General features: G+C 32.8%; 2 protein-coding genes across 2 annotated transcripts in view; both read left to right on the top strand.

Annotated features, from left to right (window-relative positions):
- The first annotated feature begins 3,681 nt into the window (after positions 1-3,681).
- Positions 3,682-30,097, top strand: LOC143043769 (brevican core protein-like). Its single transcript, XM_076215946.1, has 5 exons — positions 3,682-4,152; positions 5,994-6,096; positions 13,132-13,211; positions 24,087-24,168; positions 29,886-30,097. Exons 1-5 carry the CDS (start codon positions 3,841-3,843, stop codon positions 30,095-30,097), a joined length of 789 nt encoding a protein of 262 aa, XP_076072061.1. The 5' UTR covers positions 3,682-3,840.
- Positions 30,098-56,080: 25,983 nt separating this feature from the next.
- LOC143042467 (glutamate receptor U1-like) overlaps positions 56,081-63,709 on the top strand; it is a 16,107-nt gene continuing 8,478 nt past the window's right edge. The window contains exons 1-4 of the mRNA XM_076214765.1: positions 56,081-56,262; positions 56,671-56,703; positions 61,246-61,437; positions 62,730-62,971. Of these exons, the coding sequence (XP_076070880.1) occupies positions 56,197-56,262; positions 56,671-56,703; positions 61,246-61,437; positions 62,730-62,971 (533 nt within the window). The 5' untranslated portion in view covers positions 56,081-56,196. The remainder of the gene's footprint in view (positions 56,263-56,670; positions 56,704-61,245; positions 61,438-62,729; positions 62,972-63,709) is intronic.

Genomic DNA, 63,709 nt, shown 5'->3' with positions numbered 1-63,709 from the left:
AAACTGCACCATAGTGCCGGTACTTTACAAATCTGTTTTGCAATCTAAAACATTTTTATTTATTTACTTTGGAAAGGAACTAGCAATTCCGTAGACCTTTATACATGCAGAAAAAGTAATGTAACGTAAATATAATATTTTATGTGGTTCTACTTTATTCAATCACAGTTATATTAGTTATATGTAAGTAGTGTTACATATTTGTATTCACTTTCTTATCTCAATAAAACAGAATATAATATGTATTTGTATGCAACACAATATCAAACAGAACAAAAACAAACTATATTATATACATTGGACAAAATGAAACTAATTCTTTGTAAAAAAGTTAAAACATGGCTTTAAACTGACATTTATCTGAAATGATTAATTGCCGAATTTTGATATTAACTTAAGAGCACACGATACAATTAACTATTTAATTGAATGGGTAAATATAACTATTTTGCGTGCAAATTGTCGTAAAAAATCCCCGTTGGTTAAAAATTGTATAAATGGCCTTAAGCAACATCCATTCCGATCCCTTCGGGTTTTTTTGGGCACATTCTGATAGATGACTCTCCAATTGTCCGTTTTGATTTCAACCGTTTCCCCTGAGCATTAAGCATTCTGTAATACTTCCTGTCTAATTTTTGAATGAGGTGCCTAAATTCTGAAGATACCTACCACAGAGGACGTGTGACAAAAACTGAGTCCTCCGAATCGGAATCTTCTGACGACATATTCTCTATTAGTAACGTCTTCATGATCCGTTCCTCCTCTTTTGGGTCAATCTTTTTTCTTTTAATGTTTTTCTTCTGTTGACAAGTTTCTAAAAAAACACACAATAAAAATGTACATGTACATTATATGTTGTACTCGATAGGAAGGTTAAATAATGGAATAAATGATTCATGATTTGACGTACAGCTCATTGTAACGTGTGTTTAGGAAAAGAGATGATTGGTGTATCAATGAGTATCCTAATGGTTTTTTTTTAATTATTTGAGTACTTGGTCATTTTTATAGTGATTGTTTGATAACCAGACCCAATATTTCATGATTATTGATTACTTGTTTATTTCGGATTGAATTTTTGATTATCTCATTAAAAAAAATAATTAATGATCATGTGGTTACATTGGCAAACATTTGTGATTATGTTATAACTTGGACACCCCATGATGGGCCTCATTAATGCAGGACGCAAGAACCATCATGCGTCTAATAAAAGTTAAAACGGAAAGATAGAATCATTTTAATGTAATAGACGACATAATGATCAGATATATATATATATATATATATATGCTTGTCTTGCTTTGAATCTTGTGATGTTTTGTTAAACTTTTGTTTTAAAGTAGAATACTATAGATCTTATAGTCTTCTAGTCTTACATTTATTCATTTTAGATATATGATTTTCATTTTTTAATACATTAATATAAGGTATACGATGTGAATAATAGGAAACACATTATTTTCTTTACCCTTTTGAAACACTTTTTAGTCGTACAATGAGAATAACTAAAAATGACGAACAGACAACAAAACATTACATAGAAGGCCAGACACTTAGTACGACAGACTTCATCCCAAAAGCCGAGGTAATCTTTGAAACCGTGAAAGGATTATATCTACTTAGATCCTCTTAATAGTTTAATATGCCAGACGCGCGTTTAGTCTACATGAGACTCATTAGTGACGCTCAGATCAAAATAGTTATAAGGCCAATCAAGTACAAAGTTGAAGAGCATTGAGGACCAAAAATTCCAAAAAGTTCCAAAATTCCAAAAAGTTGTGCCAAATACGACTAAGGTAATCTATGCCTGGGATAAGAAAAAATTTTAAAAAGTTTTATAAACAGGAAATTTATAAAAATGACCATATAATTGATATTCATGTCAACACAATAGTGCTGATACCTGGACTGGTGATACCCTCGGGGACGAAATGTCCATCAGCAGGGGCATCGATCCAGTTGTGTAATAGTTATAAACATGCAATACCAGTAAAATTACACAATAACGCAAAGTAGTTGTGATATTATTCTACGGTGCTATGGGCACCTATTTTGGAGAAAAAAAAGCTAATAATAAAAGAATAAAAAGATGTGGAAGGGTTGCCAATCAAACAACTACCTACCAGAGATTAAAAGATGTATATTTAAATAGCTATTTACCATATATATAAACAAACTCATCATAGATACCAGGACTTAATTTTATATATACGCCAGACGCGAGTTTCGTCTACAAAAGACTCATCAGTGACGCTCAAATCCAAAAAAGTTAAAAAAAAAAAAAAAAAAAAAAAAAAAGGCCAAATAAAGTACGAAGTTGAAGAACATTGAGGACCAAAATTCCTTAAAGTTTTGCCAAATTCAGCTAAGGTAATCTATGCCTGAGGTAGAAAAGCCTTAGTATTTCAAAAATTCAAACATTTTGTAAACAGTTAATTTATAAATGTAACCATATCAATGATAATTCATGTCAGCACAAGTGCTGACTTCAGGGCTGGTGATACCCTCGGGGAAATAAATCTCCACCAGCGGTGGTATCGACCCAGTGGTTGTAAATAAACTCATCATAGATACCAGGACTAATTTTTATATATACGCCGGACGCGCGTTTCGTCTACAAAAGACTCATATATATCACTGTTCGGTGTTCAGCAATGCACACTGTCCATGCTGTATTGTAAGTTATATTTTGTAAGTTACGTAACGCGTCACAGGTTTTGTTATCCTGTGATGTTTAATTTGTCGTTGATGGAATATGTTCGTTGATGTTACGCAAGTGGTATCGACTATTATACTATTTATTTGTGTGTTTCTCTGTAATGAATATTCTTGCGTGTGTTTGTGTTGTGTTTCTGCCACGTAGTATTGTCATTTTATCAATATATTATTTAACATTGTTATAAAGCGGAGGGTTGGCTAGCCATTAAACCAGTTTCAACCCCCATGTTCTTTAAATGTACAAAATGAAGAATATGGCAGTTGTTGACAAAAGTTCGTTTCTATGAATGTTATCGGGTTTTTTGTGTGGTTTTTTTTTTTTTTTTGCACTTCAGTGTTCCTGTAGTTCCTTATCCTCTTATAGTTTATGTGTTTTTCTCGGTTTTAGTGTGTAACCCGGATATATTTTCTTTCAATCAAGTTATGACATTTGGACACCGGTATACTTCTCTTGCCTTTAATCACAAGAGGCCCCGACATGTTAAAGCGTTAAACAATTCATAAAAGAAAACCGAAGGCCTGATTAATGATAGAAAATGTACGAAAGAAATAAACAGTAACCAACGACAACATTTTAAAAATAAATATAAATTATGTAGAAATATTATCAACTATTATCTGGAAACCAAATACAATTGATGGATTCTAATAATGAAATTCATATACCAACTGCTAACAAAACTGCATGACAAAGATGTTAATGTGTTTGCCCGTTGATAATCAATAAATATGACAAACGTTTAAACATAACGGTAACATTTTCGATAAAATATTAAATAAGCATTGTTATGAATGACGCAAAACCAGTTTATTTAATGCAAATTATCGTTTTGGGGATAATAGATAGATAGTGTATTCTCATAAAACCATGCAAGTACAAATGTTACAGAGAAGTTAAAGAAATAATATACATAATAACAAAAATAAAAATGCATTAAAAATAATTAATAACGCCGTATATATACAGTGTCACATTGAATGTGTTCATTCGGTAATTTTGGGATCAATTAGCTAGTAGTCTACTCTTTATTTTAAGGTACGGAATCGACCGAGTTGAAACGGACGAGAATGTGTTAAAAACGATAGATTTGATTTCAAGCTGATAATCATACACTAACTATGGATGTCTTTACAGTAGTGGTATTTCTCTATAATGTTGGAGTTGCATATTTTCAGCAATGCACCGTCAAAACATTACGTGTAGATGCAGATAAGACTGGGGCTAGGTTAAAAGGATATACCTATATCACTTTCTCTAATATTGGTCCGAATGCATGTTACAATGAATGTATCCGAAGAACAAAATGCCGCTCATTTAACTACAACAGTATAACACGAAGATGTGACATTAACAAAATGTCTAGTAGCTCAGAAACAGAATTTGTGGACGAAACAAATTGTGTGTATGTTGATATGACACAATACAGAGGGGTGAGTAAGATTGTTACTACAGATTTATGCTCAGGGCATTGATATGGACTATCGTAGAGTTTCAGTAACTTAGGTTATTCTTTATGTTTCGTTTTGTATATTTGTGGTTTTTACTTTTGATTACATTTGTATGTTTTTTTAGTAATTCTTTTTTATTGGTGTTCTTTTATTGGGAGGGGTGTTGGTGATTTGCCTTTTTGAGCATGTTTTGTTTTGTTTTATAATGGCATCTATTGTTTTATTGTTCAGTAGGTTTTTTCTTGTTTTGGATAAAATTCACAGATAATATGGATTTACTTAATATGAATTGATTACTTCACCAGAGGGTATCACCAGCCCAGTAGTCAACACTTCGTTGTTGACATGATTGTCAATTATATGGTCATTGCTATAAATTTCCTATTACAACTAATTTGGTCTGAGCGTCACTAATTCTTATGTAGACGAAATGCGCGTCTGGCGTATAAAATTATTATACTGGTACCTTTGATAACTATTGGTAACACATTTTTATTAACAATTCATCTTCCTATATCTAATAATGCTACATTTGTATGACATAGGTAAAAAAAAACATTTTTTACATTTTTTGCTGCATATTTTATCAAAATAAAAAGAAAAAAATATATTATTATGTTTCATAAAAATTGGCATAAATAATCTGCATACATAATCAAGTCATGTATGAAAAGAGAGGTCCATGAACATTTGACTGAACTTATTTGTTATAGCGACTTTGTTTATTTAACTCGTTATCACAACTAAGCCAAGTAGCAAACTCTTTAAACCTTTAAATAACTCGGGTGAAGCAATCTTTCATTATCTGAATTGAAGCATGCCAACAATTTTTCAATATATTTTTATTTTTCAATATCTTAAAAAGTACATAAATGCTTATGCAATCTAGTATTCTTTTTGATTTCTTTAGCTGACCAGTTAAATTCACTGATTGTTTTCTTTTTTAGAATAAGTATCACCATAAGTGAAATATACTTTGTTGAATCCTTCATTCGTTCCTGATCTGCTACTGATAAAACAAACAAAACAAAAGAGGTCTTCTGTAATGTATCTCTTCCGTTTGAATCAAAAAATGTAGATTCATCAGTAAAACTGACAAGTTATAAATTATTTCAATTTCTTTTTTCTTTTTTACAGTTTTATGTCTTTCAACTTCTCTTTCACCTTGCACTTGTAGTCGCTATTTAGAAATCTATAACATGTATAAGAATACAATAAAAAAGTAAGCTAAGTTGATATAAAGAGCCAGACAATCTACATCGTTTGAACGAATTAGCTAAGTGGTTTAAACGAGTAAACTAATTTGTTTAATAGAGTTGGCCACGTCGATAATACAACTTTAAGATAAAACATAACCCTGAATCTAACCGGCGTTCGTACTACGTCCTTTCAGTTTCGTTGTAGTGATAAATTTTACAATATTTCAACCAATAATCTTTTTTTTAGAAAATAATATATCTTAAATCAATGTTATCCAAATCTAGTGATTAGTATAATAACATGGGAGATTGAGGATAACAGAGGGATATCAAACTTCAACATATAGGTCAAAATCAAACTAATAACATTACGACAAAACAAAAGGCGCAAAACAACAAAAACACAACGTACGTCATGTTGTGTCCTAAAATATTGTGGGTTCATACATACTACCGATTCCACTTCAACATAAAATATTCTGAATTGCCTTTCTCGTCGATTATATCATTATATAGCGTTGTAGTGTATATCAATTATGATAATAATTTGTTTAGAAATCGGCTTTATGTGCAAAAGCATGGGTTACTGACACTGATTATTTTCTTTGTTTATACTATTTATAGGACTCCTATTATGATCCATGTCCCGGCAGCGATGCTTGTGTTGAGGGAGAATTCTGCCAGACTCTGAAAGATAACATAAATATATGTAATATAGATGTGAAAGGTAAGGTAAAATTGGTTTTTTATATAGCTATCATTAAAGCTATCATTGCAGTTAAATTATCTATATCATTAAAGTACACTATGATCGGGTTGTTGTCTCCTTGGCACATTCCCAATTTCCATTCTCAATTTTATTCATTGTTCCTTTTAACGTGTTTTTCGTTCTATCTTTTGTATATATATATTTGTCTTAGAAATCTGCAAGTGAAATTGCTTTTACAATGTATGTTGTGATAGAATATGTAGGTGTGGTATGATAACCAAGGAGAAACCCATCAAACAGAATTTAAAAATACAATGAACCAATTCCAAAAAAGTAAAATCACAAAAATACTAAACGTTGAGGAAAATCAATTCGAAAAGTCCATAATTACCGTTTATTCAATTGTAAAAGTGTTGAACAATTCAAACGAAAAGTCAACGTCTTGATTTATGACAACAACAAAAATGACGAATATTACACATAACAGACATCGATAACGTATTTAATGACTACCAAGCACCTGACTTAAGACAGTCACATTAAGTTTGTTGTAGGAATAGACAGGTTTATGAGCGCGCAACTGCTCTGCTCGCCTGTAACAATGGTTTAAAGGCACATCCAAAGACAGAACTGTAGAAATAAGTTAGGAATGGTCTTAATCATTAGATTGGTTCAAGAGAGAAAAAAAACCTTATATGAAGAATAGAAAAACACAAAGTACCGTTTGGTTTAAAAAATAAGGCGATGTGGTATGATTGCCAATGAGACAGTTATCCACCAAAGTTTAAACGAAGAAGATGTAAACAGTTGCATTTAATTACAAGCATATTAACCGAGATATTGGACAAGAGATAAAGTGTTTTAGATTGTAGAATTATTTCTCGTTACAATAATGAAGATTCACAGTAATACGTTTATTAAGAAAGTTATTAATATTACATTATATTGTTCCAACTAAAAAAACCTGTTATTGCAGTATAAAGTAACTAAGACAGATAAGTGTAGTTTTTGTAAGCAAGAAGAAGATTATGCTCACTATATTCTGAAGTGTAGATATTTGAATAAATTTTGGCAAAAAATCTATGAACTCTTTAAAAGAAGTAAAATAGATTTTGATATTAAATTGCAACATCCGGTATTTGGATATAAAATCACAGATTTTTTTGAATTATATACTAACAGTATTAAGTTTTTTCTATTTATTAGTAATTCTATGTATCCGAGCAGAGAACAAACACTGTTCATGTCTTTAGTATTTTTGAAAATGAATTTAATAAAGGAATAGATGCATATAAATCAAGATGTCCAATGTAATTGTCAATTAGAAAGAATTTTTAGCATTGATAAATCTCTGCATAAGAAAATTATACATCCTTTATATTATTTTGTATAAGTTAATAGTTGGATCAGCTGTTTATTTCCCTGGACAATCAGTGGAGTATAACAGGGTAAATCAAGATAAGCTTGGACTCTTGGTGAAATTTGTAACAAGCAAGATTAGAGGAATAAATATTATTATGTTGTTAAAAAAAGTTTATCAAGCTAGTTATAACTAACATTTGAATTGTCTTGATTTTATTGCTTTTTGTAATTAAATATGTATAATGTCATATATACAATTTAAAACTCATAAACTGTTGGCTATTATTTAATCATATTTAAAATCATTGATGTTTTCACGTTTTGTTTATCCTGTTACCAATCAATAGAAGATTAAATAACAAAACCTTTTGTTTTGATAAGAATAATAAATGTACCGTACGGTTATATATCCGTACACACAACACTAATATCTTTAACACATTTTTTCAATTGCGATCGCCTACAAGACTAAAATAAAATGCAGAATAGACAAATTTAAACGGAAAATTTCTTAAACGATATTCCCTAAGTGTAGGAGGAGGAAAATCTCATTTGCGGGAGGGAAATGATATCTTCCTGTGGACAAAAAAGTTTCCGTCCAAAATTGAATTTATGAATCTTGTCAAAAAGTGCCTTTTTTTCTGGAATAAGTATAATATGATATTTGACGAAAGCATATTCAAATTATGTGAAGTTTGCCGTATGCATGCATGGTTTTAAACTTAATCTTTGCACTACAAAAGCTCAAAAGTCTGAAAAATCAATTTTTGACTTTATTTGCAAAACAAACCCCAGTTATTCGACATTCTCCAAAAATATGACTTGACACTTTTTCATTTCAATTTAAGTATGAAGTTTACTCGAAAAATCCTCGACATTCTGAATATGGTCTTAAAATGTCTTGATAAGTTCTTGATATTTGAATACTGTCTTGAAATTTCTCGACGGGATTGACATCTTCTGAATATTTTGAATGATGTTGTAAATTTACTTGGCAATTCTGAGTTTTACAAATCTTGTCCAATATACATGATATAACTTTATCTTTATTTTTCTTTATAAAATGTATTGTTGTTTCAAGTTACACTTGTTACAATTTTTTTTAGATGCAAATATGTCTTTGCAATTTAAAGTTTTAGCAATACAAATATTAGTATGTTGATATAAACTAATTTAAATGTGGGTTTGTGAATAATTACAAATAGTGATCCCTAAATCTTATAAATAATTGCTAAATGATTTTTACGAATCAAACTGTAGTCATATTTTTATTGTATCTCCCTCATGCAAAGCTCTGATTCCTGTCACGGATTTGGCTATACTTTTTGGAACTTTTGGATTATAGCTCTACATCTTTTATATAAGCTTTGGATTTTACATATTTTGGCCACGAGCATCACTGAAGAGACATTATTTGTCGAAATGCACATCTGGTGCAGAAAAATTGGTACCGTTAATGTTATCACTACCACTGGGTCGATGCCTCTGTTGGTGGACTATTAGTCCCCGAGGGTATCACCAGCCCAGTAGCCAGTACTCCGGAACTGGCATGAAAATACGGATTTTTTTGTGTTAATAAATTTGCTGTTACAAAATGTTAAAAATCATTATAAATTAAGGAATGTATCTCCCTCATGCAAAGCTCTAATTCCTTTCACGGATTTGGCTATACTTTTTGGAACTTTTGAATTATAGCTCTACATCTTTTATATAAGCTTTGGATTTTACATATTTTGGCCACGAGCATCACTGAAGAGACATTATTTGTCGAAATGCGCATCTGGTGCAGAAAAATTGGTACCGTTAATGTTATTATTCTACATGCATAATATTCAATGTTAGTATGTATGCTAAATAAACAATTATTGTACATGTAACAAAATGCATTTTTATACAAAGTAAAGGATAGTTATTGTATCCTTATTCTTCCAAGAATTAGTATAGTCCTACTAACTATACAAATCCTTGATTTAACAGAAGAAAATGTGTGCATTGTCATCAATATATATTAAATATTACACATAGACAGGATTTTCCCCATGGAAAAAAATGAATTTTCTTCATTAAAGTTGTGATGTGAAATAATTTAGCATAAAAAAAATTGGTCAATTTCCCAAAGGTTAACAGAAAATTATTATCTACTCTGGGAAAATTTGAAAACTGTATTTATAGAGGGTCCAAAAAATTATTTCTCTAAAAATGTATACTGTTGTGATAGTGTAAAGACATCTTTAAGACCATAAAGAATGTGTCTAGATATACCTGTATTCAGACAATTTAAAGACTTTCAAGTATGTGTCAAGCACAATTCAGACATTACTAAGAATGTCAAGAATATGTCAAGACATATTCAGACATTTTATAGAATGCAAAGAATATGTCAAGACTGATCGAGACAAATCTAGGACAGTCAAGAATTGGTCTAGACTAATCATATGTGTTACATATTTGTTTTTCGTAACGTTTTTTTTCTTAACTTAATAAGGCCGTTAGTTTTCTCGTTTAAATTGTTTTACATTGTCATTTCGTGGCATTTTTTAGCTGACTATGCGGTATGTGCTTTGCTCATTGTTGAAGGCCGTACAGGGGCCTATTAATTGTAATTTATGTGTCATTTTGGTCTCTGGAAGATAGTTGTCGCATTGGCAATCATACCACATCTTTTTTTTTTATAATCAAGACACTTATAAGATGATGCAGATAGTGTCGAGAAATGTTTAGACAATATTTATACTGTCAAGACACAGAAAAATCAAGAACCTTATTAAACAAATTCATACTATGTTAAGAATTTTAAAAATAATACAGACAAAGAAAGAATGTCGAGTAAAAAAAATGAAACTTCAGATAAAAATTAGTCATTTCAGTCTTTTTGACTTTTGTAGTGTTGCGAAAAGTTCAGAACTGTTTTCTAATTTGACCTTACGGTTCTTTCTCAAGTTATCGTAGTGATGAACTGATAGAGCGTCTGGATGGGGTTTATAGAATAGATGATAATAGGATAAACGCGCTGAAAAAAAACGAAATAAAAAATAGAGAAAAAAAATTAAAGTAAAATCACAAAAATAGTGAACTCCAAGGAAAATTCAAAACGGAAAGTCCCTCATCAAATGGCAAAATCAAAAGCTCAAACACATCGAACGAATTGGTAATAACTATCATATTCCTGACTTGGAAATGAAAATGGTGGAATAAATCTGGTTTTATAGCTAGCTAGACCTCCTACTAATATGGCAGTCTCATACTATTCAATTATATAGAGCAATGAAAATAAAACAAATAAGAAATAAGGAACAGACAATAATTTTAGAAAAGGGAGAAGGTTTGGTACCAATAAAACTTTTAATCCCGCTGCAATTGTTTGTACCTGTCCTAAGTCAGGAATCTGATGTTCAGTGGTTGTCGTCTGTTTATATGGTTCATAAGCGTTTCTCGTTTCTTGTTTTCATATAGATTAGACCGTTGGTTATCCCGTTTGAATTGGTTTACAAAAGTATGATTTGGGCTGTTAATAGCTTGCTGTTCGGTGTGAGTCAACGTTCCGTGTTAAAGGCCGTACCTTGACCTATACTGGTTTACTTTAATAAACTAGTACTTGGAAGGAGAGTTGTCTCATTGGCACTCATACCACATCTTCCTTTATAAACTAAATAATAGGGTGCTAAAATATAAAGAATTGATTATAATCGAGTTATAAAACAAAACAAATAGACAATAATGGTCAAAATACATAATTGATTTTAAAAATGGTGTAACAGATTAAAGAATACAAAAATGAGAAACCCCATCTAGACCCTCGTAAATCTAAATTGAATAGCATAAATATTCTTAAAGACCAAACAGCCTATTAATTTCTACCTGTGATTTTTTCTTAGACTTTTGACGGAAGATATTTCATATTTTTAGGAATAAAATATGAGAAAAAACTTGGGGTTACCGACTTTGTTTTGTCACTATGGCAATCCCAGTTTTGTGTGTTTCTGCAATATGTACAATATTAGGTTGTTGTTTATAATTTCAAATAATTCAATAATACCAAACCTACAAGCATGATTCTTTACCACATTGAACTGTAGATTTCTATCTATCGATTTTAGATTGTAGAGTTAAAGGTTCTTGGTGGTTACATTCTAAAAGTAAACATACGACTGAAAAATGTTTCCATTATTATCTACCAATGATTTCTTCTGAACAGTTCAAGAAAGAAAGTCATTTCTGTTATCTTTTAAATAAAGTCACTAAAACGTTATGTCACCGACCTTTTAAAAACGTTATCAGATATTTTCATGTTTTTTTCATGTTTTTTTTTTCATTTGTTTATTTAGAAAAAGATTGTTTTTCTATAGAACACTGAATCTGACATCAAAGTACAAGTCTCCAGTAATTTTCGCAAATTAGTATTACATGACGTTTGAAACATATTTAAACTATTGTAATAGTTGTCGCTGCAGCAATATAGATCTATTCTATTATCTATAGTATAACATGTATATTACAAGAAAACGCATGTATGCATCAGTTTTTGTCATTTTATAAACCGAGAATCTCAGCTTTCGGGAACACTTTCCTTGAAACGTCATATTCTTCTCCGCTTTAAAAACTAGTCGTTGTTTCTCCTGCCTCTCTTTGAAAAAAATTATTGAGAGTAAAAAAAAAATGAAAATGGCAGATTACACTGCCACTGCCATGGTGTGTACGGTAATCTTCTGTGTCATTCGGTCTCGGGTGAATAGTTGTCTCATTGGCAATCATATCACATATTCTTCTTAGAATTTAAGACTATATAGTGTTAAGGACGGAGTAGTTTATACCATAAACATTTCTGACTTAGTTGGGAGTGTAAAAACTATTCCATCTCATTGGTAGATGCATAATTTTTAGATATAAAAAATCGAAGGAAGTTGAAATGAAATGTAGACATAGACAATTAATTTTTAAATGTTACATGTTAATGGCAATTTTATTAAGAGCGATTTAACGGGCCTTGAATACAGTAAACACATAGAACAAATCAACAGAAACAGACGTCTACAGGTCTATATTTGACAATTTAACAATTTTCATTTGAACTAAAAGAAATAATCTTCCATCTCAAACAAAAAGTATTTCTCAGAAGAGCATGAAATCAATGTAAAAGATTACAGTTTTATAAATAAGGAAAAAACCAACTTATCGAAAAAAAAATTTCAATCTTTCCGGTCTTTGTAGCTTCTTGTCTTTTGCGTTTATTTTTTTCAATTTTTACTGTATATTTATAGCTACTGTTTCTCATTTTAACTTTACCTAACCTATTTTGACGCGTACATCATATCAGAATCCTTGAAATATACGAAATGGGACGTTCGTATCTGCAACATTTTACCGATCCCGACAAAACATCATAGAGCTTTCATTTCATAATCCAGTTGCATTAGCTGATGCGCATATACAATTATAATCGTCATATTAGTATGTTTCTTTATTTTGTTGTCTTTCATGTGCCCATTTTACCCAGGTAGACAAATCATCATAGAGCTTTCATATCATAATCAAGTTGCTTTAGCTTATGCACATAAACAAACGTCATATAAGTATTTTCCTTTACTTTTTGTCTTTCTTGTGCCATAAAATGATCATTATTGATATTCTTAAATCAATTCAATGATATTTCAATTCTACATTACATTTTACAACATGCATTTTAATTTACAGAATGCTTGAATGATTGGATATCATTTTCGAATCACTGTTATTTGTTTGTGTATACGAAGATGTCTTGGGAAAATGCACAGGTAATTTATAAATATACAAGTATGGCCGGTTGTGGAGGTACTATCTAAAATGATCTATCCGAGTAAGGGTTATATAAAATGAAAACATAGTTTACAGGAATAACACGGTAGGTATCGCTAATCGACAGGAACTGCTGTCAAATCAAAAACAAAGTTCAGGTCACATTCGAGTTGTTATACTTTTGTTACGTGTCGTGCTGCTTATGACACGTGACAAAATATTGAAATACGTTACATTAATTTGCAGTAATTGATGTCATTGGTTTTTATGCTCTCGGACTTTAATTGTTGGTCACAAGCGTATCTATATGTTGAAGGCTGTTCCTTAAATACGTGTTTTGAGCATAGAAACATACAGATTGATTAAATACGACTTTACCGCTACGATGCTCAGTCCACATATGTGCTTTGGTATTTCGCCGTTTTAAGCGGGTCTCATTTGGGGTCTAAGCGTAACGCGGGATTGACGTTTTTTGTAAGCGTGACACGTAAAAGTCAAATATTGTACCGTGAAAACGGGAAATGGAGTCTAGCGGGACACGGGAAATGCCATAAAATGAAAATTGCTGTTTTAGGTCCTCAATGCTCTTCAACTTTGTATTTATTTGGCTTTTTTAACTATTTTGATATGAGCGTCACTGATGAGTCTTATGTAGACGAAACGCGCGTCTGGCGTATAAAATTATAATCCTGGTACTTTTGATAACTATTTACACCACTGGGTCGATGCCACTGCTGGTGGACGTTTCGTCCCCGAGGGTATCACCAGCCCAGTAGTCAGCACTTCGGTGTTGACATGAATATCAATTATATGGTCATTTTTATAAATTTTCTGTTTAAAAAACTTTGAATTTTTCGAAAAACTAAGGATTTTCTTACCCCAGGAGTAGATTACCTTAGCCGTATTTGGCACAACTTTTTGGAATTTTAGGTCCTCAATGCTCTTCAACTTTGTATTTATTTGGCTTTTTTAACTATTTTGATATGAGCGTCACTGATGAGTCTTATGTAGACGAAACGCGCGTCTGGCGTATAAAATTATAATTCTGGTACTTTTGATAACTATTTACGTACATTGTGTAAGCGGGATACGGGAATTTGACAAAACAGTAAGCTTGGATCAGAACCCCCCAATGAGACCCCCTTTCAAAATCTAAGGAATTATGGTTAATGCCAATGATGATGACCCGAAACTAACGTCACATCATTGGATAAATGTCTATAGTTTACTACGTTATTATACAAAAACCACGTTTCGATAAACGCTTTTGAAAAATATTACCCATAATAAATTTGATAACGTAGCTTTTTTATTGCTCAAAACTAATACTTAACTCTAAGTCAAATCTGACATTTGATGTAACAGTTATGTTATGTTTCATTTGTTTTTATTTCTTATGCGCTCTCTGGCGTTTTCCTATATTGGCCTGTTAAATTTGTGGTCATTAGTGAAATTGACTATAATAAACCTAGAAATGGGGAATGTGCCTGGTTTAACTGTTGTTTTGTCTATATCATCGTTTTTCGTTTTTCGTTTACGTTTTGTTGACAAAGATTTGGCAATTCCTCTATGCCTTACATGTATCTACTGCAACTTTTATATTAAATAATGGGCGCGTTTGTTTTCTAAAATTTTTAAATAATTCGATTTCTGATAATTCATAGCATTTTTGTGTCCGACAATTTTTATATATTTTGTGTTTGCAAAAAATTAGAAACAACTCGTTTAATAATTTCTTGCGTCCGATCGTTTTTCTGGATTTACCTTCATCAGGAACGCTCAAAGCCAAACCTTTGAAATTTGAACGTGTATATGCCCCGAACTTCTAAGAGTGTAAACTAACACTAAAGGAGTAGGTCCAGAAAGACCTCTTTTTGACCCGAAAATACAGCAGTTTTACAAAATTGTTAAAATGTAAACTTGTAGTTATTTATTGGAAAGTAGAATGCTTCTGCGGCATAAATATGGACTGTTTTTTACAATACAATGCACATAGTTTGGGTACTAGCATCATTAAGTCATGCTGCTATACTATTAAACGAGAAGACCTCAATTTGCGTGTCGCTTCTCTTCTTTCCACAATAAATTAATCAGCATGCCTCTGTGTCCTAAAGGTACAGTGCATAGTCGCATTTTTTATCCATTCATATGATTATTCAGATTGAGTTATTTTGGGAGAAAATCGAGAAAAAGGCATCCGGATATTGTGTCCGTCATTGGACGAAATTTTAAGTCAGATTAGACTTCCGGTTTGCGTTTTTCTGTATACTTTGAACATGCATATACTACTAATGAAGTGCATTTTCTATCTGCTATCATTTTCAAGTTACCTTTCCACGGCGGTCAGAGTTTATTAAATAGAGAGGGTCTGTATAATATATCAATGACCGCCGTGGAACGATTAGTAATATAAAGTGAGAATTAAAAGAAAAAGCAAATACACTTTTTTTAAAGAGAGGGATATGACCTTTATCGGGACTTCGGGATCGGGTGTTTGTAAGCTCGGGATTTCGGGATTGACCCTTTCGGGATCCGGGAATTCTTTTTTCGAATATTGGGATGTCGGGATTTAAATTTATTTAAAATGGGACCTCGGGATTTCGTGTATCTACAGCCCTTGGATGGTGTAAACTTCCCCAAAAAACGTGTATGGTGTAATGGTGTATGGCATATGGTGCAATGGTGTAAGGTGTATGGTGCTATGGTGTATGGTGTAAGGGGAATGGTGTTATGGTGTATGATGCATGGTGTGATTGTGTAACGTGTGATCGGGAATGGTGTGAATGAACGGTGTACAACATTTCATTGGTTGAAAACGAAGTTCTTTTTATTTTAATTTTTCGGATTGTACACATAAACAATAATAATAATCTTAATATTTGAAATTTAATTGCGTTATGGGTAATTTCGGATCGTGTAAATAGAATGGGGAATGGTGTGTGGTGTAATGTGTAACGTGTATGGTGCAAAGGTGTAACGTGTATGGTGTAATGGTACAAGGTGTATGATGTAATTGTGTATGGTGTATGGTGTAATGGTGTATGGTGTTAGTGGGAAGTTTACACCATCCAAGGACTGTAAGCACGTGATTTCGGGATCAGGACCCCTCCTATCCCCCTCTTTAAAGAAATGAATGTTTATAATATACAGATAAGCGCTAAAATTATTCATGTGTTATTAGAAATAATAGTAACTAGAGGCTCACAAGAGCCTGTATCGCTCACCTGACTCTATTTGGGTTTTTGAAATCATATAAAAAAAGATCAAATTTGGCTACAAAGTAAGAACACTTGGACAGCAACTCATAAAGGAAAGGAACATTCATGCTATGTTTGGTTTCATTCAATTCAGTGGTTCTCTAGAAGAAGTCATTTGTATGCACTTCCCATAGGGTCTTATGTTAAAATAAGTCCCCCGCTGGCAGCCATCTTGGACGATGGATCGGCTACAAAGTAACAACACTAGGTCAGCACCTCATAAGGAACATTCATGCTATGTTTGGTTTTATTCCATTGAGTGGTTCTCTAAAAGAAGTCATTTGTATGCATTTCCCATAGGGTCCTATGTTAAACTAAGTCCCCCGCTGGCGGCCATCTTGGATAATGGATCAGGTACAAAGTAACAACACTTGGTCAGCACCTCATAAGGAACATTCATGCTATGTTTGGTTTCATTCCATTCAGTGGTTCTCTAAAAGAAGTCATTTGTATGCATTTCCCATAGGGTCCCATGTTAAACTAAGTCCCCCACTGGCGGACATCTTGGATGATGAATCAGCTACAAAGTAAGAACACTTGGTCAGCACCTCATAAGGAACATTCATGTCATGTTTGGTTTCATTCCATTCAGTGGTTCTCTAAAAGAAGTCATTTGTATGCATTTCCCATAGGGTCCTATGTTAAATTAAGTTCCCCGCTGGCGGCCATCTTGGATGATGGATCGGCTACAAAGTAACAACACTAGGTCAGCACCTCATAAGGAACATTCATGTCATGTTTGGTTTCATTCCATTCAGTGGTTCTCTAAAAGAAGTCATTTGTATGCATTTCCCATAGGGTCCTATGTTGAACTTAGTCCCCCGCTGGCGGCCATCTTGGATGATGGATCGGCTACAAAGTAACAACACTTGGTCAGCACCTCATAAGAAACATTCATGTCATGTTTGGTTTTTTTCCCTTCAGTGGTTCTCTAGAAGAAGTTCAAAATGTAAAATGTTAACGACGAAGACGGACGACGGACGACAGACGACAGACGCCAAGTGATGAGAAAAGCTCACTTGGCCCTTCGGGCCAGGTGGTGAGATAAAAAAAATGGGAATTTGGAAAAAAAAGGAGGAGCCGGGCTAGAAAAAACAATTGTCCTGTCCCAAAGTACCTACTTTTAATACCTTTAAGTTTTTGAAAATTTCCAGTCATTATTAAATCTTTTACAAACATTCATTGATTACAAAAAAAGATGTGGTATGATTGCCATTGATACAACTCTCCAAAATGACACAGAAATGAACAACTATAAGTCACCGTATTGCCTTCAACAACGAGCAAAAACCATACCGCATAGTCGGCTATAAAAGACCCCGAAATGACAATGTAAAACAATTCAGACGGGAAAACTAGCGGCCTAATTGAAGTACAAAAAATGAAAGAAAAACAAACATGTAACACATAAACAAACGACAACCACTGAATTACAGGCTCCTGACTTGAATGTTCATAACATACGGAATATATGTTCATATTAAAATTGAAAGAAAACAAAATATTGAGAATTTTGGAAATAAAGGAAGAGGGATAAAAAAAAAAAAACATTTTCCTTTCCCCAAGTACCTATGATTTTTGATACTCTTCCTGAAATTCTTTAGTCATTAAACTTTTATAAAATTCTTTACATACTTTCAACCACGCTTTGAATGCCCACGATTTCGCGGGTGTGTTCTAGTAATTACTGAAGTCTTCAAAATTTTAGCATTTTAATTTAAATTTAGACGGTTTCCGTCTTAAATGAAAGTGGCCGCATTTGTGTTCATTCTTGATATTGAAATTTAACTGGTATTTGATGATAATATATAACATATATAAAGGTCGAGGATGAACACGGATGCGGCCACTTTCATTTTTGACAAAAACCATCTGGAAAGTGTAATTTTTAGGTATATTTGATAGATTTTTCATATTTGAGCTAGAATCGGAGCGTTTTTAAAGAGTAAATCGGTTAAAATCTGTTATATTAACAAATTGAATAAACTGAAATAGAAACTTAACTGTTTAAAAAGTGTCCAAAACCTTTCGTCAGATGAACCTGAAATTTGAGGCCAAAATCGGCCCTTACCGGACCTACTCCTTTCTTAACTATTCCTACCTCGACTGTAGGGTTACCGTTGATTTCAATATAAACAATATTGACACAAATATTTTCTGGTAACTTACCCAAGTTATGTCTCTATGAGATCAGAACTGGGAACCATTATGTAAACAAAAAGAATTTTCTATGAATCTCCTCAAAAGAGGCGTGGTTTGAGAAACAGCTGTATTTACATAGTTCAACCTATATGCATTCTAAATTAGGGCTGCTACTGAAAAAAGTGAATATGATAGTTAAATTCATGTTGCATATGGGAACAAGCCTCTTTGACAATTATTACAAAGGTCAGTTAACGTCAAGAAAGCAGACCATTCAGCCTGTAGACCGTATCGGATCAAGATGGTACACAAATCTACATGGACATATGTATTTTGTATCTGTAATATTAACTGATGGTTTAAATCACGTTCTATTTTTAAGGCGTAGTGAGCTTCTCGAGGAAAAAAAAAAAAAAAAACTGTTTGTCGAACTGCTTTATATCAATAATATTTTCCGATAAAGATTGTGGTTCAAGTTTTTTTTAGCTTTTTATATTTTTGTCGAAGGATCAAAACTTAAAGAATCGCGTTATACCAAAATATAGAAATAGCGCTCTAAATTGCTTTACAATTGCAAAATTATTGAAAAACGATTTAAAACTGGAATATCAAATACAGTCAAATGTTATTTGAACCTTAAACACATTTAATTGTTTCTGTTTCCTTATTTTTGGAGGCCTTTGGACATTTCTTGCCATTTTTAATTGCTATTTATAATAGATTTTTTTGAAATAAAAAAAAATCTACTAATTTTTTTTCCTTCAAACTTAGGCATAAGTTGCAGCTTCAGGGAAGATTTTAAAAGCATAAATAAAAAGGGGGGTCACCGATGTTTTAATTCCGTTAAAACAGAAATAATCTTATCGTCGAATGGCGGGAACTATAAACTTTTCTGTTAACGCTATAGATCGACGTTGCTGGCATAACAGTATTTCTTGCAACGCTTGGGCTGAATTAAAATATAATAACTATATCATGATTGAACATTTTTTTAGGTATTTTGATTATTTATTAATATCTATCGAATCGTTAAATATAGATACAGTAACATTTTATTATAGTAATTGTCAAAGTTGAAGTCATCTTTCCTTCAGTATTTCTTAATTGCATTTGTTGTATGGGAAAAACGAATGTTTGTCTCCGATGATGCCGTATTATGCAAATAAGTTTCGCCTTCCAGGTAAAGAATCTTCTATCTCAGAAGAATGAAGGTATCCGTGCTAAAAACTAACACGTTCTTTTTATACTGTTGACAGAATAATTTCACGAGCTTGTCCATTCGCACCGTTTAGCTAAAACCTGAAATGCCGTGTTTAAAATGCCATAAACTCAAAACGTTAATAAAAACTATTTTCGTAAGGAATTGAAAAATGGTTAACATTTCCGTAATTACACAACGCTTCATAAGTCAATTATTCGAACTGTGGAAACCAATTTCTTGTCTGAGTTCTATCATCCTGCACCCATTTTTCATACATCGTTTCGTGTTTATTGTACATAATATGTTCAGCGTTCATCGTCTGGGTATGAAAGTTTTATGTATTACTAATATATGATATTTCCGTTCGAGTATTCGCGCAACCTTGGTACGTTATGAGAAATACAATGCATCTGATAATTCAGTGCTAATACATATGACAATAAAAGACACATCCTGATATTGATATCAGGAACATATAATGTTCCCAGTTGAATTGTAATAAATAAATCTTTTTATAATAAACGGAACTAGTTTTTTTTTCTTGTTCTGTTACATCTTTCCGTGTTTCTGTGGAAAAGTTTATATATTTTATCTAACTCTAGTTTTTTTATCAGATGACAAGTGAAGTGTTGATAACATTTGTAGACATTTTAATGAGTTCGAGTTCCAGTTAGATTATGAATTCAAGTTCGAGTATCATTTTGTTCGCATATTAACTCGAGTAAGAGTTCTAGATAAAGCTCAAGTTCCGCTGAAAACTTCCAAGTTATAGTATTACTGTGAAATAGTATGAGAAATTTTGGTAAGAATTAAAATTTTGAGATTCGACATTATTGATGGTGAGATGTTAATAAATTAGTGTTGTATTATTGTATATCCGATGAAATTAGGAGAAAGATTGCAGTTTTTATTTTCTGTTGGTGCACCTCTTTTTCTTTGAATGTATATTCTTTTATCACATTTATGTTTCAATATGGTATATATACTTTTGCTTCCCAATACGGATTAATAATAGGTAATTTGAAAATAACTGATTAATTGTGTGTGCCATTTTCAGCACTCTGATATATCATGTTGGCCATTATTTTAAAAGAACCAAGGTATCAAGAGAAAATCAGCTGCCTGTGTATTAAAAAAAATCGTAAGGGTTCCGCGGAACCAAGTGTCTCGCCTTCTTTTGCTGTTAATCCCACAACAAAAATGAGAGGGGGGAAATCAATAAGAATATTCCGCTCGATACTATCTTTTCATTGTAAGAAGCTTCTGTCCAAGATTGCTAAACATTAAGGATAGTTTATGAATCTAATAAATGTTTAAAACAATTTAACTGTAGAATGTATGTAATATTAACTGGAAGAAAAACTAAGGTCATTTATAAGTAAAATACGGATAAACAGGTACAAAATGTTAACAAAATTTCCTTCTAGATACTAGCTTTTAATCATAAACAAGCTTCAGTCCAAGTTTGGTACAAATCCAGAAAAGAATAAGAAAGTTATTAAAATTTAAAAAAAAAAACTTTAACCACAAAGTCAATGCATTGTATCCTGGCAGAAGTCTATTTATAAGTAAAATACAAAAAAAAATGGATATTCTTTTTTCAAAATTTACTTCTGCATACTATCTTATGATCATAGACTAGCTTCTGTCCAAGTTTGGTAGAAATCCAGAATAGTTTAAGAAAGTTATTAAAATTTCAAGAACTTTAACAACAGAGTGAATATTTGTGGACGCCGACGCCGACAGAATGTAGGATCGCTATGTCTTCCTTTTTCGACTTAAGTCGAAGGCTCGACAAAAATTGTTGTCCTTTTCAGTCCTGATCGGATTCCGACAATCTCTATATGTCTTTGTTTTTTGAAAGGCAAGTGAACACGCACCTACATCTGAACTACTAAGGTTTTTTTTTGGTTTTGTTTTTTCCTCGTCTTTTTCTTAATTTTTGCAAATATTTTAGTGGCAAATATTACACGAAATTCAGCACAAAAACATTTTTTAAGTGTTTGATATTCCCATATTGCTACATTTATGACGTCTAGCGGTCGTATGTTTTAATCTGCTGCATGTAGCTACAGTTTGAATAAATACAACAACATATTTTTTTGGTGCTTAAATTATGTAAGCCTGTACAAAGCATTAAAGAAAGATTGAGTATGATTTACTTTTTAATGCAGACGATGAGTGCTAAATTTTCATTGATTTCGACAGCAAGCAACCGATGAAAAATTTTGTATGCTTCTTTTCAGTGATTTTTAAATGGCGCTATTCTTAAATAACGTTTGATATTTCAACAAATATATGACTACTCTAGAAATCACTCGTGTTCATGTATTTGTACTCCACCTCCCCAAAAGATAAAGAAAAAAATAAAGGGATAGAGAGACGTAAGATACCAAAGGAATAGTTTAGGAAAGATGGATGACACTTGGATAATTTCTATCGTTACATGTGAAACAAATAATATTTCGAACACTTCACACATTAACGGCCAGTGGCAAGTTAAATACATATTCAGAACTAGAACATATTGATTTATGAATTTTGACCCTACTTTGTATAACCCGACTGAGCCGGATAAATACAAATGTGAAATTAAGTTTTGATGAATTGTTTTTACATGTAGTATAGAAGACTATATAGTAATGACGTTTCATGTGATATGAGAAAACTTACAGTCGACAGAAACTCCTTGTTCTTGTTTACGTCCCTATGCTGGACAGAAAACTACAAGTTCTGGAAGCTGTACGCTTACATGCTGTTTCTCTTGGTAATGATATATTGTTAATTTTTTCCTGAAAATATACGCTGAATCCCACATACCGCAGCGCGACGATACCCTGCCAACAGCTGGGATACACTAATGACAGGACGATTGCCTGGATTGTGACAGGATATTCACCGGAACTTTCTTGTTATTTGATAGATTATTTTAATATTTGAATACCTTGAGATGCAAGACTATTTTTTATGAAAATTTAACAATAATAGTTTTAAAAAATATTGTTGAGCAAAAAAAAAAATGACCGGACGGATTTCACTCTATCTACGCTTTACGTATATTGAACTGATCGACAAAAAGTGTTAATATCTCTTTTGATTTACAATATTTTTTCATACCAATAAGAAATCTACGAGATTAATAGTTATCTTATATGAAAATTTAAACTTTATAGTAAAACAAATTGTTTTTCTACGAAAAAAAATTTGACCGGACGGATTTCATATTCGCCAATTTACGTGTTGATTATATTGAACTGATCGACAAAAAGTATTAATATCTCTTTTTTTTTAACAATATTTTTTCATACAACTAAGAAATCTGCGAGATCAATAAATATTTTATTTGAAATTAAACTTTACAGTAAACTTAAAGGTTGTTTTCATACAAAAATGACTTGAGCGGACGGTAATTCATATCAAGACCATATCAAGACCACTATTGGCTATTTTTGTTGTCATACATTGTGATTGTGTCAATTTCAAGTAGCATTTTCATTGTTGCACTTAAATCAAAACTTGGTTTGCTTTCTTCTGCTCTAGTGAAACGTCCCTTCGAGCGGGCCGCCATTTTAGAAATTAGCAACCACTTCGACGGAATCGAAAACGGCGACGTCATAATACGGCCACGACACTATAGCGGCGCCGAGAGCGATGCGTATAAACAATAGTGTGATTTCCCTTTAATTAAAGGTTGAACAAAGGCAACAGTAGTATAACCGCTGTTCAATGGCCCTAATTTGATTAAGCAAAACCAAATCCGGGTCACAAACTAAAACACATCAATAAGAGAAATATTACGGGAAAACAGAAACACTGAACTGCAACGAAAGCAAACTCCTCCACAAATAGGAACTGATTGTGTAAAAACAACTGTCACATTCCTGATCTGGAACATGACATTTTATGATAAAATGGTAAATAAAATTACAACTTCCATTAGTATTAAATTATTATACAATATATGTTCATTAGAAAAATAACTAAAACGACATATGTTGAATTGATATGAGTTGCCAATTGGATAATGAATATAAAATACAATTAGCGCTGTTATTGCGGGAAAATGTAATTGTTTTAATCTCAACAGTTACTATCAATAATAAAATTGGTTACCACTTTTAACATGTTTAATGGCAGTAATATATCTTAAATGTTGACGTTATGACACAGCTCTTATATCACGCCTAATCGTTACAGATCCTACTAGTGTAATGTGATTCCAGATCAGCTATGACAGAGAAATGTTTACATGTGCTTATGTTGTTTTTTTGTAGGTTCAATGTCAGACAGGAGAGGGGTACTTGGTGAAAATTGAAAATAGTGAGGAGAACACATGGATTAAGTCCATAATTAAAGGTATATCTTGTAATTATCATACAATGAACCAGAACTGATATATTGCTGTCTCGTTGACATATCTGTTCATTTCATTTTATTCATATAACCAACACTAATATCGGAACCCATTAAAAGTTAAAATAACACCAGATCTAATATCAAGCTTACTACTAGATGTATTTATAAGGTAAAGTAACAAAAATACTGAACTCCGATGAAAATTCAAAACAGAAAGTTCCTAATCAAATGGCAAAATCTAATGTATGTTACCATTTGCGAGTATAGTCTTCAGGAACCGAGGATAGACCGTCGGAAGGAGACGATAAATGGCTGACCCGTGCTCGCAAAAGACATCCTTTTAGATTTCGATAAAAGAGTAGGCTTATGCCGCTTCAAGACAGCACTCTCACCCAAAACGTGTAAAGGGATTAATTTAAGTTGCAATAACTTGTTTCTAAATCAACTTTAAATAAATATGTTTAAAGCTAAACTAATGTACGTTGAGTATTCAGCGCGAGAAACACGTCATTTAAAATTTATTCAAACCACACCATGGCCCCTTTCCACTCTCACTCTAATCCATGTCAACATTCAGAATTTTGTCATCTTTCAAGTCTTTAATATGTAAGTTGAAGCGAGATGATTTCAGCTTCCCAATTGTGAACTTTTCATTTCTATGTAGTACCTGCATACGGAGTATATATCTCCCAATTGATACGATGTTCCCGCGCTTTTATTTCCTAGCAAGATTTCCTTGATAGAGGATTGCTCCTCACAAGGAAGCTATCAAAACAAGAGTTCCAAATGATGAAATTGAAAACAACCCTTCGTAAATTTTACGGATGCCATCACAAGTTGGTTGACCGTTATGGAATAACCGTTTCACAGATGATATCAGATATGTTTCTTACGTATACAATCCCCTTCCCTTTTCATGAATATGACCTACCGAATAAGACTTTTAACCGGGTTTGTAATAACATGAGCAACACAATGGGTGCCACATGTGGAGCAGAATTTGCTTACACTTCCAGAGCATCTGAAATCACCCCAAGTTTGTGGTGGGGTTCGTGTTGCTCATTCTTTAATTTTCTATGTTGTTTCTTGTGTACTTTTATCTGTCTATTTGTCTTTTTCATGGCGTTGACAGTTATTTTCGAGTTATGAGTTTGACTGTTTCTCTGGTATCTTTGGCCCCTCTTTTGAAATGATTAAAATCCTTGTATTATTATGTTATTCCATGAGCGGGATATCCGGAACTGTCAATGTAGAGTATTTGTACAAGAAGGTTCAATACACAAAAGGAAGATTAGAATTGAATTTGGGGTTATCGTACAACATTTTTGGAGTTGTTTTTTTTTTTATCAAAATTTTGTGTTTTTCTTAATTTACCATATTTACATGGACTATACTCATCTAGTATATATAGATGCAACAAATACTGATTTGGCAGGAGATGCACACAAAATAGGATGTTTTAATTATTTTATCTGTTTTTTGTGCATTTTTCCTATGATGTGTACTTCTTCATGATTTCGACATGAGTATCATGATAAAGAAAATATATTTGGTAAGTATATTCACAATTGACATGCGCCAGTGCGAGGAAAAAGGATCTTCTTTCCCTTTAATTCCCAAAATTGCACATGATTTTTTTTCTCTCACAGAAACACATGAGTTATTTGATAAATAAAACACTTGTCATTGTTTAAAACTTTCAGTAATAAAAATTAAGTTTAGCCTTTTTGAATGTTTCACTGATTGTGTGAAAATTTTAACAGAAAATGTACAAAACACTAGTCTTGATGAAATTGCAGCAGCAATATCTGCAGAATTATTGATAACTTTCCTCACTATATATTCACAAGGATATAACTAACATATTGTCCATGCTATTCTGATCTGAGTTCTTATTCATACATATACTGGCATGGCTGGTGCTGTTCCAAGTTGTCTTCTTTTTCTGTTTCTTTTGAAGTATTTGTTTAACCTATTCAGTCACTATAAAGGGTTACAATTCTTATTTAGGCGCAACACATAAATAGTGACCAAAAAGGTACCGCTTTCACATGAGAGAAGCTAGGAAAAAAATAAATGTACACATTTTCAATATTTTTGTAGGACTTAATACTATCAATATCATATGAAATTAAGGAGATATGTATTTAGAGACTTCTGCTGAATAGAAATGTTTGGGTTCACTTGATACCTGTTTTCAAATTAGTCCATATTGAAGTTTGAAGGGTCCCAAATTAAAATATGTTTGATTTCAACTTGATTGATTGACTTGATATGACAAATTCACATAAAAAAATTGGTGTTTTTTATATTCTTAATATACATTGTACATCTGTGGTCATATCAGGCTGTGCATGGTGAAGCATTTTATTGCCTTTAGGTTTGTACATTTTTTTTTGTCATGAAAATAAATTTGTAGTTCTGTTGTGAAGTCGTTAACATGAGAGTACCCAAATTGCACCTATATTGTCAGTTTTGTTCACCAAGTTTTTTTATAACCAGACAAAAGTTTATTCTGTGCTTATTTTTTTTTAGACTATCCTTGTTTACAATATAGTTGCACCAATTTAATTTTGAGTCCATGCAGTCATAGAAAAATGGGTTTGAACTGACCTCCAAACAATCCATGATTCTGTAATGAGGTCAGTACCCAAATTCCATACATCATTACATGTTATTTCAAATCCTTAAAACTGGAATATAAACAGATGTTTTGTTTAAATTCTTCAAATATTTCGAACAATTTGACATTATTCCATGCTTCAACTTTTATTTTTTGAAGAAAAGGATGCTAGTAACAAACTTAATTTGCTCATTTTAAAAGGATGATAATTAAATAACTGCACATGGTGAAAACAAAATTCTAAAATTTCCACAGCTTTTTTTTTTGTTGAATAGGTGTAATTTTGGTTACTGGGTGCAGTTTTGGTACTGTGATGTTATATAACCATAAGTGTCACTGTGTGTATTGCTAAATAGGTTGAAATGTGAACCTGATATTGTGATAAGTACTCTGTAGGGTGAAAATGTTTTTTGATCAGGTTTAAACTGATGCATAAAATATACAGGTGACTGTTGCAGCTTGAATTTTTTAGGATGTAGCCCACATACATGACATACTCCCAAGTAACATGCCCTGTACATGTATATACCTATCAAAGTCATGGTATTATCATGGGTTATCATATGAACTCCATCTTCCCATAAAATCCTTTTCTGGACAATATGGGAGCATACAATATATACAGTTTGTACTCAAATGTACTAGCCAGACTCAAGTCTCCAAGTCTCCTTTTATGATTAAACTTAGAGAGAGAAAACAAAACAGTTTCCATCTCCTGGGACCTTATCTGATAAAGTGATCTTGAGAAATAGCTTTTTTCTAAATTTAAAAAATGATTGAATTTTGTATTCTTGATTGACAAAATACCCCCTCCCCTAAAAAAGATAAAGAATAATGGGTTGTGCTTTGCTAAATGATAGAACTTTCTCATGCAGTTTTGATGATATTCTTTGTTTGTTACATGTGACACAATTTAGTGCATGGTTTAATGTAAAGGCATGTGTCCATTGTCTGAAAACAATGTTGACCTCTAAATCGCCTAAATACTATATATATTGCAAATAAATCAGGCAAACACATGCTAAATGTTTGTAATAAGATGAAAGTGATATTATGTAATTATGTAATTATGTATAGCATTGCTTAATAATGAATGAATAGAGACGTGGATATTATGAACAAATAAACCCAACTACTTAAAACAAAAATGAATTTAAATGTTGTAATATTATGTAGACACGTTTCTAAGATTATTAAAGATAGTTAAAGACCTATACATATTGGCTTCTAGATACACATGTTAACCTTATTTATGACTCGGGAGCTTTAATTTTTCATTTTTCATCCGTCCGTCGTAACAAACTAGTCAAAACATTTATTAAATTTTATCATCGGTATAAGGACATCATTCGTAAATATAGCGCCACATGCAGACTTCTTATATGTTGAGATATTTCACATTCAATTTTTTATGGAAATATTCTTTATAAAGCACCAAAATGTCATTATGGACCTCATAGCTAACAAATTCTTTAAATAGACTTATTAAGAAGGGATATAGTTACGATACTGTTGTCAGGTCATTAAAGACTGCATGTTTTGGCGTTAATATTGATTCAATTGTAGGGTCCTTGCATCGGAACTAAACACATTTATTTAAAAACCAGTTGTTGGCATGACACGGGTTATGTTCTTATCATATATGTTATCATGGTATGATACTAAACCCCTAACGGGAAGGATTGTTTCTAATATTCATATGATGAAGACATAATCTTTCAATTAGCTTAATTGAAGTCTGGAGCTGGCATGTTAGTAAACTGCAAGTGCAAATGTAGTCTGTTGTTATTTATATATTATTGTCATTTTGTTTATTTTCTTTTGGTTACATCTTCTGACATCAGACTCGGACTTCTCTTGAACTGAATTTTGATTTGCGTATTGTTATACGTTTACTTTTCTACATTGGTTAGAGGTATAGGGGAGGGTTGATATCTCTTAAACATGTGTAACCCTGCCGCATTGTTGCGCCTGTCCCAAGTCAGGAGCCTCTGGCATTTGTTAGTCTTGTATTATTTTTAATTTTAGTTTCTTGTATACAATTTGGAGTTTAGTATGACGTTCATTATCACTGAACTAGTATATATAGTATATATATATGTGTTTAGGAGCCAGCTGAAGAACGCCTCCGGGTGAGGGAATTTCTCGCTGTATTGAAGACCTGTTCGTGACCGTCTGCTGTTGTCTGTTCTATGGTCGGGTTGTTGTCTCTTTGACACATTCCCCATTTCCATTCTCAATTTTATTAATGATAATCATACACAATGCTGAAAACCACAACATACAGACATAGTTCGAATTTGGGTTTTGAGTCATTTACTGTTCTACAGTTATGTACCTTTTAATCAATTTGAAAATTTAGACCTCTAAATTGCCTAGAGTCTCCTCCAGCTCAAGTCAATTTTGTAAAATTTTGTGAAACATTTCTTATGAAATGATAAAGATCTTATGTACAGGTTTGCATCTGTTAAAAGATAAACAGAGATGTGGGTATTATGAAAAATCCGATTACACAAAAAAAAAGCCTAGAGATTTTCATAGAATAAAAACAAGTTTCTCTTATTCTTCGTCAACTTTTCCCTTTCTACACCCATTGTATAAGAAAATTATATCAACGAGTGGTTCGATTGAGCTCAGTTCTTCATTGGTTAAAATCCAAGTATAAAGTTGTATTATCCTGCTTTTCTTCCGAATTTCTATTGTGAAGGCATGAAAAAGGTGACCAAGTCTGATCACGTCACATAGAAAGAACACATTTTTTTTGCAGATAAATTGAAAAGAAGGGATAAATATCCATCACCAAATCTTGTGTAATACGATATTTATCCACTCTCGACAGTTAAATTTTAATTATTTAAAACGCTCGACAAGCCTCGCGTTTTATATTTGAAAATGTAACTGTCTGGAGTGGATAGATATCGTATTACACTCGATGTAGTGGTAGCCTCTAAATGTCTCATTTTGTTAAAGACCTCTATATATATTGGTTTCTTGACATATATATATATCTTTTTAATGTGACTTAATGAGTTGTTATCTCATTGACATATATTACCCATAATCATCTTTTTGTCTACTTTCTTTTCTTTTATAGATGGAATGTGGATAGGATTGAATGATCGTCAAACAGAAGCACATTGGGTTTGGGATTCTGATAATTCAACACTCACTTATAACGATTGGTCCCCTGTTGAACCAAACGGCGGAGAAACAGAAGGCTGTTGTGTGTTTTTTGACGCTAAATACACATGGAGTGATTGGCCTTGTGATACAAAATTTGGATATGTTTGTGAGAAACTGTTGTAAATAAAGGAATTACATTTAGCTACAACATTTTGAAACCTTCTATTTTGGACATCAGTAATAACCGTATATAATGTTCGCTTCTTTGTTTCAAATTACAATCTTTTAAAAAAACTGTTATAAATTGACAAAATACAAATAAGGGAACTTTAAAATGATAAATGATAAATAAAACTGTGCCTTTTTTTTAAAGAAGTATTCAATTAAAAATTTGGACGGAAATGATTTTATCTTATTTCATACAATTAAAACAGTCGTCATTTTTATTTGGAAAACTATAAAGAAAGAAAAACGGTATTTTGTTAGATTTGTTCATCTATGGCTTTTTTATAAAAGTATATGCAATATAATCAATAATAAAGAGTTTAGCAGGCAACCAGTTTTTTATTGCCACTTTATTGATAAAAATCTACAGAATACCGAATATCTGATAAAAAGTAATAACAAGGGAAGCACAACTTCTTAAGCACATGTGTGAAATGTTATTTGAATTTTAAAACAGATATTTTCTTTAAAGATCCCCTTTGGTCATACAAGTATTCAAGTATTTAAGAATCATTGGGCTTTAACTTTTGAGATTCAAAAAATTGCGTCGAAAGATCCATACTCATTGAGTATTTATTTAATACCTACAAAAACAGGCACTTGTTATAAATCTATAGAGGTGAATATTTTATGGAGACAAGAGCCCGTGTCTTTGAAGTATCTATTTATATTGAAATCATATGTGAACATACGCAAAAATAAGTCTTTACTCGACCACTTGTGTAAAGAGAGTGCAACTATTTCTCCTCGGTAAAAGAACAATTGCAACAACTGTTTGATGGAATTATCGCAGACCTGTTGCACGGCTTAATTTTCGTCCTTATCCAATATATCGTTTTTGTATAAATTGATAGTTTGTTCACATCCTAGAATTGCATGTACAGGTTGCTTTTGGCAATAGATATAACCATACATATAATATAAAAACAGTCAACGTTTTATCAGCATGAAGTACCAAATCAGAATTTCACACAGAGCATGCAAAGAAAACAAATTAGAAGCAAATCTAACAGACAGTAAATTAGTTTTCTATCATATAATTCATCATTAAAAGTTTAGAAACAAATAGATTGAAATATGGTTACTATTTCAATCAATAGTTTTCTTTTATGAGAATTAAATAAAAAGTTTTGAACAATATATATACTTTGTGATCAAAATATTTCAAAGAACAAAATATTTTCAACAAGTATAGATTTACCTAATATTTGGAAAAATTTGTAAAAACATATATCACTTCTCTACGTCTACTCTGTGTTTTTGTTTGTATTTTGTATATGTATTTCTATGTGTATTCATCTAAAACATGTAAAGAGTATGAAGCCTATTGCACCTGATTCATATACAGTTCGTTCCTATGTTTTTTTTCTAAAATTGTTTAACATTTCACAGCGGTTTTATACTTTTACTTTAGTTATTCATCCCTTATTTTTATTATCTATGTATTTACATTGTATCACAGATCAAACTTACTTGTTCATTGTGTGTTAATTTGTGTTACTACATTTTTCTAGCTATTCTAATTGATATTGATTTTATAGTGTGTCTTTCTATGTTGTGATGTTATACTATTGTTTCAGAAAAGGGAGATGGTTTGGTACCATTAAAACGTTTAATTCCGCTGCGATTGTTTGCATCTGTCCTAAGTCAGGAAACGGATGTTCAATGGTTGTCGTCTGTTTATATGTTTCCTAAGTTTTCTATATAGATTAGACCGTTGGGTTTTACCGTTGAATGGTTTTACATTAGTAATTTTTAGGGCCCTTTATATCTTGCTGTTCGGTGTGAGCCTAGGCTCCGTGTTGAAAACCATACCTTGACCTATCATGGAATACTTTTACAAATTGTGACTTAGATTGAGAGTTTCTCCTTCGCACTCATACCACATCTTCCTATATCTCGCTAAAAACATTTTTCTGATTACTTCATTTATGCCAATTTCGTGGCGAGAAGATAGTTGAAAGACATGGTTGTTCTAGAGTCACTTGCCTTTTAAAAGCAGTTTTTACTGTAAAATGATTATATGATATTTACCACCATATTAAAAACTACCAATTTAATCTTATTTCATTTCGATGAGGTAACCACAATGTGTGAGTATTTATAAAGAAAGTTTGAAAAGATATCATGATCTTATTTGAACTTAAGCTCAACTGACCTTTCATTTTCATCCAATGTCAAAGATTATTGATTGTAAAAAATTATTTAGTTTAAATTTCTCTTAAAACTGCCGATATGATAGATGAACGCTTTTATTCTGTCAAGTTGTAACATTAATATTTAATATTTACCCGCTTATTGAAAGAATGGCAGCATCCTTATAGTATTACAGTTTTGAACGTTTATTCTGCATATGCACTTCGTTAATACGGTTTTTTTTTTAAATTTAAGCTTAAACAAATGAACTGCTTTATAACTCGTGTAAACATTCCATTCGTGTTTATTTGACCTTCAATGATACAATTGTAATGCTTTATGATATTTAATATTTATTCATTTAATTTATATCTCGTTTCTTTGTTTTTTAAATATATAAAAAGTTGGTTTGAGTTTGGTTTAACTATAAATGTTCATTTCTGTTCTCGTACTATGAGTAACAAAATTATTTATTTTATGAAAAAAAATCCGCTCTCCGTTACTGTATATCTTTTAACAAAATTATTTTCATTTACCAGTGTAAATTATTTTGTTGTAAGTGGCATTGTGTTTTAGATTTTGGTTAACTTTCTGAAATTGTTTAACGTCAAACCTCTTATTGTATTGAGTTTGTATCTATATTGTGTCATTGGTCAAATTTATTTGTTGGATGTGTGTTCACTTGTTTATTGTATTATGTCTTTTGATTGAGTTAAGGCCTTTTAATTGATATTTTATAGTGTGTCCTTCTATTTTGTACTGTAACACGACTATTGTTTTGTTTGGTAAGGGTAAAGGTTCAAATCCGTTGCATGTTTGCCCCTGTCTTAATACTTATCAAAGGTACAAGGCTTATAATTTAATACGCTAGACGCCCGTTTCGTCTTCATAAGACTCGTCAGTGATGCTCAGATCAAAATAGTTATAAAGCCAAACAAGTATTAAGTTGAAGAGCATTGGGGACCCAAAATTCTAAAATGTTGTGCCAACAACAGCTAAGTCAGGAACCTGATGTTTAGTGATAGTCGTTTGTTGATGTGTTTCCGAAGTATTTCTCGTTTCCCGATGATTTTTATACGGATTCGACCGTTGGTATTCCCATTTCAAAGATTTTACAATAGTAATTTTTGAGACAATTTACAGCTTGCTGTTCGGTGTGAGGTCCGTGCTGAGGATCGTTCTATAACCTATTATTGGTAAACTTTCACAAATTGTGACTTGGAGAGAGAGACCTGTCCAGTGTTCTTTCATACCATAGCTTCTTATTTCTATCATAACAAAATCCATTAAGAGATTATTACAATGATAAATAACGAGAGAATAAAATATCAAAAAGCATAGTTTATTGATGTTGTTTTTTAAACACGCAGTTTAATGAGGTATCAAATGTAATAATACTTAATGCATGCTATTGTAGTTATTTCTTTTGTAAATACTTTTCTTAAGTTTTCATATTCATAGTTTCCAAAAGTAGATTTTTCCGGAGTTCTGTGTTTTTGTGATTTTACTTTTTGCATATATACCTGCAATGTGAAACAAAAATGTTTTTAAAAAATCAGTGTATATTGTTTTCTGTGTGTAAATGTCATGCCATGCATCAAGAGTCCTTAATCGGGATAATTAGTATTCTTATATTTCTTATTTTGATATGTTTATATATATTTTAGTATGGTTGTAAAATTATGTAAAGCAGTTTCACTAGGTAAAACTTAAGTTTAGTCAAATACCGATTAAATGGTAAAATTATAAAAAAAAAATATGTCCTTTTTTATATTCTTAAAAAAGTGAAACTGCTGGTATTTTGTGTGTAAATTTGTTTAACATTTGTTTTACTTTTTTTCTTTTAAATAAACGTTTTAATGAACTATAAGTTTCTTTCTGCCTTACACAATGAGATAAAAGTCATCATCCGCTGGCCAAGACAAGTACACATTTATTTGGATTAAAGTATATGTAAAACATATTAAGACACATAAGAAATTTTTTCGGACTAACAGTTGGACAAAAAATTAAAACAAGAGTTCAATATCTAATAAACAGCTGCGCCATGATCGCATGATACGCCCGACGTCTTGTTCGGAAGTTTTATGCAATAATCATCAATAGTTTCTGAGAAAGTTTTAAGCAATAACCATTTTTTAGACATGGCGGGACATGTGAAACACCCCCCCCCCCCCCCCGTCTTTTTTTTTAACAAAAAACTAAATATCACTGAAATAAAATTTTGAATCAAACCAAAAAGTATACAGATCTTAAGATTAATATAACAAAGAAGTGTGTACAGTTTCAAGCAATAATCATAAATTGTTTTTAAGATACGGCGCGACATGTGAAAAAAGCCATCCCCTTTTTTACAAAATACTCAATAACTCAAAAATAAAAATTTGAGTCATCACCAAAACGTATACAGATGTTTAAATAAATATATCAAAGAAGTGTGTAAAGTTGTATGCAATAATCCTAAATCGTTTTTGAGATACGGTGCGACATGTAAAAACTCCCTCCCCCTTTTTTACAAAATACTCAATAACTCAAAAATGAAATTTTGAATCATCACCAAAAAGTATACAGATCTTTAGATTAATATGACAAAGAAGTGTGTTAAGTTTTAAGCAATAATCATAAATCGTTTTTGAGATACAGCGCGACATGTCAAAAAACCCTCCTCCTTTTTTACAAAATACTCAATAACTCAAAAATGAAATTTTGAATCATCACCAAAAGTATACAGATATTAAAAATTAATATAACTAAGAATTGTGTAAAGTTTAAAGCAATAATCAAGAATTGTATTGAGATACGGTGCGACATGTGGGAAAAAAAACACTACCCTGTTTTAGTTACAAAGTGCCGTAACTCAAAAAGTTTAAATCTGATTTTCACCAAAAAGTATACAGATCATTTGACCATTATAAGAAACAACTATATTAAGTTTCATGAAATTTGGATAAGTCTTTCTCAAGTTACGATGCGACATGTTTACGCCAGACAGACGAACAGACGGACAGGACAGACGGACAGACGGACAGACAGACGGTACGACGGACAGACGGACAGACAGACGGACGGACACCGGACATTTGAACACCATAATACGTCAAATTTTGACGGGCGTATAAAAACTCCTTCCACAAAAATCCAATAATCGACTCACATTAAATACAGGCCACAGTAGTATACCGCTTTTTGAAATTCATAATCAATTGAATAAACACCCAAATCCGGGTTACAAACTAAAACTGTGGGAAACCCATCAAATATAAGAGATCTACGACAAAACACTTAAAAATAACACACACAGAAACGAACTATAATATAACAATGGTCATGATTCTGACTTGGTTCAGGACATATTAAGAAAAAATGGTGGGTTGAACCTGGTTTTGTGGCTAGCCAAACCTCTCGCTTTTATAGCAATGTTAAATATAATAAAAAAACTACAACATTACACGTGACAAGACTACAATACAAATAAATGGGAGCACATAAAGGACAGGCTACATCCAAATTATAGCTATCATAAGGTACTAATTAGTTTATAATTTAATACGCCTGACGCGCTTTTCGTCAATACTAATCATTGAAGCTCAGATCAAAAAGTTCGGATGCCAGAACAAGTGCGAAAATGTGAAGAGCATTAAGTAAGAACCTAAAGTTAAAAAAAAAACTGTGCCTAATACGGCTAAACCTATCTGCTTATCTTGACATCCTTAGTATTAAGAATAATTCATACTTTTGCAAACAGTAAATCTATAAAAATGACCATCACTGCATGAAATGATGCATTTAATTGGATATTAACGCCGTATCAAAGCTAATATAATTTTCAAATTTCAAAATTTCATATTAATTTAAACAATTTGTAAATATATAATTTACACTACATTTACCTTTGATTTAATTTAACCAACAAATTCCTGAATTTTAAACCCAATTTAAAGAAGTCTTTAAATTTGCTAAAATCTCAAATTTATTTATTTTTTAAACTTCAGGAAATGTCTTTAAATTTAAAATTTAAATGACAATTTCTTTTGATTAAATTAGAAATTTAAAGCCTAAAATAAATTCTTTAATTTTCTGATTTAAACATTTCATTATAAATAACATTTCACGTTTACAAATATAATGATCTCTATAAATTTCTGATTTTCTAAATTTAATTTGGAAATTTTTGTTACATTTGAAATTTAAACACTGGTAATTTCTAAATAAATCACATTTATACTGATTTGTAAGCCACAATAAATTGTGATATTGTTTCGATTTAATATTCATTCTTCGTTGTTGTTGGTTTTTCGTTCGTTCGTGTGTTGTTATTTTGTTATCTTTTTTTGCTATTTGTGTGAGAGGGGAGGGAAAAAGATGCTTATACTTGTTAGAGGCCGTACAGTGACCTATAATTGTCAATTTCTGTTTCATTTGGTCTCTTGTTGAGGGTTCTCATTGGCAATCACACCTCATCGTCTTTTTTATATACAAAATGTATTGATGGTTTGATGTTGCACAGATCTATGAAAACGAGATTATTTATGTTGTTGATAGTAACTTCATACAGCTGCCGAAACGACAGTCTGGTCATGGTCTCACCAACAAGGTCGCTGTCACCTCAACTTATAAAGTTTCAAGCCTTTAGTTCGACCAATTGGACATTGGTACCTATATATAGGTACATTATAATTTATGTCATTATTCGTTACAGCTTCCCTCAACAGGTCAAATAAAAGCTGCATTTTGTTAAACAAATTTATATTAATTTAAAAGATACCGACACATAGACCTCTGCAAAGCAATTAAATCAACCAGATGACTAATGATTATGATCCTAAAAGAGGGACGAAAGATACCAAAGGGACAGTCAAAGTAAGTCTGTAAAGATGCGACTAAAACATTTTGATCAAACGAACCAGAATGAGCAAACAAGATCACCAAGTTACAACGATAATCGCCATCAAGATGTAAAACTGCACCATAGTGCCGGTACTTTACAAATCTGTTTTGCAATCTAAAACATTTTTATTTATTTACTTTGGAAAGGAACTAGCAATTCCGTATACCTTTATACATGCAGAAAAAATAATGTAACGTAAAAATAATATTTTATGTGGTTCTACTTTATTCAATCACAGTTATATTAGTTATATGTAAGTAGTGTTACATATTTGTATTAACGTTCTTATCTCAATAAAACAGAATATAATATGTATTTGTATGCAACACAATATCAAACAGAACAAAAACAAACTATATTATATACATTGGACAAAATGAAAATATTAAGAAAAAATGGTGGGTTGAACCTGGTTTTGTGGCTAGCCAAACCTCTCGCTTTTATGGCAATGTTAAATATAATAAAAAACTACAACATTACACATGACAAGACTACAATACAAATAAATGGGAGAACATATAGGACAGGCTACATCCAAATTATAGCTATCATAAGGTACTAAGTTTATAATTTAATACGCCTGACGCGCTTTTCGTCAATACTAATCATTGAAGCTCAGATGAAAAAGTTCGGATGCCAGAACAAGTGCGAAAGTGTGAAGAGCATTAAGTAAGAACCCCAAAAAAAAATTGTGCCTAATACGGCTAAAGCTAATACGGCTAAAGCTATCTGCTTATCTTGACATCCTTAGTATTAAGTACAGCTCTTTATAAGAACCAGGCAGAGTGCCATATACATGTGATATATGGGGGGTTCCAGATTTTATCTATAATTGGACTAATAGAAGCAATAAATGAATAAAGCTCAAAAAATAATTTTGAGTGTGAAAATATGAGTGGTTGCCATGGTAACGGACACACTATTTTTGGGTCGTTAAGCATTGTAAAATCATTAAAAAATCAGTTAAATCCCCACATTTTAGAGCCTGATTATGAATAGAATCATGCATTTTTCATTAATGTTCATGTGTAACATTTATACAACTTAGTTTAAGCTTCATTCTAGTGAAGATTGCATGTCAACCAAGTTTGTATATTTTTTTTTTAAATTTTGCGAAAAAATGCATATTTTCAACATTTCTGAAATTGGGATTTTTTCGAAATTATCAAATTTTCTCAGGTGTTTTTAAAAAAAGTGCAAATGTGTACAGAATAGTTAGCACTGTAGTAATGAAGTTTGGATACTACTTTACCAAATTAAATAGAAAAATGCGTGGGATTTTTTTTTAGTTTTATCACCATAGCAACCGATTTTTTCCTAGGAAACAGAGTTTTTATTTGCAGAATATTGCAGTTGTAGAGCTTAAATGTCCTGAATTGTTTTATAACCAATAAGAAAATACATAAAAGCCAACTCAAACTTTAAATTACTATCGTCAAGTGTTGTTGACTTCAATTGTTACCACGGAAACACATATTATCCATAGCAACATCCACTTAAAAACTGCAAAAATAGAAATTTATGTAAAAAAATACATAAATAGAGGGTGTTTATTTTCAAATTGGAATATGGCTTCATTCTTTGCTTCACTCACAGTCTTGTCTGGGTTTTTTTTCCTTCAGATTGTTCAATAAAGGTAATATATAATGTAACATTGGGGTTGGAGGAGGGGAGGGGGTAGGGTGTATGTTGATTTTTTTAAATGTTGCATACAAGTAGATACTTAAGGTATTCGGCCCATAATTAGCCAATATACAAGCAAAATAATTTACATTTTTATCAAGGATTGTAAGTAGAGGGGTCTAAGAGTTCTTACTATGAAATAAAAATCCGCAAAATATTTGAGGTTAACAGCAGAGCTGGGTTACAGTGCCCCCCCTTTTTTGTCCTCAAATGCCAAATAAGGGGTTTTAATAGGATGTAATTTTAAGAAATCTATATAGTATAATTTACTTATCTATCTTTTAAAAGGAACCTTACATGTAACCTTGTAAAATTAAACATAAAAAATAAATTATTTTTTTGCTATTCTATTTTTAGAACTGTGTTATTGTTACTAATAATAGAAAAAGGAGAAAAGTCTAAAATTTGTCAATTTTATATCTTCACTAGTTCAAAAGTGAATATTTTAGCAGAGCATTAAAAAATGACATTTAAATTAACTTTACATATTGTTCCATCCTAAAAAAAAAAATTAGAAACTTTTACCGTACCAATTTCAAGAAATTTTGATTTAGAATGTCAAGGTGACAGTTCGTAAATGGAGACTTGGTATCCCTGTTCTGATGTTTTTTGGTATAATTTATGTAAATCTTTAGCAAAACTAACCATACTTCATATAATCTTATAATAAGAATAAACTATGATATTTATGACATGTAAAGTTCAAAAGGTCAAAGGTCAAGGTCATTTTTGGAGCTAAAATCAACAAAAATCTTCTTTTTTGCTAAATTTTCAAAAGTGTATCTACCTATTGGTCCCATAATCTTCACAAACTTTGTAAATAAAGACCATTTGATGATATTCAAAAGATCTTGGTTTGGTTTCAACCTTTAGGGGTCAACAGGTCAAAAGGTCAAGTAATTTTAGGAGCTAAAATTATACAATGACCTCCTTTTTTGCTCAATTTTCTATAGTAAACTTACCTTTATGTACTATAATTTTTCATTACATTTGTTAATTATGATAACTTTATGATATGCATTAGATATAGAATTAGCTTCAACCTTGAGGTCAAAAGGTCAAGGTAATTTTAGGACCTGAAATATGAAAAGTATCTCCTTTTTGCTCATATTTCAAAAGTATATAATAAAAAGAAGATGTTGTATGATTGCCAATGAGACAACTTTCTACAAGAGACTAAAATGACACAGAAATTAAGTTATAGGTAACTACGGCCTTCAACAATGAGCAAAGCCTATACCGCATAGTCAGCTTTAAAATTCCAAAATGGCAATGTAAAACAATTCAAACGAGAAAACACACGGCCTTATTTGAAAAAAAAATGATCAAAAAACAAATATTTTACACACAAACAAACCACAACCACTGAATAACAGGCTCCTGACTTGGGACAGACACAAACATACATAATGTGGTGGGGTTTAACATGTTGGACAATATTTATGGTTTTGCTACATGTTTTCGATTTTGTCCAATGTTCAACACCAGACATCACATGAAAGCATTAGGGTTCAGACTGAGGATGCATTTTCTTATATTTCACACCAGCATTAACTAGAGCTCACTAAAAATACCCCATCATTCCTGTTCAACATTAAACTCAGTTAGGTTAATTATCTCCCATGAAATATTTCAGAAAGTGTTTATTCTACTTCATGCACATAATAAATAATAGAAATAATCTTCTTCGATGATACATGTATTAATAAACTCTAGCACGTTTCAATATTTATTTGTACATTATCATGAAAGTATAACATGGTCATAATGGTTCAAAGGATACAAATAAATATTATCATATCTATATATACAATGTACACTCAATATTAAATCTTTTGAATATTAACATTGATCAATAAAGAATGACAATGAAATCAGGATCAGTCATACAGTATACCAAATTAAACAGACCTATTGCTTTTTGAATCTGATACATGGACTTGACCATAGGTACATAACTTTTTTCACCGATCCATGAAATGTGGTCAATGTCAAGGGAAACCAGTTTTACAGACATGAGGAACTTTCAATTCATGCTCATTGCAAGTATAGATATCATATTATTCATAAGAGAGAGAATTAACATTAAAAACATTAATAAAAATTGCTGAGTTCAAAATATCTGTAATGCAGCAACAACTTTTCTCTTTAGTGTAAGGTTGGTCAAATCCCACACAATTCCTGTTATGTCTTCAGCCCCTGATGGTATTGGAGCTTTTAGTACCACATTATATCAATACTGGCTGCCAGTTTCATATTCAATCTCTTTGATATGAGAGATAACATCTTGCCTAACTGGAATTAAAAAAGTAAATTTATCACAAATTAATTAAAACTTTTAAATTTAGCATTCTGAAGAAGAAAACTATCACTATAGTATATGGTTGAAAGCAATCTGACTACCAAATGTGTTTATGTGTTGCAACATTGAGGGATGTTCCAGAAATAAATGTAGGGGGATCAGGGGTCAGAAGACACTTTTTATTTCACCCCCACCATGCATAATATTTCATTTGTCACCTGTAGCTGTTAATTTCTGTGTCACTTGGTTTCTTGTGGAGAGTTGTATCTTTGGCAATCATATGACATCTTCTTTTGTATATAAATAGGGGCATTAAAAAAAAAGATTGTAAAGTTCTAGATTTCTTTTTTCATTTTTTTAATAGAAGTCATTGACTTTCAAATATACACTACAGCTCAGGTGGATTTTGCATTGTCCACCCGTCCACAGTGGGAGTGGGCAAAAGTTCTAGCTTGTCAACTCTGCCCACCCATAGGAGTGGGCATGCAATTTCTTTTGTTTAATCAAAAGACTTGCAAGTACAATCAATTGAAAAAAAGCAGATAAGCATTAGATATCAATATTTTAACAAAAAAGAGATTAAAGTTGGAGTGGGCCGGTGGAAAAAAGCAAAATCCACCCAGGCTGTTGTGTAGCACTGTTCAAACATAATTGATTAAATGTTAGCTAACATACTCAATCAGTTGTTTCAAAGTCCGAAGAAGGACGTAGATGTATTCATAGGTCTCTCAACATTTGAAAATGTCTGCTTTGGTGTGGCATTTGGTATCTGATGGATATATCTGCATCTTGATCTCACAGGCTAATTTCTACAAGAAGCAAATTATAGTTTAACAAATATGTAAACAGCAGAGTAATCTGAGTTCACTTAGTAATAGGCATTTTTAGTTTGATAATGGGTAATTTTTTAATAAAGTCCAATCTAGTTTATCCCTGCCACATTCTGTATGTGCCTGTCCCAAGTCAGGAACCAGTAATTCAGTAGTTGTATTGTAATGCTGTATAACCAATAATTCAGTAGTTGTTTTTAGTCTTCTCCTTTGAATTGTTTAAATTGATAGCTGATTATGTAGTATGGGTTTGTCTTATTGTGTAAGGTTGTATGGATGGTGACTTAAAGTGGTTCCTTTATATGTCATGTGAAGTGCATGTATTGGGGAGAGTTTTCATATTGGCAATCATACCACATCTTCTTATTTTCAAAATGGCTTTGTACCAATGCAAGCATTATGAATATTTTATCCAACTTTATAGATTTAATTTTCAAACTCTATCCATTACAAGATAAATCATGGACAAATATAGAAACAAATAGACTAAAATTTTGATAGTACTAAGTACATGTACAGTACGCCCAGAGAGTATGTAATCGCGAACTCTAATCACCGATTTCCGAGTGTAGCGGTGTGACACCGCGAATCACGGATAATACTCCTAATTTCCTCCAAAGATTCTCTCCCAACACCGCGTGGCTGTTAATTGGTTTATTGCCCATCGGATGTTCTGAAAATTAATGACGCGTGACAACATCATCGGATTAGCCAGATTTATTACCTTTGTACATTTAATGATCTTGATTGCACCTGTGTGTTTTAAAATACGTTATTTAAATGTCCTTTCATTGTCAGATAAAAGTGTGACATTTCTATTTAAAATAAGATTATTATTCTTGTATGTATATGCCCATGTCATTGTCATATGACATACAGCGTACAGACGTATAAAAATACGAATAAAACACTTATTTTGTATTTTCATTATAGTCCGATCAGGTCATATTTTTTGTTTTTTTTCAACAAAGACGATTTTACCACAATTAGAACCTTTTATGACCTACTCAGTGAGCAATATTCGGTTCATAAATAGTTCAATATTATAAAATTAATATCAACTGGCTTAAAACAAAATGATGTTTTTACGGTAATTTGTCCAATCTAAATTAAACCAAAGAGTTAATCTATCGGATCAACAAGTGAACTCTGTTACTTTCAATTTATTTTGAAATGTAAAATATTATGTTTCACTACCTCGGTAGAATAAAATTTCCGACTTGAAATATTTGAATTTTAAAAAGAAACTGTAAAGTGACAAATAGTTTTGTATGCAATGTGGCAGCCCTATATTCATAAATACTGAGAAGACACAACACAATAATCACAACCTTATTTAATTATATGGAGAAAAGAAATCATGTGTTTTTAATCTGTTATTGATCTTTAATTATTTAAAATAAAATTGGATTGGCGCAATCCGTAGTTTACTGCTCGTTAAAACTCCTCGGCGAAATATAAAAAGAAGTAGTTCAACAATTTATACAATAGAATATTAAAATGAAATTATATCGTGTTCTACAAGAAAAAAATATGTAAAAAAAAATTAGATCGGATTTTAACGATCGACAAATTTTCACAGAGGTCTCTACCAACGTCCATCATGATATAATGCAGATTATTTATTGCTTTGGTTGATTTATTCGTGATATATTTTATTAACAAACACATTTGTCGTTTTCTCGTTGACATCTTTTTTGATTCATCTAAAATAAGAAGAATGATGTGGTATGATCGCCTATTAAACTTTTCACCAGGAACCAAATTACGTATAAAAGAGGGGAGAAAGATACCAGAGAGACATCCAAACTCATCATAATTATGATATATCGAAAATAAACTGATAACGCCATCTGGCTAAAAAAGAAAAGGACAAACAGACAAATAATAGTATACAATAAACAGCATAGAAAAATAAAGACTAAGGAACACGAACCTCACCTAAAACTTGGGGTGATCTCATGTGCTCCAAATGGGTAAGCAGATTCTGCTCCACATGTTGCACTCGTCGTGTTGCTCATGTGATTACAAATCCGGTTAATAGTCTAATTCGGTAGTTCACCTTCATGAAAATGGGAACAGGACTGTAGTTTCGAAATAAGGAACAAATCCGATTTCATCTGCGTAACGGATATTCCATAACGGTCAACCAACTCGTCCGTAAAATTAACGAAGGGATGATTTCAACCTCATCATTTGGAACTCTTGATTAAAAAGCTTCCTTGTGAGCTACAACCCACTATCAAGAATATCATGATAGGAAATAGAAGCCCGGGAATATTGTATCAAGTTGGTGATACAAACTGCACGAGGATAATTCTGTCGCTAGGATAGGACCAGAAATCCCACCGAGAATAGGACCAGAAATCCCACTGATATATAGCATATTAATACCGTTTACCTACGCGAAAAAAAATAGTTCAAGAAGTGAAAGTAGGGGTCAGGAAATGTGACAATCCCTTGAATATCATGGAATGCACTACATGAAAGCACGGAACATATTAAATGTATATGTCAACAGTGTCATTTACATGAAACATATGGTATTTTGTTAGTTAAAGCTTACCACAGTATATAAATAGAAAATTGCTTTATAAAATAACAGTTTGGTTATCCAAGATCCAAGTAGATAGTGTGCTTTTGCTCCATGTTGGAGGTCTTAATGTGACTGAGATGAAGAAAAGCAATTAAAGACCTGTTTATAATTAAATGAAATTACCCCTGCTCATATCTGGGGCTCCTATATATTAAAACACACATACAGTCAATCACATGACATTGGGTTACCCCTGGTCCCCCATAGAAACTTACATACAAATATAACATTGGGTTACCCTTGGTCCCTATATTGACTTAAATATAGACATAACATTGGGTTACCCAAAAACTTACATATAGACATAATTTACATAAAGACATTGTATGGGTTACCGCTTGGTCCCCTATCAAAACTTACATAAAGACATAACATTCGGTTATTGACCCCTTGTCCTCTATAGAACCTGCATATAGAAATAACGTTGGGCTATCTCTGGTCCTCTATAGAACATGCATACAGAAATAATATTGGAATACCCCTGGTCTCCTAGAGCAACATACAGAAAAAACATTAAGTAACCCCTGGTCCCCAAAAAAACCATACATAAAGAAATAACATTGGGTTACCCCTGGTCCCCTTTAAACACACATAAAGAAATAACATTGGGTTACCCCTGGTCCCCTTTAAACATACATAACTTGTATAGACATAACATTGGGTAACTCCTTGGTCCACTATAGAACATGCATATAGAAATAAATAACATTGGGCTATCCTCTTCCACTATAAACCATGCAAATAGAAATAACATTGGAGTATCCCCTAGTCCCCTATAGAAATAACATTGGAGTATCCCCTAGTCCCCTATAGAAACATACAAAGATCATATAGATGTCACATGAGGTTAACCTTGGTCCCCTTAAAAACATACATAAGTCGTAAAGTCATAACATTGGGTTTCCCCTGGCCCCCTCAAAAACTAACATATAGGCATAACATTGCGTTACCCCTGGTCCGTAATCATAATGGAATTACATAACATTTAGTTTCCCTGGTCCTCTTTCAAAAATTACATAAGTCGTATCTATAGACTTAACATTGGGTTACCCCTGGTCCCTATAGAAACTAACATAAAGGAATAACATTGCGTTACCTCTGGACCGTAATCATAATGGAATTTCATAATCCTAATTCGGATCTGTATCACGCTTGAATGTAGTGTCCTTAAATATTGAATGGGGTATTCTTAGTTAGTTTACTCATATTTTTATGTAAATCTCTCATAATGCTAAATACTATCCATACTGGTCTGTGTCCACTCTTGTTATACACCTTAAGTTGTCCCCATATACATGTACACAGTAATAACATTCGGTTACCCTGGTCCCCCATATAAACATACATGCAGTAATAACATTCAGTTTACCCTGCCCCCCTCCCCCCATATAAACCTACATACTGTTATAACAGTTGGTTACCCCTGGTCCCCCATATAAATTTACACACAGTTTTAACAGTTGGTTACCCCTGGTCCCCCATATAAACTTACACACAGTTATAACAGTTGGTTAATTACCCCTGGTCCCCCATATAAACTTACACACAGTTATATCAGTTGGTTACCCCTGGTCCCCCATATAAACTTACACATAGTTATAACAGTTGGTTACCCCTGGTCCCCCATATAAACTTACATACAGTTATAACAGTTGGTTACCCCTGGTCCCCCATATAAACTTTCATACAGATATAACAGTTGGTTACCCCTGATCCCACATATAAACTTACATACAGTAATAAAATTGGATTATCCCTGGTCCCCTATACAAGCTTTCATACAGGACCAACATCCGGTTATCCCTGGTCCGCAATAGATACTTACATACATTAATAACATTCGGTTACCCTTGTTCCGCCATATAAACTTACATGCAGTAATAATATTCGTTTACCCCTGGTCCCAAAAAGATACTTACATACTGTAATAACATTCGAATACCCCTGGTCCCCAAAAGATACTTACATACAGAAATTACATTGGGTTACCCCTGGCCCCAAAAATATATTTACATACAGTAATAATATTGGGTTACCCCTGGTCCCCCAAATAAAATTACTGACAGTAATAACATTTGGTTACGCCTGGTCCCCCATATAAACTTACATGTATTAATTACATTCGGTTACCCCTGGTCCCATATAGAAACTAATATTTTGGCATAACATTGTGTTACCGCTGTTTCTAAATAGAAACTTTCATATAAACAGAACATTGGGTTTTTCCTGGTCCCTTTAAAACTTACATGTTGACATAACATTGGGTTACCCCTTGGTCCACTATAGAACATGCATATAGAAATAACGTTGGGCTATCCCCGATCCTGTATAGAAAATGCTTATAGAAATAATTAGGGTATCCCTGGTCCCCTTGCCTCCAAAAGAAACATATAAGTCATAAAGACATATTATTTGGTTACGCCTGGTCCCCAAGAGATACTTACATATAGCTTTCATACAGAATTAACATTCAGTTAACCTTAGTCCCCAATAGATACTAACTTACAGTAATAACATTCGGTTACTTCTTGTCTCCAATATAAACTTACATACAGTAATAACAGTCTGTAACCCCTGGTCCCCCATATAAACTTACATACATCAATAACATTGGGTAACTCCTGGTCCCCCATATAAACTTACATACAGTAATACCATTGGGTTAACCCCTGGTCCCCTATATAAACATACATACAGTAATAACATTCGGTTACCCCTGGTCCCCATATAAACTTACATACAATAATAACATTCGGTTACCCCTGGTCCCCCATATAACCATACATACAGTAATAACATTCGGTTACCCCTGGTCCCACACAAACTAAGTTAAACTAGAGATCAGCTGGATTCTCTTGAAAAAGAGTTGCTGTTTTCCAGGACTTCGAAACTTTCAGGAACACCGTCTTGGCTTGGTTTACCTTTACAAATCTGTGTTGTGGATGGAATGAATATCTTGTATGTGTCGTAACACAAAATGTATCCTCTTAATTTAACTTATTGTCAAATTTTTGCTCATTACGAGCAACACGAGCGGTGTTACCCGAAAAGCTAACACTAAGTACATCCTTCAGGATTATCTGATGTGCTAGCTACCCGGATTTAAATTGTATTGTTTGTTTAATTTTTGTAATGGCATAGACAATAGAGTACGTGGTAAGGAGATCATGGACAAAAACAGGATAAAGAAAAAATGGCATAAAATAAAGGAAACATAACACACCCTTTTTTTATCCATTTTTGCCCATACCGTCATTTTGATCCGTTCAAAGTGTATTGCTTTGCATAAATGTTCAATAACAAAATATTACCAAATGTTGGGAAATATAGCCTTTTTTTTTGTCTATTTGTGAGAATAAAAATTGCATCAAAATATTAAAATTTAAACATTTAAAAAAACAAAATGAAACGTTTGGATAAATATTAGATAAAATACAAATGTAACAAAACAACAGGCCGGTAACTTTTCGGCTGGTTGTAACCGGCCTGTTTCTTTTGTTTTTATCTGACTTGTACGACGTTTCAAGAAAGTAATAATACGTTTAGCTAAACTAAACATTTGAGAAACTTAGATAGCCATAAAGCAGCAAATGTAAGTTCGGACTACTAACACAAAGGTTCCTGGCCAAGTTCGATTCCCGTTTGGGATGAACATTTCAGGAACTCAATTTTCGGCTCTCCCTTGACACCATTTGCGAGTATGGTCTTGAGGAAACGATGATAGTCCGTCGGACGGGGACGATAAATGGCTGACCCGTGTTAAGAGAGAGCCATATCTCTTGCACGTTAAAGACACCCTTGTAGATTTCGAAAAAGAGTAGGCTAATGCCGCTACAAGGCAGCACTCGCATCCGCAAAGTGGAAAGGGATTAATATAAGTTGCAAAACTTGTTTCCCAATCCACTATAAATAAATATGTTTAAACTAAATGTAAGTTATAGTATAAACATTTTTTTTTTCACTTCCCTTCAACCGCGATTTTTTTTCGTCTGTCAAATGAATGTGTGATGCGCACCTGTATGTGTGTTGTTGTGTCTGTGCTTGTCACTCTCGCTTTCAGCATTCATCACTGGCTAGCAGCTTGCTGTGAAAAGGAGAGCCGAGTGCGTAAGTCTATCCTGCCAGTTACAGCCTCTCATGCAGTAAGACCTATGTGGCCCAGATATGGGATCCTCCACGAGGTGATAGATGGAAACTGGGCACCTCACGGCCCCAGGCAAAACCACAAGGTCTCGGAGGAGGTTTGGCCCCTAGATCCAAGGCATGCTAGGCCCACCAGTGAGTTGATACGCCCTGGTGCCTGCAAACCAAATCCCCAGCTATGGGAAAATAGCCCCACTGCCTTGTGGGTGACTGTGGAAAGTCAAAGGCTATGGGAGACAACCCAGAAAGAAATCCGGAAAGATGCAATCCGTTAGCATGGTAATGCAATCATCTACGGGAAGGACTACCCAGAGAGAAAACCCGGCACACCAGAGTGGAGGTTGGACGTTTGGCTAACTACCCAACTCTGTATAAAAGAACTTGTTACAGAAACCATAAACGCTTGAGGCCTTATGAAACTTCTGGCGCAGAGAGAATTAAGGTTAAGGTAAGGAGAATTTTTTTCAAGAAAAAAATCAGGAATCTAACAAAGAACCATTTCAAGTAAAAGATATATGTTGTATGCATTAAAGACTTTTTAAAATGCAACTTCGTAAAAAGTAATATATCGTCGCTGTTATGCAAAAACCTCGTATCTCAATTTTTTGTGGAAATCTTTTTATTGATTATTTAGAATTAACCTGAATTCTGACATGGGACGAAAAAGTGTAGTCGGATTGGTGAGACATTTTGTTGTTCGAAAATATCGTATCTCAAAAGAAAAACACACGGCACGGCAGCTGACATCATAACAGCTACAGTTTACTGAATCAATTTTAGGTTCTCAAAGCGAATAAAGCTTAGAAATAATGTGAAAAGCTTTCAAAATACAATATAGGTGCAGACATTTTTGCTCGTCTTGGTAATTTATTGGTTAGAAGATCAGATATTTTCGCATACAGTGGAACATACACATTTAATTCTAAATAATCGATAAAAAGATTTCAGTTTTTACTGCCTGGTGTAAAATAATCAAAACCTTAGATACGAGGTTTTTGTATAACAGCGACGATATTAAAGAAATAATTCAGTGGTAAGTAAGATAACGTTTGATTTTTATGATTGAAACGGAAAGCGGAGAGGGGGAGGTCTAATTCATTTTAAAATAAACAGGCTGTGATCTTTAATCTTGCGCGTTTGTTGCCAAATACATGAATTTAATATTCAGGGGTGGGGGGTCACAGGGGTTGGTACAACCCTTTTTTCGACGATCGATGCATTGAAATGGGGACATAAAGTTGGACCCCCCTGTTTTGTCCTGGATTTGGACCTGAATCTTCCACTGATGTAAAGTCGATAACAATATAAATGTATCAAAAGAATGAATTTCCTACTTCATTAGTAAATGAAATGTTTATGAAAAAATGGATTTTGTCTTAATATTATGTATATTCAGTCATATAACTTAGATTTTTTTTTTTAAATTCATGCTCGTCTCTAGATAGATCTGCAAGTGTTGATCGGGATTAACCACGTGTAAATATATGATCCAATCGCAGCTTACCGCCCAAAATTGATGACATTAAGTTGAATAATTTTCTTCTAGATTTGCTGCTTATTTGGACGTTTAAGCCTCGGTCACACCTTTCCGGATAAGACAAACGGACGCCTAACAGATGAAAATAAAAGTTGTCCGTTGACAAACTTGTTATCCGTTGGGAGTCCGTTAATGTACTGACCAACTAAAACGAATGCATAACGGACATGCAACGGACGAGAAACGGGGATGTACCGGACAGAACGGATGTCGAACGTACATTCAACGGACGAGTACCGCATAAAACGGACACCTAATGGAAGCGAAACGGATAAAACGGATAAATAAAAATTAAAGGCGACAATAATAATATATGTAAATCACATTAATATTGAAAATGTTCTGTGTAACTGCATGATTTTTGTTTGTTCTTCAAAATGCCGCTAAAGGACAGTGCCTGACCTGAATAACAGCTACTTAATTGTGAAGATGTTACCTTATTCTAAGATCGATTATGAATAATAAGGACCTTATCTTCAGAAATCTAATTGGCATTTCTGACGAGAAATTTTCAATTGGCATTTATCCGTTTCAGATCAATTCATCATCCGTATCATCCGTTATACGTCCGGTAGAGGTCCGTTTCACATTCGTTCAACATCCGTTTTATCCGTTAGACGTCCGTTAGAAGTCCGTTGGTGAATGTATCTGCCAGACCTCCAACGAATGTATACCTGACAAGTAACGGATACAAAACGAACACGAAACGGAAGAGTACCGTACATAACGGACGCCTAACGGACGTCCAACGGAAAAAAGTTATCCGTTAGGCGTCCATTCGAGCTATCCAGAAAGTTGTGACAGAGGGTTAAATTACTTTCAGCATTGTCCAAAATACTATGCATGTCCATATATTGAAGAAAACATTTGTTGACCGAATATTTTGCTTCATAAAGGGGGTGGTATGTTCTTTTTTGAGTATATTAACTATTTACTTTTCAACGCCATCACCCGAATGTTTTTGTTTAAATTAGCACTTTTAATGGTATTCGGAAAATCAGGAATCATGCAAAACATTAATTTGTCATCTGCTTGACCATAATAATATTTTTCTCATAAAACTTGGGATCAAAATATCAAATTTAGGAGAAAACAATACCCCCCCCCCCCTTTTGAAGTTAAATGTCTAATCCCTTAATGCGGCGTAAAGCAACCAACAATCAATCAACCTTAGTGTACTGATATGAATAGTATTTAACTGGAAATGTTTGAAAAAAATATTGATGCTAACATAAATATTTTGTTCAATAATTACATTAGATGTATGTTTCATTATAATACTTTATTCTGATAAGCTAACTGCACATCACGTGTTATTCTTTAAGCAATTGCATCACTCAATAAAACTTTTAGTTCATGATAACACGTGGTCCCACAATAAAGTGCACAGGTGAATTAAATAAAAGAATTATACAATTCGTGTTTTCATGATCATAGCTAAAAAATGTTATTATTGGTATTGAATGCTTCTTTTTGTAACTTCATAGGGTTGTAAAAGCGTTGACCGTGCGCACATTTTTAGCACGAAGCGCTTCCGTGCTTCATACAAAATGTACTTCGGTCAACGCTTTTACACCCCCAATGAAGTTACAAAAAGAAGCAGTCAACTCTTAATAGCGCCAAAACAAGGATTCGGAGGTTTTTAATGCACCTACCTAACACACGGCTATTTGATATATCATTTGAAAGGTCTTTTATCGTACATTCAGAATTGCCTGGTCGTCAAACTGGGAAATGGTCACATTTTAAAAAAAACGGCAAAAAAGGGGGAAAAATATAAGTCATAATTTGACGATATTGTTCGAAAAATGCAGTTTAAGAACAAATTCATCTGCAATATAATATGAAATATATCATTTGACAAACTAAAGTCTATCTAATTTTTGTTTCTGAAATAAAAAAAAATTAAAAAGTGTTTAAAATGAAAAAATCTCGTATTTTTGTGAAAATCATAATTTTTACGGATATTGACGCAAAACTCTCGGTTATATTTAATTTTGCATCTAAAAACACACAAATTCTATTGGTTTTATATTAGTAACATATATAACTAGTTTTTTTAGTTCTAATGTCTCGCCTAGCTTGTTTTTTATACCTACAAAATATTGATAAAACTATATTAAAGCATATCTTAAAACTGCGCTAAAGCGCATATTTACCATGTTTACAGCACAGTTAAAAATAAATGTTATTTTGGTCTCCTGTTAGTTCGACAGTTATAAATACAATATGATTTAATTGTCTTAAGCTTGCCAACCACGTCAAGGCCGAAGATCACTAGCAAGGTGTTGTTTTTTTTGTTGTTTTTTGTTTTGTTTAGATCACTTGCAAGGTGTTGTTTCTTTTTGGTTTTTTTCTTAACTACCACTATCATCGCATACGGAACTAAAGTACACAACCATTTGGTAGAGTTATTACAAAACACAAAATTAATAATAATATACATATTTACATTGAATAACAGTGAGGCGACTTAAACTTTATATTGCCCCATTGCTCAAATGCTCTTTCGCTATTAGTCAATGGTATCGTTTTTATCTTCATCATCGTCATTCATTTGATCTTTTTTAGAGGTTGATGTTCTCTTTAGAATAAATATTTTGGCAAGTATCACTGCCCTGACATGGACAAAGCTCCGTGCAAGACATTTGCTGCTCTCTGCAAATACATTTCTTGCTACGTATTTATTCCCTCTTGCAAGAACATACTAGATCTTGCAGGAAATCGGACTTCATCATGCCTAAAAAGTAGAATGGATATGGGCCATGTAAACTCTTTTCCATCCGTATTCATAAGGAGACAAAGGATTTGGATGATCGAGATGTGAGGACATCCAAATTGTCGTTTGTTGAAATGGCCGCAACATATGTTCTTTGAATGCAGGTTCACTTGAGTCTTTGCATGTTACAAGTTTAACACGTAATTTGTTTAAGTCAACATGTGATGAAGCGATTTTTCTTATAAGTCATACAAGCTTGAAATAAGCTCTATGACAGCTGACAACGATGTGGAAAAAGCAATCTTGTCAAAGTTTTGGAGATTTGTAAACTTACTCGAAGATTTCCCAATTTTAGCAGAAGTGGTATCACAACCAGTTCAAGCATGAACTACAGGGAGAATGTTAGCTAATAAAGGTGAAAAAGATTTACTTAACTCATTGATTGGCATGTACCTTCTACAGTTCCTAAGAGAATTAGTTGACCCCGTCAAAAACCACATTTGTTCAGTCGACACAAGAATCTTGAAATAATGAACACAGAGCACAAGAACATCTGTATCGGAACACTTGATTATGATTGGTCGCCTTATATTCAACTGCTAAATGATTTTATGAGAGTATCACATGAAGCAAGATTCTGGTGTCTGTGTCTTCATACGAACAGGACAGATCTGAAGATCGATTACATGCTCTCATTGGGTGTTGTCGCTCTATTCTGGATTGGAAAATGCGCCGTCAAGAACTAAACATTTGTTTTCATCCTGGAACATATCAGACAAATTGCTTCTCAGATAATCTCAAAGGAAAGTTATCAGAGCTTGCTTGTTTTTGTGCTTGATAGACATTTTTTCCAGTCTGGAACAGTTCGGCCTTCAGCGATATGAAACTTTTTCGTAGTTGTTGCCGATCGTCTATGTCGCTCTGCTGATTTTATGAAATGTTTAGTAATAGTGTCATAGCGATCGAAGACATCAACAACATTGTCTGTGAATCGGAAGCATGATTGTAAAAGATAGACGAAAGATACCAAAAGAGACAGTCAAACTCATAAATCAAAAATAAACTGACAACGCCATGGCTAAAAATGAGTGCCTGCATAATGTAAGATTTGGCCAAGTCTCCAATTGTGGACATCCTTTTAACATCAAATGACTGAAATCATGCCATTTCTTATTGGTACGGTAGCACTGTGATCAATTTGAGGAATGTTAGGGACTGATCCTACCTTAATTTTCAAATTCATGGGAAGATCAGACTTATTTGTCTTCCTCATAATTCCATCGTCATAATATATGCAGTGGGAATGGGACAAATTAGATAGGACGAAACAATTTCCACAGATACGTCATCTCTACATTTAGTTAGAGATAGTGCACGGGTAAACACAAGCTGGGGAATCAAATGACCTTTTACAACTTGCCCAGATTTGCATTTTAGTTGTACTTTGGGGTTCATACCCTCAAATTTCTTCAGTCCTGATCTTTGTCTGTTGATAGTGATGACTCAACAAATATCTTCCTTTTTCACGTTTTTGTTTTTCAAGTTTCAACTGATTTTAACAGTGAATCTTCAATGTCGTGACTTGCATGGAGACCAGTTGAAATGTTCATATGCTGACGGGAGAGATTATTAACGTCAAATGGATTTGTCATATTTGATCGTCTACTACAAATGTTTTATCCCTTTTCATTGCAGCTGGTTTTGCTTCATCGTGACATTGGTCACCAACCTGGATAAGACACGCACGTGCTCTCATTGGCGATTTTATCTGACTAAGCAAATGCCTTGTAAGATTCAATCTTATCAATGAAGCCTTCCTCTTTGTTAAACCAACAATGCCTCTAACAACCTTAACACATCATCATGTCTTTGCCTTAAGCTATAAGCATTCATTAAGGTTGTGAAACCTCTATTAGTTGTCATACTAAGAGTCTCGTTTGTGATATTTTGACATATTATACAGCATTGCTAATTATGGACATGCGGCAGCGCTTCATTGGAAGTGGCGCACATTTCACAGGACTTGGACACTCATCAATGTCATCAATGATGAGTAATTATGATAATATTCAAGAATATACTATTATACAAAATGCAGTCTGCTGCTTACATAGCACATGCTAATATCATTAGTAATGGTTAAAGTGGTCTTTTGGTAACACATATACGAATATTTATCTAGTAATATGTTGAAACACGACTTGTGTTTTGGAAACTCAAGTGTTACCTATGCATATTAGATACTAGATTTATATAAATGTTTAGCGTCTGGGATAAACACGATACAGATCCGGAATACCGTTTAATAATGCAGATTTTAGAAAAGTCGTCAAACGTTTATTATCCATCATTGAGCTTCGATGTGTGTCGCAATCTTTTCAGGGTATATGGAATTTATAAAAACAAAACATATAAGAGTTTTAATAAGTCATTGACACTGACAATCTAAAAAAATATGGTATTTTTTTTTTACATTTTAGGGTTGGTCTTACAGATGCCTCAGAATCAACTAATTTTTCATAAAATCTTCTTTTTATTGGATTCCATGTCTTTTTAGAATGTATTCCAAGCTATCTTAGATAAAAACGAATAATATATTTACAACAATGCCGATATATGCAATGTTAAGTATCACCGTATAATCCAAAGTAATTCGACATGTCTGTGTTCTCGTGAGATTTGCAAGAAACGTGACCATAGGGAACTTTGACGACCACCCAAATCGTATGCGCTAGAAGTTTTTCTTTCGATTGATACCAAAATTAGCTGTGTGTTCGATAGGTGCATTAAAAACCTTAACGAGAGGCTTTTTCTCAAATCGGCGCTCGCCTATAAATAAAAAGACAGGAAATGAGTCGGTGAACCAAAAAGTTCAAATCTAATTGAAAGTTAAAGTGCCCATGAACTCACTGATCATGCACAAGTTATTCTATTCATAAAAAGTGTCCGTGTAACAACTAAAAAGACTCCGTGCATCGTCTAAAAACAGTCCGTGTAACACCCCTTAATGTACTGTTTTTAGTATAGCTCTTCGGGGGAGGGGGCAAGGTCGTACAAGAACCACGTGCTAGTATGCATATATTGATTTTTAGATTTAAAGTACTACGTATACTAAATAAGAGATACGCTTAAAAATTTAAATAACGACATATGATACTTGTTTGGTTGTGGGAATTACATTATGTGTGTCAATAAGTAATCATATACGTGTGACTGCTTAAACATGGATAGGTGGTATGGACACACAGCGTTTTTACTCGTCTCTGTTTTTTACATCTCTGCGACCGAGGTAAGGATAGTTTCTAAATTTTATTGATTGTTTTTATATCATTTCAAGGATAATATTGAACATTAGTTTTATTATGAAGAAAACGTTTAACCTTGGGGTATTTCACGCCCCTTTTGATGGTCTTTTTCTTTTTACAATTGTGTCTACAGTGGGTGATTTATTGGTTTTATCGTGTTAATTTTCAAATAATCTAGTATTTTGATATTTTTTATATTTTTACACCCCTCCTCTTTTACTATTATTGTGATGCCTCTGCTTTTCAATTCAAGCTTCTTATATATGTAAAGTTAAAATTATATATTATTGTTTTTTGCTTGCCTTTTTATGTTCCCCATATGATAAAACAATATTTAGAAATGTTTAAATTGATGTTGAAAAAGTAATGGCAATACATATTTATTTTAACAGGGTTTGACTGATTATCGAGTGACTACAATTCTGGTAAGTGTAATCTATTTTTTGCAATACACATACAAAGTAAGAAATACCGCTATGAGACAGCAACCGAAAAACAAACAAAATAATGAACTAGACATCAATATTGAATCATTAGAATGGTTTTCTGCAGACAAAGGCGCATATTATTACAATATACAAGAGCTTGAAGAGGCAAATTCGCATAGGCTATCGTCCCCTCTTTTTTTTTATTTCTAACTTGTGTTTATACATTTTCTTTTCATAAATATTCGTTACCAATAGGATATTTTTACTTATGTAATGTGCTCTTGCTTTTATCCAATCGAAATTACAATAACATTAGTTTAATAATATAATATGATACCCGTTTATCCTTTTTCTACGAAAAATAAACCCCACCAAAACAGACCAAGACTGGAAAGGAAAATTAGTGCCCATACCACAAGCACTGGTGAAAGACGGAGGGACCTAGGGTTCCTAGGGTTTAAGCAAAAAATAAAAGGGATGTAAATGTCCGTGATGATAAAAAGTAATTGTCGAGATTACGCAACCATTTAAGAAAAAAAAATATGCTTGATTGAGTGAGTATTTGTTGCTCAACGGAAAACAAATATGACAACGGCAACCACTTGAACAACAAGCTTAAGAATTGGAGCCGGCACATACGGAATCTGGAGGCTGTTTTTTTTAACAATTTTTTACTAATTTTCTGTCAGAAGGAGGAACATCAAATGTTTGGTATTTTTTAATCTATACATGATTTTTTTTTTTATAAACATGTAAAAGTCCAACTGTAACAATTTAATTTGTCACATTCTTCAGGTCTCATATTACCCGTCTATTAATTATGAGACAAAATAAAGATAATTTAATTACCACTATCATAATTGTAGGGAGAATAATCAAAAACTATTCTCATTAGGAACAGTTACGGTACACCATCATTACAGTAAGATCTAGATCATGCACAATTCACGCTGACATATAAGTTTTTCGTGACCGGAATGACCTTGATAATTATAAAACTGCAAGCTTGCAAATAAAAGCGTAAACTTAATTCGAATATTGTAATGTATTGCAATTTAAAAATCATACCTTTTGTGCATGCATCTTTCACCTTTTGTGCACGAGTCAGCTAGCTGATAGTTTTTTTTAAATGTTACCGACTTATTCATTACATAAAATCGAGTTAACAACGTGTGTGCATTTAATTGAATTTCTAATTTTAGCTACTGTCATGTATTGTAGTATACTCAAATTTTCAAGACGGGGAAAAAAGGGGGGACTTACCATGTCATCGTAATGTCACGATATAAGCTATAACATAATAGGCAATTAAAGATAAGATAAATGTATGGTTGTTGATTACAGTGTATTGAAAGTGCGAATCCAGTTAGATCATTTTCACTGTCGTATGCGAGTATATCTACATGTACAGCCCGTAACAGAGAAGTGATCGAATTGATGTTTCTTTACCGTCAAAATTAGCTACGTTATCGACAAACTTAATTGAGTAGTGACCGAACTATTGGTACTTTAACGTTAAAAAGATTGACAATGCTGACAGCCTGACAAACTTTCATGTGTCGATAATCAAGTTTAATACTGATAATATTGAAAATAATTCTAATGATATGAAACAAAATATGTCCATGCACCATTTCGATTCGGCGAAATGTAGTCATTTCTTCAAAGTCAGAACAGAAAAAAATATTTATGGAAGGACGTCTTGATAGTATTATTTCCTTTACAAATTCAATTTTACCCAAAACTAATAGAAATATACTGGTAAACAATTAAAAAGGTGTTTGATAGGAATGAAGTCGTTTATTTTTTTCGGACTACATTGTACAATGTGTACCGTATGTGTGATGGATTTGAATTCAATCACTAACTTTGAAATGTTTTCTCATATGTATACACAAAAGGGAGGACTGGTATTTGTACTTCTGTTAGAATATGTCTTCGTCCGTTTCACATGCCAAACTTTTTTCTAGTACAGTTTAAACGGGAAAATTTTGTTGAGAACTTTTTTTAATATGACAAAATAACAAGCAAAACTATTTCTTGCAATGGCACACACAGAGAATATTTGTTTAGTAAAAATCAGTAAAAAAAAATTTCTCCAAAATATACCATGTCCAGGACCTGAGTTTTTAGCAGTGTACAAATGAAAATCGTCCGGAAAACTGCGCTTGCTGATATTTTCAGGGATCATGCAACATTTAACCTTTTACCCATAAACAACGTAGGTTCTCAATTACTAAAAAAAAGTTCTAAAAGATAATTTCAAATCAGAGTAAACATATTAACTTCCTTATATACAGTCGAATTTGTCTATAGGTAACACAAAGCTGGCTCTTTAAACGTTTGTATCATTTTTCTTTGACTTTAAAAACATGTAGGGGAAACGGATTTCCTAACCATTCACATATAATATTCCGTATTTCTGATTTTTTGTTCGATAACGTAAATTATACGACTTTTTTTTTATGACTACGTGAACTTGTGCCATTTATTTTTGCTGGTCTTTAGGAAGACAATTTACAATTGTGCAGTGAACGGAGGCACTTATACATTACCATATAATTCTGTTTGGAAACAAAAATAAATTCCCAATATATTAATATACATATTCATACATGTATTATATGTCAGGCGTGTACATGATTGGATTTTGTAGATATAACTAGCGCACAGAAAAAGTATCATGAATTTCGAGGCTTTCATATTCAAGGTTTTGAATTCTACCCTTGTTGAAAACATGTGGAGACCTCTACAGTTCCTTAAAACATCAATTATTTTTGGTAAATTGAGTGCCGTCTCCCTGAATATGCTAAATCTTAAGTTATATCTTTTCATTTTCATATTTTTTCCCCCTGTTAAATGCCGTACATCACATCATAAGAGGTTTAATTTTCAAATATTCGTCAATAACTTAAGATATAGAGCAATTTTGTCTTGAACATTTCAAATGTTAAAGGGTACATTTGTATTATTTACTTCGATTTGAAGGAAATTTATTTCATTTTTTTCTGTGACAAAATAAAAGCATGTCGGTATTGCAACAATGTATGATTGACATAATCCCGGGGACATAATAAACAGATAAGTATGAAAAAGAAAAGATATGGGGTATTCTGTATCAGACGAAAAAAAACTATTACAGTGTTGAATAACAAATGATAGAAATTTCGGAGATCCCGTATTTGATCCTTTACCGTTAAAATGAAAATGCCAATGACAGAGGTTGATTATAAAAAAATGTTTTACTGTGTTAAAAAACTTCGACTTAAACAATGAAAACTTACACGTTGGACATGACATATTTTGTCGATGAAGAAAATTAAATTATGTCACTTCTGAAATAAGTTTGTCGATAACGTTACTTATTCTGACGGTAAAGAAACGCAAATTCGATCACTTCTCTGTTACGGGCTGTAGATGATGGGTAGTCCATTATTATGATGTCTTGAAAGGCTATTATATATTTTTTCTTTGACGCCTTACGAATTTTTCGAAAACGTTTTCATATCCCAGGCATATATTACCTTAACCATATTTGACGCAACTTTTCGGAATTTCGGGTCCACAATGCTTTTCACCTTTGTACTTTAAAATTATTTCTGTTTTGATCTGAGCGTCACTAATGAATCTTACTAGTATATAGACTAGAGTCATCAGTTTTAGATAAGTATTAAAAGTTTGAAGCCCCCTTAGGAGTCTTACCCTTTCTCCTTAAAAGAAAAACAGATGTTTGTCGTTTGCTATAATTCCAGTGTTGCAAAAAAAAAAAAAACATTTGTATGGCGCGATAAACAAGCAGGAATAATGTAAAAAGTACAATATTTCTACGAGGACGATGGGCTGGATTTTCTACAGTTACTTTAATTCTTTAAACAGCGGTATGTTAGACAGGGACGAACATTTTGTCATACAACATAACATGTGATTTGCAAACCTATAAAAATGCTTCTACGCAGTATTTTTAGTATATGTATAAAAGAGAAGATGTGGTATGATTACCAATGAGACAACTATCCACAAAAGACCAAAATGACACAAACATTAACAACTATAGGTCACCGTACGGCCTTCAACAATGAGCTAAGCCTATACCGCATAGTCAGCTATAAGAGGCCCCGATAAGACAACGTTAAACAATTCAAACGAGAAAACTAACGGCCTTATTTGTGTAAAAAAATGAACGAAAAACAAATATGTAACACATAAACAAACGACAACCACTGAATTATAGGCTCCTGAAATATGTTTTTCTCTCATCATCAAATATAGCGTTCCAATACGGACGGACCTGACTGTGTATTTATACATCACAAACAGCCAAACGAAAAAACTTGGGGAAAATAGTACCACCCTGAGAACAACTGGGACTAATATTTATAATAAAGTGCACATTGTAAGAATCGATTTAAAAACTCCAAAGTGTTACATTAGCGGTAAATTATTTTTGTATGTATGGCTCCGTTGTTGCATGGTGAAAGGATCCATCATATTTTTAAAAAGGTATCCATCATTTTAAAACCATTTAAATATTGTTTACAGAATCCACCACTTGTCATGTCTCAAGGTGATGGTAGTAGCAGAAAGTTTGTTGGTCTTTTACCAGACCTTCTGGACAAAATAGGTCCAATGATGAATGCCACATTTTCTCTGACGCACGTGCAAGATAGCAGATATGGAACGTTAGACAACACCGGAAATTGGACCGGGATGATAGGAGAGCTTGTAAATAAAGTAAGTATAATTATTTAATGCGGTGATATAAATAAAAAAAGCAAACAAACAAAAAAAAAAACAAAAAAAAAAACCCGCACGTCAGATTAGTTAGACACTTATCAAACGAGTTTCTTGTACATGTAATCAAAATGTTCTCGAAATTATTGAACTACTGCATGCATATATATATGGTCTAGCGGGACGGCTGCAGTGCAGGCGATTTGGTGTCACGATATCACAGTAGCATGGGTTCGAATCCCGGCGAGGGAAAGACCAAAAATTTGCGAAAGCAAATTCACAGATCTAACATTGTTGAGTTGAAGTTTAGACGAGTTGTATTTACATTATGTACACAGCAATGTACCACCATCATTGATGGCGATCCGATGGATACATCTGTTGTAGGGTTGTCACTGACTCAGACGTACTTATGAATATAAATATTTTCTGTGACTGTATCTTACATTAATTTGTAGGATCCTTTACTATAGATAATTTAGCTGATCTGTAACAAAAACATCTTCATGCCTCATATATCATGTACTGTAGTACGCCGCTAGGTTAAAACTGACGTGGAAAGGTAACACATGGTCAGCGAAAGCTCTTTTTTTGAGAGCCCAGGTGGTCGTGTGGTCTAGCGGGACGGCTGCAGTGCAAGCGATTTGATGTCACGATATCACAGTAGCATGGGTTCGAATCCCGGCGAGGGAAGAACCAAACATTTGCGAAAGCAAATTTACAGATCTAACATTGTTGGATTGATGTTTAGACGAGTTGTATATACATTATGTACACAGCCATGTATCACCATCATTAATGGAGATCCGATGGATACATCTGTTGTAGGGTTGTGACACCAAATCGCCTGCACTGCAGCCGTCCCGCTAGACCACACGACCACCTGGGCTCTCAAAGAAAGAGCTTTCGCTGGCCATGTGTTACCTTTCCACGTCAGTTTTAATCTAGCGGCGTACTACATTACATGATATATGAGGCATACAGATCTTATTGTTACAGATCAGCTAAATTATCTATAATAGTAAAGGATCCTACAAATCAATGTAAGATACGGTCACAGCTTTTGATTTTGACATTTGATTATGGACTTTCTGTTTTGAATTTTCTTCACTGTTCAGTATTAATGATTTTACTTTTTTGTAGTAAAGTAGCGAAACGGTATTTTGTGAGAAGAAAGATATCTCTTTATTTGGCGATTAAAATACGCGAGGAAACGCTATATACGCCATATATTGATTCGCTATATAACGAACAAATTCCATTATCGTTTTGTTTTATGAATTTTATTCCAGCAAGCTGATATAGCAGCAGCAGCCTTGACCGTTACAGTCCAACGAGCAAATGCAGTACATTTTTCGCAGCCAATACTAGACTCTGGACTATCTATTGTTATGAAAAAACCTACTGCTGATGGTATATCCTGGAAGAGATGGAAGGGTTTACTAAGCTTTCTCAAACCTTTTACGACTGGAGTATGGATTGCTGTTATTTGTTCCTATGCCATTGTTTCCTTGCTATACGGAATTATTCTACAGTAAGATTTTTTGTATGTCATTGACGTAGATATGAAGGGCTCTATGATTGAAGTTCAGGTCGAAATGATTCAAACTACAAACCTATAGGAAATTGTCTTTGGGGTGTCATTTTACAAGAGTGCTTTGAAAAAGAGGGACGAAAGATACTAGAGGGACAGTAAAACTCATAAATCGAAAAGTCAAGCGTCTGATAAATTCGTTATACGGTTAACTTCTGACCCCCACAGGATCCATAGATGGTGAATAAATTTTTTGGGGATTCGGCCTCCGGTCTCACCTATTGATTTTACTAACCCTCTATGGATCCTTAGGGGGTCAGTAGCGAACCATATAACTTATATTAGAGTTACACGACGTTCCTAATAAAACGCCGATTTTGACGTTGTTCCACGGAAAGTTTCAAGCGTTGACCTTATATTCTACTCAATTGAAAATGCCGCTTAATTTACGAAGTTGCCTCTTTTTAAAACAAAATTTTAAATACATGAACAGTTTTTATAATGGTTTTGAAGAATTGTCTGCAACAATAACACCAGATAACAATTTTATGTCTTGTAATTTTTTTTTAATATATATAAAGTAGAATTTTGTTTGATAAAAAGCCTCTGAATTATTCTTTGTGTTATTTTATCCATCGGGACATTTAATTGGACACGGGAGAAATGACGATGTTTTAAAAATAAGACCGCAGTTACATAAAGATAACTTCAGATAGCTTCTTCGGGATACGTTTATTT

Source organism: Mytilus galloprovincialis, chromosome 8 (assembly GCF_965363235.1).
Source record: "Mytilus galloprovincialis chromosome 8, xbMytGall1.hap1.1, whole genome shotgun sequence".
NCBI lineage: Eukaryota > Metazoa > Mollusca > Bivalvia > Mytilida > Mytilidae > Mytilus > Mytilus galloprovincialis.
The sequence above is the reverse complement of the archived record's forward strand: the minus strand, read 5'-3'. Positions and strand labels throughout refer to the sequence as shown.

Excerpts from the sequence above, each read along its gene's own strand:
- LOC143043769 (XM_076215946.1), top strand. The coding sequence starts at position 3,841 with ATGGATGTCTTTACAGTAGTGGTATTTCTCTATAATGTTGGAGTTGCA. Across the intron at positions 4,153-5,993 it reads ATATGACACAATACAGAGGG|GACTCCTATTATGATCCATG; the intron begins GTGAGTAAGATT and ends TACTATTTATAG. Across the intron at positions 6,097-13,131 it reads ATGTAATATAGATGTGAAAG|AATGCTTGAATGATTGGATA; the intron begins GTAAGGTAAAAT and ends TTTAATTTACAG.